Source organism: Henckelia pumila, chromosome 4 (assembly GCF_033568475.1).
Source record: "Henckelia pumila isolate YLH828 chromosome 4, ASM3356847v2, whole genome shotgun sequence".
In the NCBI taxonomy this organism is placed as follows: domain Eukaryota; kingdom Viridiplantae; phylum Streptophyta; class Magnoliopsida; order Lamiales; family Gesneriaceae; genus Henckelia; species Henckelia pumila.
The window spans coordinates 177,414,872-177,486,960 of record NC_133123.1 but is presented as its reverse complement, the minus strand read 5'-3'; the positions used below and the strand labels follow the sequence as shown (position 1 = coordinate 177,486,960).

Here is a 72,089-nt window from a genome sequence, read left to right as displayed (position 1 = left end):
TACAGTCTGCACTATAATGCAAAGTACTCATGCATTATAATCTTATTCTAAAAGCCTTAACTAATCTATAGCATACTCCTTATTTAATATAGGGAGCTAGATCTATACCTGCGTCCGTCGTCATCCCTCTGATGACGATTTCCCGAGAACTTGGGCACCTCTCCGCTGCAACCCCGAAGCACCTCGTCAACTTCCAGAACAAGCCTAGGAAGGTTGGAAATACCCCAAAACACCTATAATAAACTAAGGGACGAGAGAAAGACTCGGAAATGGTGTGCCAAAAATGAATCTCGGAGGGCCTATTCATAGGCGGAGATCGGACGCTCCGATCCTTGCATGCGCAACACGTCACTGCATGCACAGTTCGGATGCTCCGATCCCTACTTCAGAGGCTCCGAACTGCTGTGTGTACATTCAACCTTGACACATCAACACTTGCATGGCCTAACTGAGATCGGACGCTCCGATCTTGGGTTCGGATGCTCCGATCTGTCCGTAGCCTCCGATCCTCTGATTCATGCCTCTGAAGAGTTTGGACACTCCGAACTGCCCTTGGCCAAAATTTCATAATTTGTCTGGTTAAATCCAAATTAAGCCTCTAATCCATGTTTAACCATTTTTAATCTCTTAATATTGTAAAATGGAGTGGACTACTACAATATACGTCCCCTAGAGTCCCTAACTTTGTTTCCTTTCCGAAAGAGTCCAAAAAATAGAAAATTTCTTTCCCGCGATCGCGCTCGAGCGCCAAGTTTTCTGTCCAGCTTTTTCAAGTTTTGGAGATCGCGCTCAAGCGCCCAAACTTCTGTCTACACCATAAAAATTCTTCCACTTCTTGTGCTCGAGCGCCCAAAATTCTGCTCAAAATTTAATTCTCGCACAAGTAGCATGTTCAACGCGCAATATTATTGAAAACATCATATCTAAAGTTTTAGCCATCAGATCGAACTAAAATTTGGACAGATGCTTTAAAAAATCTTATTATTCATTTTGAACGGTAAAGATCGGATTTGGTTCTCTCTAACATCATAAATAAATTTTGGACAATTGCTGCTTCGTACTTCTTTGTTGTGACTCTTATTGGTGCTTAGGCTCTTATTTTGTTACAAAATCTTGATATATTCATTGTACCTACATTCAAATTAGGAAAAGTGAAATAAAGACAATATGATTTGTTCGTGTTGTTGTTCCTGTTTACTGTTAGCCTGCCCTCTACGTTTACCTTGTGAAGACAGTATTTTTTGCAATTTATTCGGAACAAAGTTAATCTGAGGTTTGTTTTTGTATTTATACAATAATCAATTTAGGTTTTTTTCCTGGTATAATCTCCAAGGCAAAGCAACTATCATGGACTCATTTCAACTTCCAGAAACACCATGTTGTGAACTTCCTTTATCAAAAACAATATGGTTTCAATCTTCAAGCACAGATATATGTATAACAAATAAGCCATTATACAAATTGCCCCATTCATGACATTAATTTTTCTGAGTAGCCATCCAATTCATGTCGGTTCCATCTTTTATTTTTGTTATCATGGTCAAAATTTTTCGAATAAAGCTTCCATTAATTGCTAGGTTCCCCATAAAAGTAAACTTAAATGACACTAACACGACAAGAATACATGCAAAATAGACTCAAAAACAAACTCGAAATAATGCATGAAACACACTTATCACATTTTGATATGGTTGTATCACTACTGGTTTGGAATTTAGTACCAGTTGTTTTACGCTAGATTATGCATAGTATGGGATATGAAACGACCCAAAAACTACTACTGATTTTTTTTAATATACTTTATACTTTAATTTATTTCTTTATTATAAAATAATATTAATACATATATACATGCCCATACATATATATATCATACTTAAAATACATTTACACAACTTAATATACACTATAATATATATATATATATAAGTATATTACATGAAAATAAATACATAAAATTAATTACTAAATCATGATAAAAATCTCATGCATTAAAAATCCCATTACTAAATACTTAAATAATATTTCTTTCATAAATTCCATGCAACTTGAACATAAATATGTAAAATAGAAAATCTATGCATACTCTCAAAATTCAAAATAATAAAACATATGCGAAATATTTGTTTTGACTCTCAACACATAAATATCATAAATGAGCTATGGTCACGAGTACTAGCTGCCTGGATGCTCATACGTCATCGCTGCTAGTCGGGACTACATTCTCTTCATTATTCTCATGCTCACCTGCACCATTTAAATCTAGTGAGCCTATAGGCTCAACACGTTCTATCCTTATGTAACAAAATGAAACCACACACAAGCACACATCATATAAAATACGTGAATATACTTATATGTGCATGATCTTAAAAATATATGAATATAAACATGTATAAATTAATCATAAACACCATCATCATACTATATCATAAACATTATACGTAAAATATGTTTCATAAAATTTTATTTCTTAATTTCTTAGTTCTCAACAGGTCGTATCCATGTTGGTGACCTCATACTTAACGATTAATAAATCATAAAAACCAACGTACGTGGCGGTGGGGTTTCCACCTCTGTGCTGCCACTTAACCAACATTAAATGCTGGATCCATAAGCTCATCATAACATAAACATTAACAGGAAGGTCACTGGGTCCAGGTATCCCGACCTCCAACCACATCACTTTCCACCTTCACTTCAACTTCCATAAAAATATTTTTTTTCATTCTCAAACATTTACATATAACTCATCATAAAATTATATTCATGTATGAATGCACTTAAAATTTGTTCGTAATATATATTTAATTAATTTTCATAATATTTATACTTGTACATAAAATAAGGGTAATGTATAAAATAAATTAAATATATATTCCGGACTCAATAATTTTTCATGGGATTTTCCAGACTGCTGGTCTCCTAGATTTAAGCCCATAAATTCTAAGACTGGCCCATTAGCTCAATTTAAGCTCAAACATCATAATTTGACCCAAATAAAATACTTAAACATAATTGGACCCAAATAAAATATTTAAGTTCAATTACTTAATTAATCCCAATAATAATCACTGGCAGATCCAAAATTCACAGACTGACCTAATAATTTTCATGGGCTCCCAAGCCCATTAAAATTATTGGGCTTACTTAAATAAATATTTTAAAACATAAAATAAAATAATTAGAAGTTCAAATACATTTTTAATAATTAAAATGGTTCATTAAACACTTAATCTAATTAATAACTTAAAAACAATAAAAATACCCGAGCTCGACTAACTTAACCCAGACCCGGACCCATCTAACTTGACCCGTGACCCAACGGACCCGACCCGAGCCCCCCAGCCCTCCCCCAGCCGACAGCCCAACTCTCTTCCCTTCCCTTCTGTAACGCCCCGATTTTATCTTAATCAACTTTATTTGAGATAATCGGAGATTCCCGACTTCAAGAGCCGACTTGATTTTGATCAGGGTTCTTTTTGCAAATTTCAGATTTTTCAGGGACTAAAATGCAAATATGGACTTTTATATATTATCTTAGCCCTTTGACTAGTCTTCATTTCACCTCCTTCTTCCTTGCACGATTCCCCTCCATTGAAGACGCCTCCAAAGCTTTCCAAGCTTTGGGATTTCAGTTCGAGCTCGATCCGTCCGTTAGAAATTATTTCTGAAGGCAGATTAGCGATCACTGCAGCAAGAGCTCCATTTTATCGTAAGTTTTTCTACGATCAGGTTCTTTCTAGTTTTTGGATGTTGTTAGAATCGTTCGAGATTCGAGTATGTTGATCTTGGCAGAGTTCTGATCGTTTATTATTTGTCGGTTTTGAAATAGAGCGACGTTCGGAATTGTTATGAATTTTTGAAGGGATTTTCGAAAGTTGAGTTTTATGATTTGTTAGAATTGGTTTGTTTTGAGGGATTGTTGGTTGATTTGAGTCTATTGAATTGATATTAGGATGTCTGCATTTCCGGATTGATCAGATTATAGCCGTTATGCCGTCAGTTTGAAGTTTGGATATCGTTTCGTAGTTTTGATTGAGTTATGTTTGATTGAGAGATTGAATGCCAATATTGATCTTGATGGCTTCTTTTGATAGATTGATTGAAGCTAGTGGAGTTGCAAGATTTCAACTTTGTGTAGCTTTGAAGATTGTAGCCGGTATAGTATCAGTTTCTTATTATCGATTGAGAAAGTTTGATTGAATCTTGTTTGAGGAATCGTTGTTGTTTCCAGGTTTGGAGCATCGACGTTGTTGAAGAAAGGTATAAGATGACTTAGATTGAAATGGAATGTGTGACTCGAATTCGACTTGATTCGAGTGTTCCGAAGAATCACATACTTGCATGTTATTTGCTTTTACTTGAATCTAGTTGATTGAGTTATGTTTGCATTGCATTCATCTTGAGCCAAGAATCATTGATTTGAGCAGCGGGCAGGACGGCCCTTTTATGATAGACGTTTTGGGGATTATATTGTGAGTGGCCTGGGTGTAGCCGTTTCACCTAGTGTTAGCATACTCCTTATAGTCGCACCAAAGTCTAGAGGATGGAGATACGTAGCACCACCTCGATCGGGAGAGTCGGTGAGTTGTTTACGTGATCTCGTCCTCGGGATCCCAAAAGCAAAAGCAGCAACTCTTTTGATTATCCGACTTGATAATCCCAGATTTTAAAGACATGCATTGCATTTATGCATATGAATTGAGTTTTAAAATGCTTGTGGAATTGCATGGTTGTTATTTGAATATCTGTAAGATGATACATTTCGTTTGAGATGTTTTTATGATATTGCATTATAGTCTCTTTTACTGGGAATATTATTCTCACCGGATTATCCGGCTGTTGTCTTTTTTTTATGTGTACTTGGCGACAGGTGGGGCAGGACCGAGTCAGAGATTGCGTGACTAGGTGGAAGAGTTGATAGAGTGAGGCCTTGTTGTTTTAGAAGTCGAGTTTGTAACCAAACTTAGATCGTATTCGAACTTGTTTTGTATTGAATAAGCTAGATGGAAGCATGTTCTATTAGTTCGAGATTGTATAACTTTAGAACTACTTTGTATTGGAGTATGCATGTGTATTAACGTTTTGAGTTGCGTTGTAATGCATGATTTTGTTTTGGAAGTTTTGGAGTCGAGCCTCCTTGTTTTTCTGTTGTTCCCTATTTCTGCAGCAGGGGGCGCTTGGGCTGCAGTTTTTAGCCGCCCGGGCGCACCCCCCCCCCCCCCTCTCGAGCAAAACAGCAGGTTGTGTTGGAGAACGGTGATCAGATCAATCAGAATTGATACCCGGTGCAGCGGAAGTTTAAAAATTTTATATGGAACGATTCCATAATAGGTATCAAAACTTTACGATTAAATTGTGCGTGTAAAAATTAAATAACAATTAAATTTTTACCTCCAATCTCGAATCGAGATTATGGACACCAACAGATTACTCTGCTCTTGTTGTATATCCCAGGAACTGATGGACGAACAATTCTTCAATCAGGTCCACGAACAGAAGTTTAATCCCTCTGATAGATTGCACTAGAAAATCTATCAGAAGTTTCTACGAAGAGAATTAACGAATTTGATCCGTTAAACCAGACTGAAAATTCAAAATTCACAGGCTGGATTTTCCCGAGCAGAGAGGGAGGGGGGCGGCCACTTAGAGAAAACACAGCTAGGGTTTTCGAAAATATTTTGTGACCTCTGTTGTCTAATTTCTGTACTGCAATAACTTATTTATAATGTGGGCTGCTAACAGCTTAGGGCCCATTAGTCATAAGTTCAAGCCTGACAAGCAAAGCCCGCATGTTCAGAAACTAATATAAAATTCATCGTGACTTAGATTGATAAACCAATTTTACCAATGTACACAGAAACCATTTCTGCATCTTTTATAGTCAAGATAAATTTTCTGAATCCGAATTCCGTGATTTCCAAAAATGCCCATCCCTATGTCATTTTAGGAAATCTTACTCCTCTACTCTTAAATAAGAAGTCCCACTTCTTTGTTCATTAAATTTAACTCTTTAAATTTAACTATCTCAACGGGGATTAAAAATCCATTACTCTGTGTGACCCTCAATGGTTCAGGGATACAGCTAGCCGTGGGCTCACAACTCCTTGTGACTCGGAACAACAATTTCCGACTTGCCCATCGAATCATGGTAAGAGCGCCTAGCAACATCGCCCCATGATTCCCTAGGCATCACTGATAGTGCCTGCAAGAACCAATAGATTTTGGTTAGCGTACAGTACGGTCCCTTCATCCATATATCCCGATCGAATCAACAACCATTGGTAAATCGAGAGTCGTTCGAGATTCGATAACTATGCAATGCATCTTGAAGATCAAATAGTGACATCGCATGTGTTACTAAGAAACCATTTCTTAAAACACATCATGTACTCTGGCCAGAGATTCGTCACACTAATATCTCCTCAGATTGCATAGGATATCCACACTAGCAAGTATGTGGTGAATCCTTGACAACAAAGCATCGACTCCTATATGTGTCGTAACTGTACCCAATCCCGACACCTGATGACCCCAATGGAGTCGGTAAACGAGTCAAAGTACAGTACTAGCATATAGAGTCTCAATGATGTTTCAAGTAGTAAGGACTAATGGTGTACAACCAAAACCGCGGACTTTATCCATTCGATAAGTGATAACCACTTGGAAAGTCCGGATAGGGTAGTTCGATCATTCATCATATGAATATCCATTTGCATGCTTTGAACATCTCTATGTTCCATACCAATGAAACGTGGTACTCGGCATCGCAAATTCTAGTCTCAATCTCGAGTGATCCTTATCCCTATTAACGGACGGCTCAATCGACTAGGAACTGTTTAGAATATACAGTGATTATAAGATTTGTTTCATGATAGTCATCCCCATGTACTACCACATCTTACATACACTATAGTATATTCAAGGTCTTTATCAAAACAACAATAGTATATCACAATATAACAATATGAAGAAAGATAAAGTCATTGTCATTAATAAAAGTGTAAATTATATTAAACAAAAGATTGTTTATACAAAGAGTCATCAAAGCCCTTAGCCACAAGTTGGCTCACCGGGCACCCACTCTTTCAATCTCCCACTTGCCCTAAAGCCAACTAGTCATACTACGTAGACCCATTGCTTCGCAATGTTTGTCAAATAATGGTCCTGGCAAGGGCTTAGTAAGTGGATCAGCGATATTGTCTGCAGAGGCCACTCTCTCGACAGTGATGTCTCCTCTTTCCACGATCTCCCGGATGATGTGGTATTTCCTCAGTACGTGTTTGGATCTTTGATGAGACCTTGGTTCCTTTGCCTGAGCAACGGCACCCGTGTTGTCAGAGTACACCGGGACTGGACCAACAACTTCAGGAATGATGCCCAACTCTTGGATGAAATTCCTCATCCAAACGGCCTCTTTAGCAGCAGCTGATGCTGCAATGTATTCTGCCTCAGTAGTGGAATCCGCTGTGGTGTCCTGCTTGGAACTCTTCCAAGAGACAGCACCGCCATTGAGCATGAACACAAATCCAGAGGTTGACTTCGAGTCATCCACGTCACTTTGGAAGCTAGAGTCGGTATAGCCTTCCAATTTCAGTTCTCTTCCTCCATATACCATGAACATATTCTTAGTCCTTCGTAAGTACTTAAGAATGTCCTTCACGGCTTTCCAATGCATTTGACCGGGATTAGCTTGATATCTGCTCGTGACACTCAGAGAAAATGCTACATCCGGTCTGGTAGATATCATCCCATACATGATACTACCTATGGCTAACGCATATGGTACATGTGTCATTTTCTCTATCTCTTCATCAGTCTTGGGACACATGGACTTGGATAGAGAAACTCCATGACACATAGGTAGATATCCTCTCTTGGACCCATCCATTGAAAACCTTTTCAATATGGTTTCGATGTAAGTTGATTGAGTGAGTCTTATCATTCTCTTAGATCTATCTCTATAGATCTGTATCCCTAGAATATAGGATGCCTCACCCAAATCCTTCATCGAGAATCTACCTGATAACCATATCTTTGTTGACTGCAACATCCCTACATCATTCCCAATGAGTAGGATGTCATCAACATAAAGTACTAAGAATGTCACAGCATCCTTAACTACTTTCTTGTACACGCACGGTTCCTCCGGGTTCTTGATGAAACCAAAATCCTTTATTGTTTCATCAAATTTCTGGTTCCAACTTCTTGATGTTTTTTTGAGACCATAGATCGATCTCTGAAGCTTGCATACCTTATGCTCGCTTCCCATGGATGTGTATCCCTCAGGCTGCGTCATATAAATCTCTTCCTTAATGTTTCCATTAAGAAATGCAGTCTTCACATCCATTTGCCATATCTCATAGTCATACCAAGCAGCTATGGAAATAAGGATTCTTATGGACTTGAACATTGCAATTGGTGAAAAGGTTTCATCATAGTCAACTCCTTGTCTTTGAGTATAACCTTTCGCCACCAATCGCGCCTTATAGGTCAATACCTTACCATCAGGCCCAAGCTTTCTCTTGTAGATCCATTTACACCCTATTGGAACAATTCCATCGGGAGGATCTACTAAAGACCAAACTTGGTTTGTATGCATCGAATCTATTTCCGATTGCATAGCTTCAAGCCATAAATTTGAATCCGCATCAGAAATTGCTTCCTTGAAGTTTCTTGGATCACATCCAACGTCGGGTTCATCTTGATCCCCTTCGAGAAGAAGACCATATCGAATAGGAGGTCTAGAAGTCCTCTCGGATCTTCTAGGTATAGGCGTGTGCATCAATGGTTCCTGAGGTGTAGGATCATTATTTTGTATTTCGGGTTCTTCTCGAATTTCTTCGAGTTCCATCATCTCGCCTTTCTTATCCAATAAGAACTCCTTCTCCAAGAAGGTGGCATTCCTTGAAATAAACACCTTTGTTTCAGCAGGATCATAGAAATAATATCCGATTGAATTCTTCGGATACCCTACAAAATAACATAAGGTGGATCGACTATCCAACTTATCTCCCACTGTCTGCTTCACGTAAGCAGGACATCCCCAAATCCTCAAGTACGAATACTTAGGAGCTTTGCCATTCCATAACTCGTATGGTGTTTTGTCCACTGCTTTGGTCTGGACGTTGTTCAACAAGAACACCGCCGTTTCAAGCGCGTAGCCCCAAAACGAAGGTGGAAGCTCAGTGAAGTTCATCATGGATTGAACCATGTCCAACAAAGTTCGATTACGACGCTCCGATACACCATTTAGCTGAGGTGTCATAGGAGGAGTCCACTGAGAGAGAATCCCATTCTCTTTCAGATAGTCCAAAAACTCGGTACTTAAGTATTCTCCACCTCGATCCGATCGAAGTGCTTTAATACTTTTACCTAGCTTGTTTTCTACTTCAGCCTTGAATTCTTTGAACTTTTCAAATGCTTCAGACTTATATTTCATTAAATATAAATACCCATACCTAGAATAATCATCAGTAAAGGTAATGAAGTAGGTGTGGCCAAATTGAGTACCAATTCTAAATGGACCACAAACATCTGTATGGATCAAATCCAACAGATTTTGACTACGCTCAGGTTTCCCCTTAAAAGGAGATTTAGTCATTTTTCCTTTCAGGCAGGACTCACAAGTAGGTAGAGAGTTAATATCAGACATATCAAACATGCCCTCTCCCACTACCTTGTTCATCCTCCTTGAGGAAATATGACCTAGCCTAGCATGCCAAAGGTTTGCCGGGTTTTGACTATCGATTTTCCTTTTGTTTGTTGTTACCGGTTTATCAACATAATTTATTGGAACGTCTTTTAATTTTAAGTTATATAGATCGTTTTCAAGTTGTCCATTTCCAATCAAACATTCATTCTTGTAAATATTGCAAATCCCATTCACAAAATTGCAAGAATAACCATCTCTATCAAGCATAGAAACAGAAATAATGTTTTTAATCAAATCTGGAACAAATAAAACATCTCTCAAAAGTAACTTAAAATCGTTCTGCAAAATTAAATAAACGTCTCCCACAGCTTTGGCTTCAACTCTAGAACCATTTCCGAGTCTCAGCTGGGTCTCACCCATTCTAAGCTTGCGACTTCTTGTCATCACCTGCAAATCATTGCAAATGTGAGATCCACATCCGGTATCCAATACCCAAGAAGTAGTATTAAGTGAAACATTTATTTCAATGTAGAACATACCCTTCGCAGTTCGCAACTGCTCTAGATATTCCTTGCAGTTACGTTTCCAATGACCGGGTTTCTTGCAGTAATGGCAAACATCCTTGGACTTTTCCATGTTTGAAGCCTTTGTCATGTTCTTCTTCTCGGGTCTGGTTTTCTTGGGTGGGGCAGAACGTTTCTTACCCTTTGTACTTGGCCCCTTCTTAGCAGAGGAAGAGGAGCCCACCAAGAGAACCGGTTTATCCTTCTTTAAAGTGGCTTCATATGTTACAAGCATATTGACCATCTCTTCAAGGGAGGCCTCTATCTTGTTCATATTGAAATTCACCACAAATCCGTCAAACGAAGAAGGAAGAGAGAGAAGTAATAAGTCCACATTGAGTTCATGCTCCAACACCAACTCAAGCGTTACCAACTTCTGTATGAGCCAAATCACTCGTACCCCATGATCACGGACCGAAGTCCCTTCACGCATGCGACACGTCATTAGCTCTTTTATAGTAGCGAACCTTTCAGCTCTCGATTGAGCCCTAAAAAGTTCCTTGAGTTGTACGTGAATGTCAGCAGCATTCACGGTATCCTCAAATCGCCTCTGGAGTTCATCAGACATCGAGGCTTGCATATAGCATTTGGCCTTGATATCATGGTCCCACCATGTATCAAGTTTGGCCAACTCTTCCGGACTTATGTCAGCTGGTGCTTCCTTCGGAGGAGATTCTTCTAACACGTAGAGCATCTTCTCCGAGGTCAAGACAATCTTCAACTTACGGAACCATTCCGTATAGTTTGCGCCAGTCAGTTTATTTTGTTCTAGGATAGAGAATAGTGGATTGCGCGAATACATCTTTATGAAATACTGAAAAGAAACAGACAATTATCAGTGATTGTTTAATTAATTTACTAAGACATAAAATAGGTGAAATTTATTTTATGAATCTCACTCCCACTATTTTAACGATTTCACTACCCTCTAGTGAAAACGGGAAACTGTTTTCCTTAGTGGGAACATGGAGTCCAATTGACAAACTATGGTCCCGAATAATATCAGTCAACCATAATTTTCAAAAGGTAGAGCCCAATTGCTTCCAAAGCAACCTCCACGTTTTTTACCTCATGTCCAATAAGGGCCCAATAATATGACGCCGTTTATTGTGACATGTCAAGATGACCCATCAATATTAAGTTGTGATGGACGGTCGCCATGTGGATCCCCCAATAATATGAGCCGATCCCATGGGAGTTCCACCCAACTTACAACATGTGTCGATCCAATGTACAGCTTTCCGACGAACGGGCCCCCCCAATAATATGAGCCGGACCGTATCCGCGGGTAGCATCTCATACATTGATCGTTGATGGAAGGTAGGAACATTTAAACAATATTTAAATTTCCTTTATTTATCTTGATATCAATTTTAAATCATATTTAAAATGAGGGATTTTAATTTTGAAAATTTGTCTCATCATTTATAATTTGTATGCTTGCCGGATTCATACAATTTAGTCTGAAACATGCATACAACGATAATATCATATATTATATAGGATGATCGATTCCATTTCTAATCGACCCGTGGTTGCCAATCACGAGTCTAAGTCCAATCCTAGGTAATATGCAGGTATGCAATGCAATCCTATTACATTGAGCTTCCAATTTGCATTTCTTCTGTCTTTATTGTCTGCTGGGCCCACCTCCATCTTCAAATCTTCATCTCCCACTAAGTCTAATGTATTTACAATAAATAACTATGACAAGTAGGGGATACATTTTAAGGGGTGGGAACGGGCCATAAACCAGGCCCACTTTTATTACATATGACAATTCATATTGGACTATAAACCAGGCCCATTAATAAATCCAACAACAATAAAAACAAATGTAAATTCCTAACATACACCTACAAAATTGGTCATGGCAATCGATCATCCTTATCCAATAATATTTAATTCAAAATTAATTTATTGGATAACATGCAATGGCAATTTAAATTAAAAGGATAAAATCATATTCCATATATAAAAACTTATTTTACATACAAAATCATATTTTATCTTTTTATCAAATAAAATCATATTTTACATATAAAATCCAATTTTATACATAAAATCATATTTTACTCAATATTTCCATAAGATCATATCTTATCATCAATTGTACCAAAAATAATTAATTTCATAAAATCTGATTTAACGGATAAAATCTATAAATTTTCCAAAAATTCAAATTTATCCAAAAATCAATTTTAAAATTTTCGTACTCGAACAATTCGATCCGACGCCTCGTGGACCAATCAAAACAATTTTTGATCGGACCAAAAATAGAATTTTAACATATTAAAATTTTAATTTAAAATAAAAAATTAATTTTTTTTCCCGGGCCGCACGGGACGATCCCGGGCGGCCCGCGCCCCAAAAGGGGCTCGGGCCGGGCAGCCCGTCGCTGCCCCTTGGGCAGCGACCATCGCTGCCCGTGTTTTGCCCGAAAAAAAAAATTTTATTTTTTTAAAAAATTTATTTTGTTTCAAAAACCGATGCTTAAAAATTTTTGTACAATCGATTAATTTAATCGCTTGATCTGAGCAACCTGGCTCTAATACCACTGTTGGAGAACGGTGATCAGATCAATCAAAATTGATACCCGGTGCAGCGGAAGTTTAAAAATTTTATATGGAACGATTCCATAATAGGTATCAAAACTTTACGATTAAATTGTGCGTGTAAAAATTAAATAACAATTAAATTTTTACCTCCAATCTCGAATCGAGATTATGGACACCAACAGATTACTCTGCTCTTGTTGTATATCCCAAGAACTGATGGACGAACAATTATTCAATCAGGTCCACGAACAGAAGTTTAATCCCTCTGATAGATTGCACTAGAAAATCTATCAGAAGTTTCTACGAAGAGAATTAACGAATTTGATCCGTTAAACAAAACTGCAAATTCAAAATTCACAGGCTGTATTTTCCCGAGCAAAGAGGGAGGGGGGGGCCACTTAGAGAAAACACAGCTAGGGTTTTCGAAAATATTTTGTGAACTCTGTTGTCTAATTTCTGTACTGCAATAACTTATTTATAATGTGGGCTGCTAACAGCTTAGGGCCCATTAGTCATAAGTTCAAGCCTGACAAGCAAAGCCCGCATGTTCAGAAACTAATATAAAATTCATCGTGACTTAGATTGATAAACCAATTTTACCAATGTACACAGAAACCATTTCTGCATCTTTTCAAGTCAAGATAAATTTTCTGAATCCGAATTCCGTGATTTCCAAAAATGCCCATCCCTATGTCATTTTAGGAAATCTTACTCCTCTACTCTTAAATAAGAAGTCTCACTTCTTTGTTCATTAAATTTAACTCTTTAAATTTAACTATCTCAACGGGGATTAAAAATCCATTACTCTGTGTGACCCTCAATGGTTCAGGGATACAGCTAGCCGTGGGCTCACAACTCCTTGTGACTCGGAACAACAATTTCCGACTTGCCCATCGAATCATGGTAAGAGCGCCTAGCAACATCGCCCCATGATTCCCTAGGTATCACTGATAGTGCCTGCAAGAACCAATAGATTTTGGTTAGCGTACAGTACGGTCCCTTCATCCATATATCCCGATCGAATCAACAACCATTGGTATATCGAGAGTCGTTCGAGATTCGATAACTATGCAATACATCTTGAAGATCAAATAGTGACATCGCATGTGTTACTAAGAAACCATTTCTTAAAACACATCATGTACTCTGGCCAGAGATTCGTCACACTAATATCTCCTCAGATTGCATAGGATATCCACACTAGCAAGTATCTGGTGAATCCTTGACAACAAAGCATCGACTCCTATATGTGTCGTAACTGTACCCAATCCCAACACCTGATGACCCCAATGGAGTCGGTAAACGAGTCAAAGTACAGTACTAGCATATAGAGTCTCAATGATGTTTCAAGTAGTAAGGACTAATGGTGTACAACCAAAACCGCGGACTTTATCCACTCGATAAGTGATAACCACTTGGAAAGTTCGGATAGGGTAGTTCGATCATTCATCGTATGAATATCCATTTGCATGCTTTGAACATCTCTATGTTCCATACCAATGAAACGTGGTATTCGGCATCGCAAATGCGAGTCTCAATCTCGAGCGATCCTTATCCCTATTAATAGACGGCTCAATCAACTAGGAACTGTTTAGAATATACAGTGATTATAAGATGTGTTTCATGATAGTCATCCCCATGTACTACCACATCTTATATACACTATAGTATATTCAAGGTCTTTATCAAAACAACAATAGTATATCACAATATAACAATATGAAGAAAGATAAAGTCATTGCCATTAATAAAAGTGTAAATTGAAAGAGTGGGTGCCCGGTGAGCCAACTTGTGGCTAAGGGCTTTGATGACTCTTTGTATAAACAATCTTTTGTTTAATATAATTTACACTTTTATTAATGGCAATGACTTTGTCTTTTTTCATATTGTGATATTGTGATATACTATTGTTGCTTTGATAAAGACCTTGAATATACTATAGTGTATGTAAGATGTGGTAGAACATGGAGATGTCTATCATGAAACACATCTTATAGTCACTGTATATTCTAAACTGTTCCTAGTCGATTGAGCCGTCCGATAATAAGGATAAGGATCGCTCGAGCTTGAGACTAGCATTTGCGATGCAGAGTACCACGTTTCATTGGTAAGGAACATAGAGATGTTCGAAGCATGCAAATGGATATTCATATGATGAATGATCGAACTACCCTATCCGGACTTTCCAAGTGGTTATCACTTATCGAGTGGATATAGTCCGCGGTTTTGGTTGTACACCATTAGTCCTTACTACTTGAGACATCATTGAGACTCTATATGCTAGTACTGTGCTTTGACTCGTTTACCGACTCTATTGGGGTCATCAGGTGTCGGGATTGGGTACAGTTACAACACATATAGGAGTCGATGCTTTGTTGTCAAGGATTCACCACATACTTGCGAGTGTGGATATCCTATGCGATCTGAGGAGATATTAGTATGACGAATCTCTGGCCAGAGTACATGATGTGATTTAAGAAATGGTTTCTTAGTAGCACATGCGATGTCACTATTTGATCTTCAAGATGCATTGCATAGTTATCGAATCTCGAGCGACTCTCGATATACCAATGGTTGTTGATTCGATCGGGATATTTGGATGAAGGGACCGTACTGTACGCTAACCAAAATCTACTGGTTCTTGTAGGCACTATCAGTGATACCTAGGGAATCATGGGGCGATGTTGCTAGGCGCTCATATCATGATTCGATGGGCAAGTCGGAAATTGTTCCGAGTCACAAGGAGTTGTGAGCCCACGGCTAGCTGTATCCCTGAACCATTGAGGGTCACACAGTGTAATGGATTTTTAATACCCGTTGAGATAGTTAAATTTAAAGAGTTAAATTTAATGAACGAAGAAGTTGGACTTCTTATTTAAGAGTAGAGGAGTAAGATTTCCTAAAATGACATAGGGATGGCCATTTTTGGAAATCACTGAATTCGGATTCAGAAAAATTTATCTTGACTTTAAAAGGTGCAGAAATGGTTTCTGTGCACATTGGTGAAATCGGTTTATCAATCGGAGTCACGATGAATTTTATATTAATTTCTGAACATGCGGGCTTTGCTTGTCGGGCTTGAACTTATGACTAATGGGCCCTAAGCTGTTAGTGGCCTGCATTATAAATAAGTTATTGCAGTACAGAAATTACATACAACAGGTCACAAGGATTTTTCGAAAACCCTAGTCTATTTTTTTAAAGGTGGCCGTCCCCTTCTCTCCCTCTACTCGAGAAAAATCCAGCCTGTGATTTTGAATTACAGTCTGGTTTAACGGATCAAATTCGTTAATCTCTTCGTAGAAAACTTCTGATAGATTTTCTAGTGCAATCTATCAGAGGGATTAAATCTCTGTTCGTGGACCTGATTGAAGAACAGTTCGTCCATCAGTTGCAGGGATATACAACAAGAGCAGAGAAATCTGTTGGTGTCCTAAATCTCGATTCGAGATTAAAGGTAAAAATTTTATAATTGTTATTTGATTTTTACACACACAATTTAATCGTAAGGTTGATACCCATTATGGAATCGTTCCATACAAAAATTTTAAACTTCCGCTGCACCGGGTATCAATCATAATTGATCTGAACGCCGCGTTCTCCAACATAAATTATATTAAACAAAAGATTGTTTATACAAAGAGTCATCAAAGCCCTTAGCCACAAGTTGGCTCACCGGGTACCCACTCTTTCAGGTTGCTGTTTTGGGAGGCGCCCGGGCTGCAGTTTTTAGCCGCCCAGGCGCACCACCTCGGTAAAAAAAAAAAAAAAATTTCTTGCTTTTAGTCTTGGATCTTGTTTGCTTGATTGTTGTCTAATCCAAGATTAGTTTTTTAGAATTGAGGTCTCACATTAAGTGGTATCAGAGCGATAAGATTCTTGGACTGAATTTAGAATGAGCGGGGTAGATCGAGTCCGCATGAATTGAATTCTCGCTTATGATTGAGTTATTTAAATTGATTTGTTTAAATACCATGCGAACATGCTTTATTGTTGAGAATTATATGAGTTACATGATTATGTGATTTAATTTGTAAAGCATGAATTATTTGAAATATAAAATGTAATTCACCTGTATCCGGAATTTTGAGAGGTTGCAAGGGCACCGATTGCAGCGATTGAGATATCTTGTGTCCTAACCTTTGATTATCAGATGGGTCCTCGATGAGTTATTAACAGGAACCCACCGCCAGTTACTCCTCCGAATTGAAAGAGTGGGTGCCCGGTGAGCCAACTTGTGGCTAAGGGCTTTTATGACTCTATGTATAAACAATCTTTTGTTTAATATAATTTACACTTTTATAATGGCATTTACTTTATCTTTTTATCATATTATTATGTTGTGACATACTATAAGATGTTTAGATGAAGACCTTGAATATACTATAGTGTATGTAAGATATGGTAGCACATGGGGATGGCTATCATGAAACACATCTTATAGTCACTATATATTCTAAACAGTTCCTAGTCGATTAAGCCCTCCATTAATAAGGATAAGGATCGCTCGAGATTGAGACTAGCATTTGCGATGCCGAGTACCACGTTTCATTGGTATGGAACATAGAGATGTTGAAAGCATGCAAATGGATATTCATATGATGAATGATCGAACTACCCTATCCGGACTTTCCAAGTGGTTATCACTTATCGAGTGGATAAAGTCCGCAGTTTTGGTTGTACACCATTAGTCCTTACTACTTGAAACATCATTGCGACTCTATATGCTAGTACTGTACTTTGACTCGTTTACCGACTCTATTGGGGTCATCAGGTGTCGGGATTGGGTACAGTTACGACACATATAGGAGTCGATGCTTTGTTGTCAAGGATTCACCACATACTTGCTAGTGTGGATATCCTATGCAATCTGAGGAGATATTAGTGTGACGAATCTCTGGCCAGAGTACATGATGTGTTTTAAGAAATGGTTTCTTAGTAGCACATGCGATGTCACTATTTGATCTTCAAGATGCATTGCATAGTTATCGAATCTCGAACGACTCTCGATTTACCAATGGTTGTTGATTCGATCGGGATATATGGATGAAGAGACCGTACTGTACGCTAACCAAAATCTATTGGTTCTTGCAGGCACTATCAGTGATACCTAGGGAATCTTGGAGCGATGTTTCTAGGCGCTCTTACCATGATTCGATTGGCAAGTGGGAAATTGTTGTTCCGAGTTGTAAGAGTGGGTGCCCAGTGAGCCAACTGTGTGGCTATGGGCTTTGTTGACTCTTTGTATAAACAATCTTTTGTTTAATATTATTTACACTTTTATGGCAATGACTTTATATTACTTCATATTGTTATATTATGATATACTATTGTTGTTTTGATAAAGACCTTGAATATACTATAGTGTATGTAAGATGTGGTAGAACATGGAGATGTCTATCATGAAATACATCTTATAGTCACTGTATATTCTAAAACCGTTCCTAGTCGATTGAGCCGTCCGATAATAAGGATAAGGATCGCTCGAGTTTGAGACTAGCATTTGCGATGCGGAGTACCACGTTTCATTGGTAGGGAACATGGAGATGTTCGAAGCATGCAAATGGATATTCATAGGATGAATAGTCGAACTACCCTATCCGGACTTTCCAAGTGGTTATCACTTATCGAGTGGATAAAAGTCCGCGGTTTTGGTTGTACACCATTAGTCCTTACGACTTGAAACATCATGGAGACTCTATATGCTAGTACTGTGCTTTGACTCGTTTACCGACTCTGAGGGGGTCATCAGGTGTCGAGATTGGGTACAGTTACGACACATATAGGAGTCAATGCATTGTTGTCAAGGATTCACCACATACTTGCGAGTGTGGATATCCTATGCGATCTGAGGAGATATTAGTGTGACAAATCTCTGGCCAGAGTACTTGATGTGATTTAAGAAATGGTTTCTTAGTAGCACATGCGATGTCACTAATTTGATCTTCAAGATGCATTGCATAGTTATCGAATCTTGAGCGACTCTCGATATACCAATGGTTGTTGATTCGATCGGGATATATGTATGAAGGGACCGTACTGTACGTTAACCAAAATCTACTGGTTCTTGTAGGCACTATCAGTGATACCTAGGGAATCATGGGGCGATGTTGCTAGGCGCTTTACCATGATTCGTTGGGCAAGTCGGAAAGTGTTGTTCCGAGTCACAAGGAGTTGTGAGCCCACGGCTAGCTGTATCCCTGAACCATTGAGGGTCACACAGTGTAATGGAGTTTTAATCCCCGTTGAGATAGTTAAATTTAAAGAGTTAAATTTAATGAACTAAGGAGTTGGACTTCTTAAATAAGAGTAAGGGAGTAGGATTTCCTAAAATGACATAGGGATGGACATTTTTGGAAACCACTGAATTCGGATTCAGGAAAATTTATTTTGACTTTAAAACGTGCAGAAATGGTTTCTGTGCACATTGGTGAAATCGTTTCATCAATCGGAGTCACGATGAATTTTATATTAATTTCTGAACGAGCGGGCTTTGCTTGTCGGGCCCCAGCTTATGACTAATGGGCCCTAAGGTGTTAGTGGCCTGCATTATAAATAAGTTATTTCAGTACAGAAATTACACACGATAGCTCATTATTTTGAGAAGCAAAAATCGAAAACCCTAGCCTCTCAAAGTGATAATCGGCCGTCCCCTTCCTTGCTCTGCCCGAGAAAATTCCGGTCTGTGATTTTGAATCGCAGTAAGGAATAACGAATCAGATTCGTGTATTCTCTTCGCAGAAAACTTCTGATAGATTTTCTAGTGCAATCTATCAGAGGGATTAAACCTCTGTTCGTGGACCTGATTGAAGGCGTTCATCGGTTCCAGGGAGAGACAACAAGAGCAGAATTGTTCTGTTGGTGTCCATTAATCTCGTTGCGAGATTTGAGGTAAAATTTATTTAATTGTTATTTAAATTTTACACACACGTAATTCAATCGATGAACGGTTGATACCCATACCATGGAAACGTTCCATGAAAATTTTTTAAACTTCCGCTGCACCGGGTATCAATCGTAATTGGTCTGGGAACTCGCCAGTTTTCCAACAGTGGTATCAGAGCCAGGTTGCTCAGATCAATCGATTGAATTAATCAATTGTACAAAATTTTTGAGTCTCGGTTTATGAAACAAAATAAATATTTTTAAATAAAAAAATTTTTTTTTCGGGGCAAAACCCGGGCAGCGATTGGATCGCTGCCCGGTGGGGCAGCAATTGTTGCTGCCCCAGGCGGCGCACGGCGCCGCCCAGGGCGGCGACCGTCGCCGCCCAGGGCGGCGCACGGCGCTGCCCAGCGCAGCGCTGGGCGCTGCGCAGGGCAGCGCTCGGCGCTGCCCAGGGCGGCGCACAGCGCCGCCCAGGGGCGGCGCTCGGCGCCGCCCAGGGCGACGCACGGCGCCGCCCAGCGGCGGCGCCAGGCGCCGCCAGGGCAGCAAACGTTGCTGCCCTAAGGGGGCAGCCGGGCTGCCCCCGGCCCGCGCCCCGGGTGCGGGCCGGCCCGGGAGTGTCCCGGGCGGCCCGCGGGAAAAATTATATTTTTAATTTTAATATTTAAAATTTTATTTTTGGTCCGATCAAAAATTGTTTTTGATTGGTTCACGAGATTTCGGATCGAATTGTTCGAGTCCGTAAATTTTAAAATTGATTTTGGATAAATTTGAATTTTTGGAAAATTTTAATATTTTATCCGTAAATTGAATTTTGAAATCAATTATTTTGGTACAATTGATGATAAGATATGATCTTATGATATATTAGATAAAATATGATTTTATTTGTAAAATTGGATTTTATAGATAAAATATGATTTTATTTGATATGGAGATAAAATATGATTTTATATGTGAAATGTGATTTTATATATAAAATATGATTTTATCTTGTTTAAATTTGAATTGCCACAGCATGTTATCCAATAAATTAATTTTGAATTAAATGTTATTGGATAAGGATGATCGATTGCCATGACCAATTTTGTAGGTGTATGTTAGGAATTTACATTTTGTCTTTATTGTTGTTGGTTTTATTAATGGGCCTGGTTTATGGCCCGATATGAATGTCATATGTAATAAAAGTGGGCTTGGTTTATAGCCCGTTCCCACCCCCTAAAAATGTATCCCCTACTTGTCATTGTTATTTATTGTAAATACATTAGATATAGTGGGAGATCAAGATTTGAAGATGGTGGGCCCAGCAGACAATGAAGACTGAAGAAATGTAAATTGGAAGCATATGTAATAGGATTGCATTTGCATACTGCATATTACCTAGGATTGGACTAAGACCCGTGATTGGCAACCACGGGTCAATTAGAAATGGAATCGATCATCCTATATAATATGTGATATTATGATTGTATGCATGTTTAGACATAAATTGCGTGAATCCGGCAATGCATGCAATAAATTAAATATGATGAGACAAATATTTTTATAAATAAAAATCCCTCATTTTAAATATGATTTAAAATTTATATCAAGATAAATAAAGGAAATTTAAATATTGTTTAAATGTTCCTACCTTCCATCAACGGTCAATGTATGTGATGCTACCCGCGGATACGGTCCGGCTCATATTATTGGGGGGGCCCGTCCGTCGGAAAGCTGTACATTGGATCGACAAATGTTGTAAGTTGGGTGGAACTCCCATGGGATCGGCTCATATTATTGGGGGATCCACATGGCGACCGTCCATCACAACTTAATATTGATGGGTCATCTTGACATGTCACTTTAAACGGCGTCATATTATTGGGCCCTTATTGGACATGAGGTAAATACATGGGGGTTGCTTTGGAAGCAATTGGGCTCTACCTTTTGAGAATTATGGTTGGCTGATATTATTCGGGACCATAAGTTTGTCAATTGGACTCCATGTTCTCACTAAGGAAAAAGTTTCCCGTTTTCACTAGAGGGTGGTGAAATCGTTAAAATAGTGGGAGTGAGATTCATAAAATTAAATTCGCCTATTTTATGTCTTAGTAAATTGTTAAACAATCATTGATATATGTCTGTTTTTCCTTTTCAGTATTTCATACAATGAATTCGCGAAATCCTTTATTCTCGATCCTCGAACAAAACAAGCTGACTGGCGCCAACTATACGGAATGGTTCCGGAAGTTGAAGATTGTCTTAACTTCGGAGAAAATGCTCTACGTGTTAGAGAAAGCACCTCCGAAGGAAGCACCAGCTGACATAAGTCCGGAGGAATTGGCCAAACTTGATGCATGGTGCGACCATGACATCAAGACCAAATGCTATATGCAAGCCTCGATGTCTGATGAACTCCAGAGGCGATTTGAGGACACGGTGAATGCTGCTGACATTCACACGCAACTCAAGGAACTTTTTGGGGCTCAGTCGAGGGCTGAAAGGTTCTCTACTGTTAAGGAGTTGATGACGTGCCGCATGCGTGAAGGGACTTCGGTCCGTGATCATGGGGTACGAGTGATTTGGCTCATACAGAAGTTAGCGACCCTTGATTTGGTGTTGGAGCATGAACTCAATGTGGACTTGCTGCTTCTATCTCTTCCTTCTTCATTTGATGGATTCGTGATAAATTTTAATATGAACAAGATAGAGGCCACCCTTGAAGAGATGGTCAATATGCTCGTTACATATGAATCCACACTTAAGAAGGATAAGCCAGCTTTCTTGGTGGGCTCCTCATCTTCTGCTAAGAAGGGGCCAAGTATGAAGGGCAAGAAACGTTCTGCCCCACCCAAGAAAGTGGAACCCGAGAAGAAGCAAAAGACAAAGGCTTCAAACGATGGAAAATCCAAGGATGTTTGCCATTACTGCAAGAAGCCGGGTCATTGGAAGCGCAACTGCAAGGAGTATCTTGAGCAGTTGGGAACTGCAAAGGGTATGTTCTATATCGAAATAAACATGTCACTTAATACAACTTCTTGGGTATTGGATACCGGATGTGGTTCTCACATTTGCAATGATTTGCAGGTGATGACAAGAAGTCGCAGGCTTAGAATGGGTGAGACCCAGCTGAGGCTCGGGAATGGTTCCAGAGTTGAAGCTACGGCCATTGGAGATGTTTGTTTGATTTTGCAGAATGGTTTTAAATTATTGTTGAGAGATGTTTTATTTGTGCCAGATTTAATTAAAAACATTATTTCTATTTCTATGCTTGATAGAGATGGTTATTCTTGTAATTTTGTGAATGGGATTTGCAGTATTTACAAGAATGAATGTTTAATTGGAAATGGACAACTTGAAAACGATCTATATAATTTAAAACTAAAAGACGTTCCAGTAAATTGTATTGACAAACCGGCGACAACAAACAAAAGGAAAAACGATAGTCAAAACCCGGCAAACCTTTGGCACGCTAGACTAGGTCATATTTCCTCAAGGAGGATGAACAAGCTAGTGGGAGAGGGCATGTTTGATATGTCTGATATTAACTCTCTACCTACTTGTGAATCCTGCCTAAAAGGGAAAATGACTAAATCCCCTTTTAAGGGGAAACCTGAGCGTAGTCAAAATCTGTTGGATTTGATCCATACAGATGTTTGTGGTCCATTTAGAGTAGGGACTCAACTTGGCCACACCTACTTCATTACCTTTACTGATGATTATTCAAGGTATGGGTATTTATATTTAATGAAATATAAGTCTGAAGCATTTGAAAAGTTCAAAGAATTCAAGGCTGAAGTAGAAAACAAGCTAGGTAAAAGTATTAAAGCACTTCGATCGGATCGAGGTGGAGAATACTTGAGTACCGAGTTTTTGGACTATCTGAAAGAGAATGGGATTCTCTCTCAGTGGACTCCTCCTATGACACCACAGCTTAATGGTGTATCGGAGCGTCGTAATCGAACTTTGTTGGACATGGTTCGATCTATGATGAGCTTCACTGAGCTTCCACCTTCGTTTTGGGCTATGCGCTTGAAACGGCGGTATTGTTGTTGAACAACGTCCACACTAAAGCAGTGGACAAAACACCATACGAGTTATGGAATGGCAAAGCTCCTAAGTATTCGTACTTGAGGATTTGGGGATGTCCAGCTTACGTGAAGCGGACAGTGGGAGATAAGTTGGATAGTCGATCCAGCTTGTGTTATTTTGTGGGGTATCCGAAGAATTCAATCGGATATTATTTCTATTATCCTGCTGAAACAAAGGTGTTTGTTTCACGGAATGCCACCTTCTTGGAGAAGGAGTTCTTATTGGATAAGAAAGGCGAGATGATGGAACTCGAAGAAGTTCGAGAAGAACCCGAAATACAAAATAACGATCCCACACCTCAGGAACCATTGCTGGACACGCCTGCACCTAGAAGATCCGAGAGGACTTCTAGACCTCCAGTTCGATATGGTCTTCTTCTTGAAGAGGGTCAAGATGAACCCGACATTGGATGTGATCCAAGAAGCTTCAAGGAAGCAATTTCTGATGCGGATTCGAATTTATGGCTTGAAGCTATGCAGTCAGAATTGGATTCGATGCATACTAACCAAGTCTGGACTTTAGTGGATCCTCCCGATGGAATTGTTCCAATAGGGTGTAAATGGATCTACAAAAGAAAGCTTGGGCCTGATGGTAAGGTATTGACCTACAAGGCGCGATTGGTGGCTAAAGGTTATACTCAAAGGCAAGGAGTTGACTATGACGAAACCTTTTCACCAGTTGCAATGTTCAAGTCCATAAGAATCCTTATTGCCATAGCTGCATGGTATGACTATGAGATATGGCAAATGGATGTGAAGACTGCTTTTCTTAATGGAGACATTAAGGAAGAAATCTATATGAAGCAGCCTGAGGGGTACACATCCATGGGAAGCGAGCATAAGGTATGCAAGCTTCAGAGATCAATTTATGGTCTAAAACAAGCATCAAGAAGTTGGAACCAGAAATTTGATGAAACAATTAAAGACTTTGGTTTCATCAAGAACCCGGAGGAACCTTGCGTGTACAAGAAAGTAGTTAAGGATGCGGTGACATTCTTAGTACTTTATGTTGATGACATCCTACTCATTGGGAATGATGTAGGGATGTTGCAGTCAACAAAGATATGGTTATCAGGTAGATTTTCGATGAAGGATTTGGGTGAGGCATCCTACATTCTTGGGATACAGATCTATAGGGATAGATCTAAGAGAATGATAGGACTCACTCAATCAACCTACATCGATACCATATTGAAACGGTTTTCAATGGATGGGTCCAAGAGAGGACATCTACCCATGTGTCATGGAGTTTCTCTATCCAAGTCTATGTGTCCCAAGACTGATGCAGAGATAGAGAATATGACACATGTACCATATGCGTCAGCTATAGGTAGTATCATGTATGGGATGATATCTACCAGACCGGATGTAGCATTTGCTCTGAGTGTCACGAGCAGATATCAGTCTAATCCTGGTCAGATGCATTGGAAAGCCGTGAAGGACATTCTTAAGTACTTGCGAAGGACTAAGAATATGTTCATGGTTTATGGAGGACGAGAACTCAAACTGGAAGGCTATACCGACTCTAGCTTCCAAAGTGATGTGGATGACTCGAAGTCAACCTCTGGATTTGTGTTCATGCTCAATGGCGGTGCTGTCTCTTGGAAGAGTTCCAAGCAGGACACCACAGCGGATTCCACCACTGAGGCTGAATACATTGCAGCATCAGCTGCTGCTAAAGAGGCCGTTTGGATGAGGAATTTCGTCCAAGAGTTGGGCGTCATTCCTGAATTTGTTGGTCCAGTCCCGGTGTACTGCGACAACACGGGTGCCGTTGCTCAAGCAAAGGAACCAAGGTCTCATCAAAGATCCAAACACGTACTGAGGAAATACCACATAATCCGGGAGATTGTGGAAAGAGGAGACATCAGTGTCGAACGAGTGGCCTCTGCAGACAATATCGCTGATCCACTTACTAAGCCTTTGCCAGGACCATTGTTTGACAAACATCGCGAAGCAATGGGTCTACGTAGTATGACTAGTTGGCTATAGGGCAAGTGGGAGATTGTAAGAGTGGGTGCCCAGTGAGCCAACTGTGTGGCTATGGGCTTTGTTGACTCTTTGTATAAACAATCTTTTGTTTAATATTATTTACACTTTTATGGCAATGACTTTATATTACTTCATATTGTTATATTATGATATACTATTGTTGTTTTGATAAAGACCTTGAATATACTATAGTGTATGTAAGATGTGGTAGAACATGGAGATGTCTATCATGAAATACATCTTATAGTCACTGTATATTCTAAAACCGTTCCTAGTCGATTGAGCCGTCCGATAATAAGGATAAGGATCGCTCGAGTTTGAGACTAGCATTTGCGATGCGGAGTACCACGTTTCATTGGTAGGGAACATGGAGATGTTCGAAGCATGCAAATGGATATTCATAGGATGAATAGTCGAACTACCCTATCCGGACTTTCCAAGTGGTTATCACTTATCGAGTGGATAAAAGTCCGCGGTTTTGGTTGTACACCATTAGTCCTTACGACTTGAAACATCATGGAGACTCTATATGCTAGTACTGTGCTTTGACTCGTTTACCGACTCTGAGGGGGTCATCAGGTGTCGAGATTGGGTACAGTTACGACACATATAGGAGTCAATGCATTGTTGTCAAGGATTCACCACATACTTGCGAGTGTGGATATCCTATGCGATCTGAGGAGATATTAGTGTGACAAATCTCTGGCCAGAGTACTTGATGTGATTTAAGAAATGGTTTCTTAGTAGCACATGCGATGTCACTAATTTGATCTTCAAGATGCATTGCATAGTTATCGAATCTTGAGCGACTCTCGATATACCAATGGTTGTTGATTCGATCGGGATATATGTATGAAGGGACCGTACTGTACGTTAACCAAAATCTACTGGTTCTTGTAGGCACTATCAGTGATACCTAGGGAATCATGGGGCGATGTTGCTAGGCGCTTTACCATGATTCGTTGGGCAAGTCGGAAAGTGTTGTTCCGAGTCACAAGGAGTTGTGAGCCCACGGCTAGCTGTATCCCTGAACCATTGAGGGTCACACAGTGTAATGGAGTTTTAATCCCCGTTGAGATAGTTAAATTTAAAGAGTTAAATTTAATGAACTAAGGAGTTGGACTTCTTAAATAAGAGTAAGGGAGTAGGATTTCCTAAAATGACATAGGGATGGACATTTTTGGAAACCACTGAATTCGGATTCAGGAAAATTTATTTTGACTTTAAAACGTGCAGAAATGGTTTCTGTGCACATTGGTGAAATCGTTTCATCAATCGGAGTCACGATGAATTTTATATTAATTTCTGAACGAGCGGGCTTTGCTTGTCGGGCCCCAGCTTATGACTAATGGGCCCTAAGGTGTTAGTGGCCTGCATTATAAATAAGTTATTTCAGTACAGAAATTACACACGATAGCTCATTATTTTGAGAAGCAAAAATCGAAAACCCTAGCCTCTCAAAGTGATAATCGGCCGTCCCCTTCCTTGCTCTGCCCGAGAAAATTCCGGTCTGTGATTTTGAATCGCAGTAAGGAATAACGAATCAGATTCGTGTATTCTCTTCGCAGAAAACTTCTGATAGATTTTCTAGTGCAATCTATCAGAGGGATTAAACCTCTGTTCGTGGACCTGATTGAAGGCGTTCATCGGTTCCAGGGAGAGACAACAAGAGCAGAATTGTTCTGTTGGTGTCCATTAATCTCGTTGCGAGATTTGAGGTAAAATTTATTTAATTGTTATTTAAATTTTACACACACGTAATTCAATCGATGAACGGTTGATACCCATACCATGGAAACGTTCCATGAAAATTTTTTAAACTTCCGCTGCACCGGGTATCAATCGTAATTGGTCTGGGAACTCGCCAGTTTTCCAACACGAGTCACAAGGAGTTGTGAGCCCATGGCTAGCTATATCCCTGAACCATTGAGGGTCACACAAGTAATGGATTTTTAATCCCCGTTGAGATAATTAAATTTAAAGAGTTAAATTTAGTGAATAAATAAGTGGGACTTCTTATTTAAGAGTAGAGGGAGTAAGATTTCCTAAAATGACATAGTGATGGACATTTTTGGAATTCACTGAATTCGGATTCAGAAAATTTATCTTGACTTTAAAAGATGTAGAAATGGTTTTTGTGCACATTGGTGAAATTGGTTTATCAATCTGAGTCACGATGAATTTTATATTAGTTTCTGAACATGCGGGCTTTGCTTGTCAGGCTTGAACTTATGACTAATGGGCCCTAAGCTGTTAGCAGCCCACATTATAAATAAGTTATTGCAGTACAGAAATTACACAACACAGGTCATAATTTCGAAAACCTAGAGAGCTCTCTCATAGGGTTTTCGGCCGACCCCTCCCTCTCCCTCTCACTGTGTTCGAAAATTCAGTCTGTTAATTTTTGAATTTGCAGACTGATTTAACAGATCATATCTGTTCTATCTCATCGTAGAAACTTCTGATAGACTTTCTAGTGCAGTCTATCAGAGGGATTAAACTTCTGTTCGTGGACCTGATTGAAGAATTGTTCGTTCATCAGTTCCTGGGATATACAACAAGAGCAGTTTAATCTGTTGGTGTCCATAATCTCGCTTCGAGATTTTAAGGTAAAATTTATATTGTTTAAATTTTATATATATTATCAATTTTAATCGTAGGAATTTGATACCCATATGGAATCATTCCATATAAAAAAAAATTTAAAACTTCCGCTGCACCGGGTATCACTTTCTTTTTCGATCCGGAGAACGACCGTGTTCCAACAGTGGTATCAGAGCCAGGCTGTTCTCGGATTTTACGATTAAAATTTTATCGATTGTACAAAGCCTCGATTTTTCAGAAAAATAAAACGGAAAAGAAAAAAAAAATTTCGGGGGCTGCCCGCTGCCCGAAGGCAGCGAGCAGCGCCGCGTGCAGCCCTGCGCGCAGCTTGGCTGCGCGCAGATGGGCTGCACGCAGCAGCCCTGCGCGAGCTAGGGCAAGCGTTGCCCTAGCCCGCGCAGCTGGGCCGCATGAAGCGGCCCAACGACTGGGCTGGACGAGTCCAGCCTAGCGACGGAAGGGCAGCCCGGGATTGTCCCGGGCTGCCCAGAAATTTTTTTATTAAAAAAATTAAATTTTCGTGAATTATGAATTCTAGCCCAAAATGGTTTTGGGCATAGTTTTTTGCCCGATTGAAAATTGTTTCAGTTGGTCCACGAGGCAATGGGTCAAAATTGTTTGAGCCCAAAATTTTTAAGAAAATTAATTTTGGATAAATTTTAAATTTTGGAAATTTATAAATTTAATCCAATAAATTAAATCTTTAATTATTAATTTTGGTACAATTGATAATAAAATATGATTTTATGTATAAAATTGGATTTTATATGTAAAATATGATTTTATGGATAAACTAGATAAAATATGATTTTATATATAAAATAAGATTTTATGTATGAAATATGATTTTATCTATTTATATTTATTGCTATTGCATGATATCCAATAAATTAATATTTGAATTAAATATTATTGGATAAGGATGATCGATTGCCATGACCAATATTATAGTTGTATGTTAGGTTGTTTACATTTGGCTTTATTATTGATTGTTGGGTTTTATTAATGGGCCTGGTTTATGGCCCAAATTTGATTTTATCATTTGTAATAAAAGTGGGTCTGGTTTATGGCCCGTTCCCACCCCTATAATATATCCCTTTATTTGTCATAGTAATTTATTGTAAATTCACTAGAAATAGTGGGAGATTTTGAAGATGGAGGTGGGACCAGCAAGCAATGATAAAGACTGAAGAAATGTAAATTAGAAGCACAATGTAATAGGATTGTGTTGCATACTTGTATATCACCTAGGATTGGACTTAGACTCGTGATTGGCAACCACGGGTCGATTAGTAATGGAATCGATCATCCTAAAATATAATATATGATATTATCGTTGTATGCATGTTTAGACTAAATTGTATGAATCCCGCAAGCATACAAATTTTAAATGATGAGACAAATTTTCAAAATTAAAATCCCTCATTTTAAATATGATTTAAAATTGATATCAAGATAAATAAAGGAAATTTAAATATTGTTTAAATGTTCCTACCTTCCATCAACGATCAATGTATGAGATGCTACCCGCGGATACGGTCCGGCTCATATTATTGGGGGGGACCGTTCGTCGGAAAGCTGTACATTGGATCGACACATGTTGTAAGTTGGATGGAACTCCCATGGGATTGGCTCATATTACTGGGGATCCACATGGCGACCGTCCATCACAACTTAATATTGATGGGTCATCTTGACGTGTCACAATAAACGGCGTCATATTATTGGGCCCTTATTGGACATGAGGTAAAAACATGGAGGTTGCTTTGGAAGCAATTGGGCTCTACCTATTGAAAATTATGGTTGGCTGATATTATTCGGGACTATAGTTTGTCAATTGGACTCCATGTTCCCACTAAAGAAAATGTTTCTCGTTTTCACTAGAGGGTAGTGAAATCGTTAAAATAGTGGGAGTGAGATTCATAAAATAAATTTCGCCCTATTTTATGTCTTAGTAAATTAATTAAACAATCACTGATTATTGTCTGTTTCTTTTCAGTATTTCATTAAGATGAATTCGCGCAATCCACTATTCTCTATTCTCGAACAAAACAAACTGACTAGCGCAAACTATACGGAATGGTTCCGTAAGTTGAAGATTGTCTTGACCTCGGAGAAGATGTTCTACGTGTTAGAAAAATCTCCTCCGAAGGAAGCACCAGCTGATATAAGTCCTGAAGAGTTGGCCAAACTTGATAAATGGTGGGACCATGATATCAAGGCCAAATGTTATATGCAAGCTTCGATGTCTGATGAACTCCAGAGGCGATTTGAGGATACCGTGAATGCTGCTGACATTCACGTACAACTCAAGGAACTTTTTGGGGCTCAATCGAGAGCTGAAAGGTTCGCTACTGTAAAAGAGTTAATGACGTGTCGCATGCGTGAAGGGACTTCGGTCCGTGATCATGGGGTACGCAGTGATTTGGCTCATTCAGAAGTTGGTAATGCTTGAATTGGTATTGGAGCATGAACTCAATGTGGACTTATTACTTCTCTCTCTTCCTTCATCGTTTGACGGTTTTGTGGTGAATTTCAATATGAACAAGATAGAGGCCTCCCTTGAAGAGATGATCAATATGCTTGTAACTTATGAAGCCACTTTAAAGAAGGATAAACCGGTTCTCTTGGTGGGCTCCTCTTCTTCTGCTAAGAAGGGGCCAAGTACAAAGGGTAAGAAACGTTCTGCCCCATCCAAGAAAACCGGACCCGAGAAGAAGAACAAGACAAAGGCTTCAAACATGGAAAAGTCCAAGGATGTTTGCCATCACTGCAAGAAACCCGGTCATTGGAAACGTAACTACAAGGAATATCTAGAGCAGTTGCGAACTGCGAAGGGTATGTTTTATATTGAAATAAATGTTTCACTTAATACTACTTCTTGGGTATTGGATACCGGATGTGGATCTCACATTTGAAATGATTTGCAGGTGATGACAAGAAGTCGCAAGCTTAGAATGGGTGAGACCCAGCTGAGGCTCGGAAATGGTTCTAGAGTTGAAGCCAAAGCTGTGGGAGACGTTTATTTAATTTTGCAGAACGATTTTAAGTTACTTTTGAGAGATGTTTTATTTGTTCCAGACTTGATTAAAAACATTATTTCTGTTTCTATGCTTGATAGAGATGGTTTTTCTTGCAATTTTTGTGAATGAGATTTGCAATATTTACAAGAATGAATGTTTGATTGGAAATGGACAACTTGAAAACGATCTATATAACTTAAAATTAAAAGATGTTCCAATAAATTATGTTGATAAACCGGTAACAACGAATAAAAGGAAAATCGATAGTCAAAACCCGGCAAACCTTTGGCATGCTAGGCTAGGTCATATTTCCTCAAGGAGGATGAACAAGCTAGTGGGAGAGGGCATGTTTGATATGTCTGATATTAACTCTCTACCTACTTGTGAGTCCTGCCTGAAAGGAAAAATGACTAAATCTCCTTTCAAAGGAAAACCTGAGCGTAGTCAAAATCTATTGGATTTGATCCATACGGATGTTTGCGGACCATTTAGTATTGGTACAAAATTTGGTCACACCTACTTCATTACCTTTACTGATGATTATTCTAGGAATGGGTACTTATATGTGATGAAATATAAGTCTGAATCATTTGAAAAGTTCAAAGAATTCAAGGCTGAAGTAGAAAACAAACTAGGTAAGAGGATTAAAGCACTTCGATCGGATCGAGGTGGAGAATACTTGAGTACCGAGTTTTTGAGCTATCTAAAAGAGAATGGGATTCTCTCTCAGTGGACTCCTCCTATGACACCTCAGCTTAATGGTGTTTCAGAGCATCGCAATCGAACTTTGTTGGACATGGTTCGATCCATGATGAGCTTCACTGAGCTCCCACCTTCGTTTTGGGGCTATGCTCTTGAAACGGCGATATTGTTGTTGAACAACGTCCACACTAAAGCAGTGAACAAAACACCATACGAGTTATGGAATGGCAAAGCTCCTAAGTATTCATACTTGATGATTTGGGGATGTCCTGCTTACGTGAAGCAGACAGTGGGAGATAAGCTGGATAGTCGATCCACCTTATGTTATTTTGTAGGGTATCCAAAGAATTCAATCGGATATTATTTATATCATCCTACTGAATCAAAAGTGTTTGTTTCAAGGAATGCCACCTTCTTGGAGAAGGAGTTCTTATTGGATAAGAAAGGCAAGATGATGGAACTCGAAGAAATTCGAGAAGAACCCGAGATACAAAATAATGATCCTACACCTTAGGAACCATTGATTGACACGCCTATTACTAGAAGATCCGAGAGGACTTCTAGGCCTCCTATTAGATATGGTTTTCTTCTTGAAGGGGATCAAAGTGAACCCGACATTGGATGTGATCCAAGAAACTTCAAGGAAGCAATTTCTGATGCAAATTCGAATTTATGGCTTGAAGCTATGCAGTCGGAAATAGATTCAATGCATACAAACCAAGTTTGGACTTTAGTATATCCTCCCGATAGAATTGTTCCAATAGGGTGTAAATGGATCTATAAGAGAAAACTTGGGCCTGATGGAAAGGTACTGACCTACAAGGCACGATTGGTGGCAAAAGGTTATACTCAAAGACAAGGAGTTGACTATGATGAAACTTTTTCACCAGTCGCAATGTTCAAGTCCATAAGAATTCTTATTGCCATAGCAGCATGGTATGACTATGAGATATGGCAAATGGATGTGAAGACTGCATTTCTTAATGGAAACATTAAGGAAAAAATCTATATGATGCAGCCCGAGGGATTCACATCCATGGGAAGCGAGCATAAGGTATGCAAGCTTCAGAGATCGATCTATGGTCTCAAACAAGCATCAAGAAGTTGGAACCAGAAATTTGATGAAACAATAAAGGATTTTGGTTTCATCAAGAACCCGGAGGAACCGTGCGTGTACAAGAAAGTAGTTAAGGATGCTGTGACATTCTTAGTACTTTATGTTGATGACGTCGTACTCATTGGGAATGATGTAGGGATGTTGCAGTCAACAAAGATATGGTTATCAGGTAGATTCTCGATGAAGGATTTGGGTGAGGCGTCCTATATACTAGGGATACAGATCTATAGAGATAGATCTAAGAGAATGATAGGACTTACTCAAGCTACCTACATCGACACTATATTGAAAAGGTTTTCAATGGATGAGTCCAAGAGAGGACATCTACCTATGTGTCATGGAGTCTCTCTATCCTAGTCTATGTGTCCCAAGACTGACGAAGAGATAGAGAAAATGACACACATACCATATGCGTCAGCCATAGGGAGTATCATGTATGGGATGATATCCACCAGACCGGATGTGGCATTTGCTTTGAGTGTCACGAGCAGATATCAAGCCAATCCCCGTCAAATGCATTGGAAAACCGTGAAGGATATTCTTAAGTACTTGAGAAGAACTAAGAATGTGTTCATGGTTTATGAAGGAAGAGAACTGAAATTGGAAGGCTATACCGACTCTAGCTTCCAAAGTGATGTGGATGACTCGAAGTCAACCTCTGGATTTGTGTTCATGCTCAATGGCGGTGCTGTCTCTTGGAAGAGTTCCAAGCAGGACACCACAGCGGATTCCACCACTAAGGCAGAATACATTGCGGCATCAGCTGCTTCTAAAGAGGCCGTTTGGATGAGGAATTTCGTCCAAGAGTTGGGCGTTATTCCTGAAGCTGTTGGTCCAGTCCCGTTGTACTGTGACAACACGGGTGCCGTTGCTCAGGCAAAGAAACCAAGGTCTCATCAAAGATCCAAACACGTACTGAGGAAATACCACATCATCCGGGAGATCATGGAAAGAGGAGACATCACTATCGAGAGAGTGGCCTTTGCAGACAATATCGCTGATCCACTTACTAAGCCCTTGCCAGGACCATTATTTGACAAACATCGCGAAGCAATGGGACTACGTAGTATGATTAGTTGACTTTAGAGCAAGTGGGAGATTGAAAGAGTGGGTGCCCGGTGAGCCAACTTGTGGCTAAGGGCTTTTATGACTCTATGTATAAACAATCTTTTGTTTAATATAATTTACACTTTTATAATGGCATTTACTTTATCTTTTATCATATTATTATGTTGTGACATACTATAAGATGTTTAGATGAAGACCTTGAATATACTATAGTGTATGTTAGATATGGTAGCACATGGGGATGGCTATCATGAAACACATCTTATAGTCACTGTATATTCTAAACAGTTCCTAGTCGATTAAGCCGTCCATTAATAAGGATAAGGATCGCTCGATATTGAGACTAACATTTGCGATGCCGAGTACCACGTTTCATTGGTATGTAACATAGAGATGTTCAAAGCATGCAAATGGATATTCATATGATGAATGATCGAACTACCCTATCCGGACTTTCCAAGTGGTTATCACTTATCGAGTGGATAAAGTCCGCAGTTTTGGTTGTACACCACTAGTCCTTACTACTTGAAACATCATTGAGACTCTATATGCTAGTACTGTACTTTGACTCGTTTACCGACTCTATTGGGGTCATCAGGTGTCGGGATTGGGTACAGTTACGACACATATAGGAGTCGATGCTTTGTTGTCAAGGATTCACCACATACTTGCGAGTGTGGATATCCTATGCAATCTGAGGAGATATTAGTGTGACGAATCTCTGGCCAGAGTACATGATGTGTTTTAAGAAATGGTTTCTTAGTAGCACATGCGATGTCACTATTTGATCTTCAAGATGCATTGCATAGTTATCGAATCTCGAACGACTCTCGATTTACCAATGGTTGTTGATTCGATCGGGATATATGGATGAAGGGACCGTACTGTACGCTAACCAAAATCTATTTGTTCTTGCAGGCACTATCAGTGATACCTAGGGAATCATGGGGCGATGTTGCTAGGCGCTCTTACCATGATTCGATGGGCAAGTGGGAAATTGTTGTTCCGAGTCACAAGGAGTTGTGAGCCCATGGCTAGCTATATCCCTGAACCATTGAGGGTCACACAAGTAATGGATTTCTAATCCCCGTTGAGATAATTAAATTTAAAGAGTTAAATTTAGTGAATAAAGAAGTGGGACTTCTTATTTAAGAGTAGAGGGAGTAAGATTTCCTAAAATGACATAGTGATGGACATTTTTGGAAATCACTGAATTCGGATTCAAAAAATTTATCTTGACTTTAAAAGATGCAGAAATGGTTTCTGTGCACATTGTTGAAATTGGTTTATCAATCTGAGTCACGATGAATTTTATATTAATTTCTAAACATGCGGGCTTTGCTTGTCAGGCTTGAACTTATGACTAATGGGCCCTAAGCTGTTAGCAGCCCACACTATAAATAAGTTATTGCAGTACAGAAATTACACAACACAGGTCATAATTTCGAAAACCTAAAGAGCTCTCTCATAGGGTTTTCGGCCGACCCCTCCCTCTCCCTCTCACTGTGTTCGAAAATTCAGTCTGTGAATTTTTGAATTTGCAGACTGATTTAACAGATCATATCTGTTCTATTTCATCGTAGAAACTTCTGATAGACTTTCTAGTGCAGTCTATCAGAGGGATTAAACTTCTGTTCGTGGACCTGATTGAAGAATTGTTCGTTCATCAGTTCCTGGGATATACAACAAGAGCAGTTTAATCTGTTGGTGTCCATAATCTCGCTTCGAGATTTTAAGGTAAAATTTATATTGTTTAAATTTTATATATATTATCAATTTTAATCGTAGGAATTTGATACCCATATGGAATCGTTCCATATAAAAAAAATTTAAAACTTCCGCTGAACTGGGTATCACTTTCTTTTTCGATCCGGAGAACGACCGTGTTCCAACATGAATGAGCAAGCTAGTACTGAGACTGATCAGATGGATGCCACAGCGACACCTATGGAAACCCTGCTGAAGAGGTTTCAGTCGTTTAACCCTCCTTAGTTACTGGGTACAGAGAATCCCGTTGACTGTGAGAGCTGGCTGGACGGCATTGATCAGTTGTTTGATTCCCTGGACTATTCTGATGACCGCAGAACCAGGTTGGTCATTCATCAACTTTGTGGTGTTGCTAAGAACTGGTGGATCACGACGAAGAGGTCCATGGAGAACCGAGGTACAACTATTAACTGGAATCTGTTTAAGTCTGAGTTTTATAAACGGTTTTTCCCAGTTTCGTACCGAAAGGACAAGGGAGCCGAATTTGCAAATCTGAGACAAGGGAACTTGAACATTGAGGAATACGTAGCCAAGTTTGATAGCTTGTTGCGTTTTGCACCGCACATTGCCGACAATGAGGAAGCTAAAGCCGACCAGTTCATTAATGGTCTGAACCCTGATATCTTCATGCTGGTAAACACTGCTAGGCCTGATAATTTTGCGGATGCCATGAATCATGCAAAAGGTGCTGAAGCAGGTTTGTGGAGACAGAGAGGAGGTCAGTATGTGCCGCAACAATAGCAAGGATAGTTTCAGGCACAACCTTCTCAATACCAGAACCAACCATCGTATTACCAGAATCAGTCCTTTCAATTTCAGAATCAACCACCGAGTTTTGAAGGTGGTAGCAGTGGAAGTAATAGAAAGGATTACTATCATCCGAAGGGGAAGCATTTTAAGAAGCACGGAACCAGTTCTTCGAGCTCTAGTGGCTCGAGACAGTTTGGATCGGGACAGAGTTCGGGACAGTCAGGCATGTCTTGTGCCAATTGCGGAGGTCGTCACTCCAGTGATCAGTGTAGAGGTATTTTTGGAAGCTGTCATATTTGTAACCAGGCGGGGCACTTTGCAAGAACGTGTCCTCAGCGTGTCCCTGAGCAAGCACAGAGTGGAAGTTCTTCGAGACAGTCAGCTCAGCCTCAGCAGAAAGCACCTACCGTACACTCTTTCCAACCTCTGTAGCAGAATATTCAGGAAGGTAATCAGAATGGAAGCCAGCCTCCCAGACAACAGGCACGAGTTTTTGCTCTGTCTGAGGATCAGCAGACTCAGGCTACACCCGATAATGACAGATCAGTTAACGTTTGAATTTGGTTTCCTATTCTTATTGGACTGTTAGATACTGGCGAGTTTCTTGCCTTCTTATTGAAGAATCTATTTAATGTTTATCGTGCCTCTAATCAATTGTTGAAATCGTTCGAATTGATGAATACTCCAGTAGTGTTGTTAATTTCTATTAACCGGATTTTTTCAGAAGAATTAGTTGAGACTAGGAATTATTATCGTTGATTTCTTAGCTTTTTGGAATGAGAATTGTACCGATCTTTCAGAGTTTTTGAGAATCGTATAACGGATATTGGTACCAAGCAGTTGTATGTTATTCTTCACCGTCTGAATTCTTTTGGATCGATTGGTCTTCTTTGATTGTGTGATTGATGTTGGAATTTAGGCCGATCAACGATCTCTTCTTATCGAGATTTTGGGATGTAATCTTATTCATAGGAATCACGCTCTAGTCTAGTCATCGAGATAGCTGAAGACGCTCGAGACTCAATGTCTGAATCTGGACTTTGAGCTCGCAGCGATCTTATTGATCAGAAGATCTGTTATCTTTTGTCTTATGAGGAATTTTCGTGATCTGTTCTAATCTTAGGAATTGGAGTATTTGTTTTCGCAGACGGAACTGATTTGGAAATAGAGAAGAGGATTAGATAATATGAGATTTCTGACTGCGAATCTTTATCTGAGGAATTGTATGCAGCAACTGATGTTTTGAGCTGTTCTTATTTTATCTACTATCTAACTTCGATTGACCGATTATAGGAATCGGCTACCGTTTTCTGTACAGAATGACTTTCAGTCAAGACTAGAGGATTGATATCTTGTTAGAGGTCCTCAGATGTCATGTTTTGCCGAAGTCTGTCAGTTTAGACAGATATCCTTGATGCACTCGTTCTTCGGCATAGATTATGATGATATTTTGTTGTCTGATTTCAACTTTTTTTCAGTTCGATATCCTCAGAACGATGGACAACCAGAGCAGATGAGTTGAACTTTTGAAGTTATGCCATGAGTTGTAGTGCTCGACTTAGCACTAGTTGGCAGAACTCCGAATTCTTGTGAAGACTTCGTACAACGACAGTTTTTTTTTTGGTGAATTCTTGAATGCACTTTTCAAGAGTTGTACGAGAAGAGAAGAAGATTCCCGTTGATTGGAGGTGATTTTCTGTGTCACCTGTTTTGAAACCAAAGATGAATCGAATTGTGACTAAGCAGAGGAAGATTATTCTGACGAAAATGAGTCGCCTTTGGATTGACGGACTTGAAGGAGTAAATTGGAGAGACACAGTTCGTGTTAGAACCGTGTTTGATTTCGAGGACGAAATCTTTTCTTAGAGGGGGAGAATTGTAACGCCCCGATTTTATCTTAATCAAATTTATTTGAGATAATCGGAGATTCTCGACTTCAAGAGCCGACTTGATTTTGATCAGGGTCCTTTTTGCAAATTTTGGATTTTTCAGGGACTAAAATGCAAATATGGACTTTTATATATTATCTTAGCCCTTTGACTAGTCTTCATTTCACCTCCTTCTTCCTTGCACAATTCCCCTCCATTGAAGACGCCTCCAAAGCTTTCCAAGCTTTGGGATTTTAGTTCGAGCTCGATCCGTCCGTTAGAAATTATTTCTGAAGGCAGATTAGCGATCACTGCAGCAAGAGCTCCGTTTTATCGTAAGTTTTTCTACGATCAGGTTCTTTCTAGTTTTGGATGTTGTTAGAATCATTCGAAATTCGAGTATTTTGATCTTGGCAGAGTTCTGATCGTTTATTATCTGTCGGTTTTGAAATAGAGCGACGTTCGGAATTGTTATGAATTTTTGAAGGGATTTTCGAAAGTTGAGTTTTATGATTTGTTAGAATTGGTTTGTTTTGAGGGATTGTTGGTTGATTTGAGTCTATTGGATTGATATTAGGCTGTCTTCATTTCCGAATTGATCAGATTATAGCCATTATGCCGTCAGTTTGAAGTTTGGATATCGTTTCGTAGTTTTGATTGAGTTATGTTTGATTGAGAGATTGAATGCCAATATTGATCTTGATGGCTTCTTTTGATAGATTGATTGAAGCTAGTGGAGTTGCAAGATTTCAACTTTGTGTAGCTTTGAAGATTGTAGCCGATATAGTATCAGTTTCTTATTATCGATTGAGAAAGTTTGATTGAATCTTGTTTGAGGAATCGTTGTTGTTTCGAGGTTTGGAGCATCGAAGTTGTTGAAAAGAGGTATAAGATGACTTAGATTGGAATGGAACGTGTGACTCGAATCCGACTTGATTCGAGTGTTCCGAAGAATCACATACTTGCATGTTATTTTCTTTTACTTGAATCTAGTTGATTGAGTTATGTTTGCATTGCATTCATCTTGAGCCAAGAATCATTGATTTGAGCAGCGGGCAGGACGGCCCTTTTATGATAGACGTTTTGGGGATTATATTGTGAGTGGTCTGGGTGTAACCGTTTCACCTAGTGTTAGCATACTCCTTATAGTCGCACCAAAGTCTAGAGGATGGAGATACGTAGCACCACCTCGATTGGGAGAGTCGGTGAGTTGTTTACGTGATCTCGTCCTCGGGATCCCAAAAGCAAAAGCAGCAACTCTTTTGATTATCCGACTTGATAATCCCAGATTTTAAAGACATGCATTGAATTTATGCATATGAATTGAGTTTTAAACATGCTTGAGGAATTTCATGGTTGTTATTTGAATATCTGTAAGATGATACATTTCGTTTGAGATGTGTTTATGATATTGCATGATAGTCTCTTTTACTGGGAATATTATTCTCACCGGATTATCCGGCTGTTGTCTTTTTTTTATGTGTACTTGGCGACAGGTGGGGCAGGACCGAGTCAGAGATTGCGTGACTAGGTGGAAGAGTTGATAGAGTGAGGCCTTGTTGTTTTAGAAGTCGAGTTTGTAACCGAACTTAGATCGTATTCGAACTTGTTTTGTATTGAATAAGCTAGACGGAAGCATGTTCTATTAGTTCGAGATTGTATAACTTTAGAAATACTTTGTATTGGATTATGCATGTGTATTAACGTTTTGAGTTGCGTTATAATGCATGATTTTGTTTTGGAAGTTTTGGAGTCGAGCCTCCTTGTTTTTCTGCTGTTCCCTAGTTCTGCAGCAGGGGGCGCTTGGGCTGCAGTTTTTAGCCGCCCGGGCGCACCCCCTCGGTAAAAAAATAAAAAAATAAAAAATAAAAAATAAAAAAATTCTTGCTTTTAGTCTTGGATCTTGTTTGCTTGATTGTTGTCTAATCCAAGATTAGTTGTTTAGAATTGAGGTCTCACACCTTCCCTTGCCTTGGCCGTGAGCAGCCTTAAAGAAGGCCGGCGGCCGCCCAGCTCCGGCCACCACTGGCCGGAGCACCACCCTAGAAACCTAGGCCACATCCATACGTTTCCAACAAGCCAAAAACCAGCCCAAAACGTGACCTGGAGGAGGAGAACGATACCTTGCAACCAGGTTGTTCCCCAGCTCACGCGCAGCCCTGAGCGGCTGCCGTAATTCCATTTGTACGGCATTATACAACCACCAAAGACCGTGAAACCACTTCTCAATCTTAGCCAACATCTAGAAGGTTCAAACCCTTCAAACCTCACCAAAAATCGTGGCCTGAGGAAGGAGAACGAAGTCTTCTTCCTCAGAACCCTAAGTTACACGGATCTGTGCATCAGAAACCAAAAGCTTCATGTCTGACCCTTCCAGCCCCAAACCGACTACACCACTCGACCCTAAGAACCCTAAGACACGTCCCTAACCACCTTCCAGTATCCTGATCCATCCCGTAGCATAAAAAACGTGGCCATGCATGTGACAAGCAAGCAAAAGAGTGAGTTGTTCATGTTCTAATCATGGATCTTCAAAGAACTTCATTCAATGTCATGCATTAACAGAATATTCATGCTTAAAAGCATTTTATATGATTTAAATGGTGTTCAAGAAGGGAATCAAACGTGCTTTTGCGATTTATTAGCTGGAATATACGTTACCGACGCGTAGATTGTTCTTTGGGACGAATGGATCTTCAAACCGAGTTAAAAACCTTCAAGATATGGGTATGGTGGCTGCTACTCATGGAGGGTGTCTGATGAAGGTGGCGGCTAAGTGTTTTATCGTGAGATTGGAGTGGTTTAGGTTAGACTTTTTAATGTAAAATTATACTAGATAATTAGTTAGTTAAAATACTATAATAAAATAAATTTTTAAAACTCATAAATACACTAACTAATATGATAATAAACATACATCCCAAAATAATAAATAAATGGATTTTTAAAAGTCCTTAGAAGTCATTAAAATGGCTTAATTTGTGGAAAAATGGAATACTATATATATACTAAATAAAATACTAAAAGTTTCATGAAATAATACCTTAAAATAATATTTTAAAGTCTATAAAATCCCATAAAATATTTTGGATGAAAATCCAACATTTCGTTCGTCCACGTTCCCGCCTACGCGATCGCAAAATAATCTTTCTCAAATAAATTCATAAATTGCAACATAACAAGTTAAATGACGTAATAACATTTAAAACATGAAGATAAATCACATAATTCACATAATAGCACATAAAAGTCATTTAACACCTTTTTACTTTATTTTAAAATTATTAAATCCCCTAGTTATGCATGCGGGTTTACGTGACGAATTTCCGGGCGTTATAGGATATGTTTCCGCAAGTTTTACTTTGTTAATTACTGGTTTTAAATTAAATTGATTGCATGCTTAAGACTGCTAGTTTGTAGGTGATTCAAAGCAGAGTCACTATATGAGCCTCGCGCAAACACAAAGAGTGCGGAAGTGGATCTCCACCACTTGTGGGCACTCCCTTCCAGCAGGAAGTTAACAGTCGGCATCTTCTGCTCATAGGTGAAGTGATAGACCTCGAAGTAGTTATCCATCCTCACTAACCAGTTCTCCATGTCTTTCGGAGTCTCACCTCCTGCCAACGGCTTAGGATCCATCCGCACAAACCTACACAAATCTAAGTGGTGTCTGTACTCTTAGTGGTGACGAAGTCTCTGAGGACGATATCTCACTTTTCATCTCCCAAACGACCACTGACACTCCCATGGATCTCGTCTACCTGTCCTGCCATCTATAAAAGTAAAAGAATTTCAACCTCAAGACTGTTTACCTAGATCTCAAATCTCAATGCATGCTCTGATACCAAAAATGTAGTGACCCATCCCGGAATCACTAAGTAAACAAAGCTTAGGCGTGCAAAATATCTTAATAAGCAATAATCAAATAAACCAGCGGAAATTTAATCAATTCAACTAAAATCTACCGGAAGGAATACAACCGGTCCAAAATCAAAATATCGATAATTGTTTAAACAACCCAATCGAAGTAGTATTAAAACTCCACAATGGAAACCTTGTACAATAAAATCCACCCTACTGCTGCTCAACGACGGCTACCACCCAGTCCGTTCAATCTAAGTCCTGCCCCATGGAATGGGTGTCCAGAACCAAAATCGAGGACGTGAGTTAACAACGCTCAGTACGAAAGTATGAGTATATACATGCAATGAATGCTAAATGCAAATGATCGGGTACTGGAAACCTATCACGGTAAAGTAACACGGCTTAGTCTATAGGTGTCATGGTATGTAGCACGCTGAGTCGTTGCACCAGGAGGTGGCTCCCATACCATAAACCGTGGATATAACCAGATCCAAAACCATCGCATCCATCTACAAAATATCATGGGGTTGAGCGACCCCTCTACAGGTAATATCAAGGTATGGGCCTAACGAGATAATGCATGCATCATAATACTCGTGACATAATAAATACAAATAAGTCATACCATATAAACCATGCAAACATAGAACATGCATACTCAATCAGGGTATCTCAGATAGTACTTTCGTACCTTAGAATAAAAAACCTAATGATACTGGCTCCCTAGTCAAACCCTGTGTCCGTAGTTAGCCTTTTGATGGCGATGGCCTTAAAACTTAGGCACAACTCCGCTACGATCCCGGTAGCACCTCGTTATCGATTGGCCCTCGAATACGTCGCCCGAAACCCTTAAATATAACTAGAAAACGAGAGGAAAACGGAGGGAATGAGTGAAGAGAATGAAGCTCTCGACCTCTATTTATAGACCACCATCGGAACTTCTGTTCCCTAGTTTGGAGCTTTCGAACGCACTTCGAAACTATCGATCGTCCTTTCGAACTTTCTCTACCGAATGCGTGTCTCTGATTGGACAACACACTGTCGCCGACACAGCTCGGATTTATCGATATTTAGTTCGGAACTTTCGAACTCTCACAAGTCCAATGACCCAATAAAAACCCATATCCTGTCTGATTGTCACAAGATCGGAGCCTCCGATCTCCAATTCGGAGTTTCCAAACTGCTTGGTACATCTGATCACTGATTCTAGCTTCCGAACCAGTTCGGTGCTTTCAAAATACTCTTCGGAGCTTCCGAACTGTTAATAAGTGCATTTTGTGTGCATTATTTCATGTTATTTTTATGTCTATTTTATGTGCATTCATATTGCTTTTATGTGTTTTTATGTGTTTTAGTTCATGTGTGTGTATTACTCTTTTTGGGTTAATTTTGTAGGAAAATGGATTTTTGAATAGCGAATTACGGAGCAGCCTTGATCGAAAAATCATATTTAATTTTAAAAGATCAAAATACAATCTTCACCGTTCAGAATGAATTTTATGATGTTTTAAAGGTGTTGTCCAAATTTTAGGTTGATCCGACGGCTAGAACTTAAGATATGAATTTTTCAAAATCGTCGCGCGGAGCAGAAAAATCCACTCGCTCGAGCGAGAGTCGATGCTTGCTCGAGCGAGCCAGACTTACCAAAAATCTTCCGAGACAGAGAGTTGCTCGCTCGAGAGAGACCTGTTCTCGCTCGAGCGAGCGTGGCGTGCAGATTCCATATATTTGGAAACTCTTGGTCGAAAAGGAGGCTATCTTTTAGAGATCCTTAGACACTTAAATACCGATTTTTGCATCAGAAAGAGGGGTTCCGAACACAGACAACACAAGGGAGGCGGCTTCAAAGCTTGGGAGAAGATTTCTACACTTTTTCTTCTTCTGTTCTTCTTTATTTTTATTTATTGAATTATAGTTTCAATTATTGAGTAGTTTGTTTTCAACCAAGACGGCGTGATTGGGCCGAACAAATTCATGGAGAAAACTTGGATGTTTGTTTGGGATTTTTCAGAGTTGATTTTATTTTATTGATTGTCAGATTTATATTTGTCTTGTGAATAGTCTTATCAATTGTTTGCTTCCATGTTAATCGATTCCAAGTCGACAGAGGAGGTATTGATTTTGATCACTCTGATAATTAACACATGGTAAAATCGACTAGAAATAGAATTCGGTTTCAGTGTGCGATTTGGGTGTAAACTAAATTTTCATATATATTTAATGCATTCAAATTTGATTAGAATTACGAAAGATTAGTTCATCAATATTTGAATAGGTTTGATTGTTCTAGAAATAGTCATTTGAACAAATTAGGATAATTTCCGTGAATTAAGATTAAATCTGATTCCTGAATCGACTACATGTTACATGATTTGTTCGGTACCTACGTGTGTCTTGGTTGTCTTTGTTTTAATTATTTTTATCTTCAGTTATTTTTATTCTTATTTCTTAAGCACTTTTTATTTTATTTTCTTATTTTATTTAAATCAAATTGCTTTTTATTATTTTGTCTAGATTAAGTAAAATAATTAATTCTTGAGAATTGACAACAGTCCCTGTGGGATCGATACTTGGACTCTCAGTCCACTTTACTATTACTTGACCTGGTACGCTTACCAGTAGATTTATATCACACCGATTTAGCCGGTCAAGTTTTTGGCGCCGTTGCCGGAGACTGTTCAGTTAATATTATGATAGATTATTTGCTTGAGACTAGACATTTTTTTTCTTGCATTATTTTTTTTTATTTTTAATTGTTTATTTTCTTACTTGTGAGGTACTTGGAGATGGATCATCGACAGGTGTTCACAAGGTTTGGCCAACAATACTCGGAGCCCTTCTATGCTGCTTGGGGGAGATTCAATGATTTGGCTAACAGGTTTAGATGTCATGATTTTTCGAACTACACTCTAGTTCAAATTTTTTATGGTGGTTTGGATGAGCTAACAAGACGTTGGATAGAATATGGAGCTTGGGCAACTGGTAGTCACTTGTTCAACAGATATTATAACAGTGCTATGCACTTGTTAAATGATATGGCAAATTTTGACTACCATTGGCATTGTGATCCTTCATTGCAAGGTTGGAGTCACAAATATCCTCTAGAATTCAACTCCACAAATTTTGTGAACCAACCACCGGAGCATCAAGAAGAGTGTGTAGGGTATTTTGAGGATCATGTGGCTCAGTTGGAGAATTTTGTGAAAAGGCAGGAAGAGACAAACCAGTTCTTTGAAAACCGCATCAAATTTTTGAGTCTTTTAGATGAACAGATTGCGCTTCATAAAGAACCAGTTTCTGAGATCTGCCAAGAGCGTGAAGTAATTGAGCCAGAGCATGAGGAAATTATTTTTGAGGAATTTTCTTGTGAAGAAGAGCCAATAGTGGACTTGGAGGAGGAAGAAACATACAAGGCTACATATTTTACCTCGTCAATGGTCGTTCCATGTACACCGTTAGAAGATTCTTTCTTGCCATTGACGCCATCTCCATCATATTCCATCCTCTATGAGCTTCATCCTAGATTCGGAGTCTCCTTCAAAAATAAAAAATTCATACCGAGTATTGCTGGACCAACGAGCTTACAAAGTCAATATCACGCCAAGCTTGAGGGCGTAGAAAATCAAGACCCATACGTAGAGTTGTATGATTCATACTATGGGCGGCAGCCACTCTTTGATGGTTTCTTCTGCATAGTCGGGCTGTAGACTATAAATTTAGCGCTGACTGGGAGGCAACCCAGAGTTCTTTCCCTTGTTTTTTATTTTATTTTTGGTTTTTGTTTTTTTTATTTAATTTTTTACTTCTTTCCCATTCCAGTTTTCCGAGCCCTCCGATATACACAGTCTGCTGCTGCTATCCCAGCTGATACTGTCAAGAAGGAAGAGGACGAATACGCAACCAGGTGAGTGTTATTTTTGTTTTCATTGTGTGTTTATTTTGCATTTTGTTCATTGTTCTAGAGCATTGGGGGCAATGATTTGGATAAGTATGGGGGGTGTTATTTAGTTTTGTTTCATTCATCATTGTCTTTTGCATTTATTTGGTTTCGTTTATTGCATATAGTTCGTATTCATGCATATCATTATGTTTTGTGTTTGTGTTGTGTGAATAAATAGAATGATGAATGTTGGCCGATGATGATAGAGTTGTAAAAAAAAAATTTGTTTTTGGAAAATGTTGCTTTTGATTGAACATGAGAAACTGTTGGTTGAATCGTGAATCATCTTAAGCACACATGTTAGACTGGTGTAGTGTAGCGATGTAATTGATGAAGTTCGTGTTTGCTTGACCATTGCACGATAATAGGTGTTTGTTGATCATGATAGTGTCTTTGGATTCCCGATGATTGTTAGATATTTCATGTATGATCTTGGGCGTACCTATAAAAAATTTTTGAAAATTTTTTTTGAAAAAAACAGTTAATTACATCCGGGCTTGGACAATGATTGAAATCCTAATCATTCTTCCATAGCTAAGTTTGCGGGATAAATGAGATTGATGCTCCATCCGGGCTATAGACGAGTGGATTGAAATCCGAATCCTATCTTAGTTATAGCTAAGTTTGCGGGTAATTATTGGGGCTTATAAAAAAATACCGGGTGCAAAATCCGAAGGTACGTAATTAATCTCAAGAAAGTGCATGTTTTTGTTTCGGATTGTTGGGATGAAGGAGTGCTGGATTGTGATACTTGCATTGAATTGTCATAGGTCACTAAGCATTATTAGGAAAGATTCTTTTGAAATTGCACGAAATTGGAATGACATGGAACACACACACGTTTACGTTAAACTGATAGTGTATTGTGAACAATTCAGAAGTTTGAGGTTTTTTTAGTTGTTGAAGTTGAAACTTGTCGGAGACTATGTTGTTCATGATTTATTCTTACTTATGTCGTTGTTTGCATATTGTGTTTTTGCATGTCTTGCTCGAGGGCGAGCAAGGTTTAAGTATGGGGGTGTTGATAAGTGCATTTTGTGTGCATTATTTCATGTTATTTTTATGTCTATTTTATGTGCATTCATATTTCTTTTATGTGTTTTTATGTGTTTTAGTTCATGTGTGTGTATTACACTCTCCGGGTTAATTTTGTAGGAAAATGGATTTTTGAATAGTGAATTACGGAGCAGCCTTGATCGAAAAATCATATTTAATTTTAAAAAGATTCTAATCCGATCTCCACCGTTCAGAATAAAATTTAGATGTTTTAAAGGTCATGTCCAAATTTCAACTTGATCCGACGGCTAGAACTTAATATATGAATTTTTTAACATCGTCGCCCGGAGTAGAAAAATCCACTCGCTCGAGCGAGAGTCGATTCTCGCTCGAGCGAGCCAGACTTGCCAAAAATCTTCCGAGACAGAGAGTTGCTCGCTTGAGCGAGACCTGTTCTCGCTCGATCGAGCGTGGCGTGCAGATTCCATATATTTGGAAACTCTTGGTCAAAAAGGAGGCTATCTTTTAGAGATCCTTGGACACTTAAATACCGATTTTTGCATCAGAAAGAGGGGTTCCGAACACAGACAACACAAGGGAGGCGACTTCAAAGCTTGGGAAAAGATTTCTACACTTTTTCTTCTTCTGTTCTTCTTTATTTTGATTTATTGAATTATAGTTTCAATTATTGAGTAGTTTTTTTTCAACCAAGACGGCGTGATTGGGCCGAAAAAATTCATGGAGAAAACTTAGATGTTTGTTTGGGATTTTTCAGAGTTGATTTTATTTTATTGATTGTCAGATTTATATTTGTCTTGTGAATAGTCTGATCAACTGTTTGCTTGCATGTTAATCGATTCCAAGTCGACAGAGGAGGTATTTATTTTGATCACTCTGATAATTTAGCACATGGTAAAACCGACTAGAAATAGAATTCGGTTTAGTGTGCGGTTTGGGTGTAAACTGAATTTTCATAAATATTTAATGCATTCAAATTTAATTAGAATTACGAAAGATTAGTTCATCAATATTTTAATAGATTTGATTGTTCTAGAAATAGTTCTTTGAACAAATTAGGAGAATTCCCATGAATTAAGATTAAATCTGAGTCCTGAATCGACTACATGTTACATGATTTGTTCGGTACCTACGTGTGTCTTGGTTGTCTTTGTTTTAATTATTTTTATCTTCAGTTATTTTTATTCTTATTTTTTAAGCAGTTTTTATTTTATTTTTTATTTTATTTAAATCAAATTGCTTTTTATTATTTTGTCTAGATGAAGTAAAATAATTAATTTTTGAGAATTGACAACAGTACCTGTGAGATCGATACTTGGACTCTCAGTCCACTTTACTATTACTTGACCTGGTACGCTTGCTAGTAGATTTATATCACACCGATTTAGCCGGTCAACTGTCCCAACACTTGAAACCCTCATAATCATTTTTGATCGTTTTGAATTCAATTTTCAACTCCTTAAACCCAAATGAGAATCTCTTAATCATGTTTCAACAGTAGATTAGCTTATTTAGGAGTCGGGCTACTACGTACTCGCTGGTAATCTCGGTCAGTACTTACATACCTCAACAAGTTTTCTTGATGTACAGACATCTACAGTCCATCACTACAAGTCAAGATAATTACTGTGACGCCCGTGACTGAAGAGGGCGGGGAGTGATTGCCAGTGCCAAGAGGTTGCACGGACAATGAGCGGCTCCTGGCAGGCTTCTAGGAGAAGGGAGACATGAATGAATCGAGTCCGTGCCGGAATGAGAGGGATTCTGAGACTGTGTAGGTATGAGACTGCATAGTTTAGGAGGACTTAAAAAGATTTCATAGGTACTAATTATATCAAGAAGGTGCTTCTTCATTTCGGAAGCTCATCACATAAGAACTCCAAAGTTAAGCGTGCTTGACTTGGGGTAATTATAGGATGGGTGACCTCTGGGAAGTTTCTCATGGTGCGTGTGAGTGAAGAAATAAGCACGTTGGAAAGATTAGTCTTGATACAATGAGGATAGTCGTCGAATCTGGGACGTTATAATTACGCATCACCAATACTAATCTAAAAGCTCCTTGACCAAAACACTTAAATATAGACTAATGGTTCGCGTAGCACCTCGCTATCGCCCGACCTCGATGGTATGGCCAAAACACTTAAATATAGACTAATGGTTCGAAAACCCTCTGAATTTGCACTTGGAAATGAAATTTCCGCGATGAGCAGGGTTCGGAAGCTCCGATTGGAAGATGAATTCCACATGTAGACAACATTTTGACACTGGAGTTTGGAAGGTTTGAAACCTCAGTTTCCATGCGTAAAACACATTTTGACACCTGTTTCCTGCTGAGTTCAGAAGCTTCGAACTGCTTCTGCTCCTTACGAACTGGTTCGGCTGCTTCCGAACTGTTCGAGCCCTAGGAACTCCCCCTATCATTTTTAGACGTTGCGAAGCTGATTTTCTACTTATTTTTGCAAATAATGACTACTTAATCATGTTTTTACACTTTTAAAATTTAGTGTCATTTTCTAACATGTAAATGAAACCCGGGTTACTACAAAAGATTTAGATCATTATAAAAAAATCTCACATATTGTCTCGATTTGGGTGATTCATATGACCTAAAATTTATCCACTTGATCTAAGAATTTGTAAGCTTATATATTTTTTACTCGTACTTTAATTTAAATATAAATAAATATTTATTTTATTATATTTTTATCGATATTAAATATGTTTTTGTCGTGTATATGATTTATTTATTGACAGTGGTTTTATTAATATATAAGTTTTATATCATTTTTTAAAAAAAATGTATAATTATTTAATATAGATAGAAAAATACCATTTTCTTATATATATTTATTATTTAAAAATATATTTTATGTGAATAAATAATTTATTATTAAGTAAAATATAAATATATTATAAAAAGAGTAACATATTATTTCTAATAATTTTTAAATAACTATACATTTATTTTTACAATTTAATTAATAAAAATTATTTTGAAAAATAAAATGTGCTTTTAGTTAAATTTACTAAAAGTAATTGGAATTAAAAGCAATTTGATAAAACAGACCTTTTAGTTTGATCATATATCAATTAAGCTATTTTCAATAGTTCATGTACCTATTTGATATTTTATTAATAATTCGTGTAGTAAAATGAATTTTACTTTAAAATAAAACCTATTTAAATTATTTTTTTAACCATAACTTCTGTATCCGAACTCACAATAACCGTTCCTTAAAAATGATCATGTTCAAAGAAAAATAATGCATGTATACATTGAATAAATATTAAGTTACATATTTGTTTTGAAATTATAAAATTATATTTATGATTTATTTGAAAAAAAATCTTTTAAAAAATATAATTAAAATAATTCGATAATTTTTAAAGAATAACATGCAAGTAATCCAATATATAACTAAAACTGGCATAACTAATGTTAAAAATTATAAATAAAAATTCTAATGTTGCGAATAAAAATTAAAATTCTAATGTTGATCACACTAACCCACCCGATTCATTCTCTCTCCTATCTTTCGTACGCTCACCCAGTTCATCACCACGCGCCTGCTCCGCTTCACGTACTCACGCACCTTCCCGCCGCCACCAGTTCTGCCGCCGTCTCCACCACCGCCTGTAGTCACAGAAATTGTGTTGATGTTTTTCTTCTTACATGCGCTTCCTACTTTATCCATCATCTCACTCCTCGATAGCTCACAACAATCACGCCAGCGGCCTCCTCCTATCTTAATCTTATCGTTCTTCTAGGTATCAAATTTTGGTGGTGTTCAATCATTCTCTCTTGATTATCCGTTGGACGATTTCACCTCTCTTCGTATCAAAGTAACTGATTTCTTCCATTAATTTGATTGAGCTCAAGCGTGAAAATTGAATTTTTTGATGTGAGCTGACACACGTTCGGAAACATCTACATGCCTTGTATTTTGATCGATTAGTGCCGTCTTCGTTTAATTTTGGTTTTTTCTTCGGTGTTTAGCTTTTTAGGGTTGTGATTTAAGCTATGGGATCTTTTTTGGCCGAAATTAGATTTGTTTTTCTGTTTACATATGTTTTCACGAATCGTGATTATCGAATTGTTGGATTAACTAAAATTATTTAGGGATTTAGTTATATAGATTCTTTATTTTTAGCTGTACTTGTTTGCATGTTCAAGGATGAGAATGTTGTACCTTTTATCCAGGCAAAGAGCAGTAAATGTGGATTAAATTGGAAAGTTGTGGTACCTGATGATTCTTTTTTCATGAGGTCTTGTATTTAAACTTCGTTTGTATTTTTTCAAAGTAGATCCAAGTTATTAGAACTTGCTTTAATTTGATGTGTGTTCATCGGCTATCCATTGGATTCTTGGATTTGAAAAATTAATGAGAACCACAAGGGAAGCATCAATACTTTGTTCATTTAGGGCATGAAAAGTTATGTTTGGCTTCGAAAGCTAGGTCTTTGCCACCTAGGAATCTATGAATTTTTTTCAAGCCAGTGTTCTCATACTGCTTTAGAAATTTATGCGTGTTTCTTGATCGAACATATTTTTGTCTCAGCGTATTGCTTGTGGAAGTTATGGCCCATACATGATCTGCGGCTACGATGGTTGATCTTAAGGATTAATGCAAGTTGTAACTAAGATACCCTAAATCTCATGTTTTTCATTTTCTTTTTTAATTTAGAAATGAAAAGGGCCGCAAACTACAATGCTGTAGTTCAAGTGCAGGATAATTGGCCCATCAGGAAATTACTCACTCTCTCTGATGTTGACATCACTCATCCTTTCCTCACCTTGTCCCGGCAACAAGTAGAAACTCATATCGTGGCATACATAACACCTCAACAGCAGGAACTTTTAAGAGCAGAAAGCCAAGTGAGTTTTGATGCTCAGGATGATGATACTGGTGAAATGTTTGTGATGAAATTGAAATGGCGTGGAAGCTACTATAATCTCATTGGAAAATGGGGAAAAGTAGTCCGTGGAAAGGGACTTGATGTTGGGCAGGAAATTAAACTACGGTGGTTTAACGGTTGCTTACACTTCTCAGTTCCGCAACAGCAGGTAACAGCTGTAGTAGTGCCACCAACCCGAATGGTTGCAGCACCCTTGTCGCAGGACTACTGGCCTATCAAAAAGGTTTTGACGTCTTCAGATGTTGATCCTAATCATCCTTTTCTCCCATTGCCTCGTAGATCTGTGGAAGAGCATATTCTTGTGCATTGGCTGCCACAAGAAAGGGAAAGACTGCGAAAAGAAGAGCAAGTGTCAATAAATGCTCGAGATTATGATACAGGTGATATTCATGGGATGAAGTTGAAGTGGCGGGGGAATTACTACAACCTTATTGGGAAATGGGGGAATATTGTAAGGCATAAAGGACTTGGTATTGGACAAGAAATCAGAATAAGATGGACAAACAATTGCTTATATTTCTCAGTTCCAGAGGAGCGTTATACCCCGACATCATCTGGACATGATAATTGGCCAATTAAAAAGGCACTAACATTGTCTGATGTGGATACTAATCACCCATTCCTTACCTTACCAGGAAAAGCAGTGGAAGATCATATTCTCTTCTACTGGACACACCAAGCTCGGGAACAGTTGAGGAACGAGCATCAAGTTGGTATCAATGCTCGAGACGATGATACAGGCGAGTCTTATGTGATGAAGTTGAAATGGCGTGGAAGTTACTATAGCCTGATTGGTAAATGGGGTAAAATTATCAGAGAAAAGGGGCTCCAAGTCGGGCGAGAGATAAGAGTATGCTGGGACAATGGATGCTTGATATTTTCAGTTCCTCAATGACTGGTTCATTTTATGCAGACTTAGGTAGAAATTCTTCTGTTTATTACCCTTTTTTTTAATCTTCATCAAAGCACAAATTATATGATGGTCTCCTGATAGAACTCAGAATAATTTCCTCGCTGCTAATGATCAGTACAAGAGTTATAAGGAATTACATTGTGAGAAAGGTAACACTGAATCAAGTCATTCAAGTAAGACCAGTACAAGAGTTATTAATGAAATTACAGTTTGAGAAAGGCAACACTGAATCAAGTCATTCAAATAAGACCAGCACAAGAGTTTTTAAGGAAATTACAATTTGGGAAGGGTAAAACTGAATCAAGTCATTCATGAGCTTTTAAATTTCTATTTCACTATTCTCAACTTCATTTGTTATTTATCACTCTGAGTAATATTTTGCTTTTCCATGTGAATAGTTATTGTTAATCATGCACAACTTTATATTTTATGTAAATTTGAATTAATGTTTGGTTAAGCCTAAAATCTAGATAATGGGACAACTTTTTTTCCTGAAACACTAAGGTATCGCTTCCATAACACGACAAGCTATATTTGCTCATGCAGGTCTTTGTTTTCAGATAAAAGAGTATAACTCGAAATTCTAGTATCATTGTGCTGAAAATATGGTGGATTCTTCCATCACGTGGTTTCATCTTTTGAGAAAGTTGATCTTGAAGTCCTGAACCCATTATCTTTGTTGCATAGTTAGATACTCTGGTCGTTTAGAATTCCAGAATGACTAGCAGTAAGCGTTGCTGTTGCTATACAAGTTCCTATCAAAAGGATTGCTTTCGAACAGTGGAGCTTCTTGGTCTTTTTCCACATCTCATGATCCTTGATATGGTCATTACAGCATTTGTGAATATTGATAGCTCCCAGTGTTATAATGCTTCTTACAGCAATTAGAAAACCCAGGCGCTAATAAATTTTGACTTGATGTCCTTTACTGGAGTATATGTTGTCACGAAGGAAAGGATTGTTGGTCCTGCAAAATGCCATCGTAGGAGGTTGCAAGAATGGTTGCTCTAAAAATCTCAATCATCAACCTTGGACAATTATACCAAGATTGGCTCCAGATCAGATGTATATAGTTTTATGCCTCGTATCGATTCTGTGCCTGCAAGCATCTCCTGCTGATCACTTGGGGTTTTCAGATGAGACTCGAGCCTGTTTTACCTCTAAGCAGACAGTTTCCTTGATGGCATCGATGACGATCTGACTGAAAGCTTATGTATGTTAATCTGCTATATTTGCACAGAAGACCAAATCCCAATAACTTAAAACATGGTTTAGAGCTTTCAGTGGATAAGTCTCCGTGTGCATAAAATGTGATGATACTGTTCGCGATTGGCGAATTGGGTCGAAGAAGTAGTTAAGATCATTGAGGGTAATTTGATAGAGAATTTGGGTTTTAGGGGATAGACCTACTTTGTATCAGACTTGTGATTTCAAATAGTTTAATTTGTACAGATGGAAGCTAAAATTCGTTATGGAAGAAAGGTAATTTACAGTATAATATCATTTCCTTTCTTTTACTCTGCATATAATCTTAAATTTTTATCATTTATGTATGTGGAAGCCAATATTTGTTTGAGTTTATTTTAATTGAGTCAAAAACTTGTGGGAAAATTGCATTTTTAGTCCTGTAGGTTGGCTTGGTTTTGGTTTGAGTCCTATAACTTTTCAAAGTTTGGTTATAGTCCAGTAACTTGGATTTTTGTTTGGGTTTTGGTTCTTTTTCATCGAAAGTCACTAAATCAACCGAATATTACTTATTTGATTTCGATGTTCGTGTGATTAGAATTAAATTTATATTACATATATTAAAATATACATAATAAAAAATAAACAAAACATGTTTTTTCCTCCGATTTGTAAATACTGGGTGTCGTTTTTCTTTATTTTTCTCGTTATTTTTACGTAATAGATTTTAATTTGTGTAAAATATGGTTAATTTTTGTCAAATGAGTCATATAGGAGAGTATCGATGTCAAATAAGTAATATTCGATTGATTTAGTGATTTTCGATGAAAAAAAGACCAAAACCTAAACAAAAATCTAAGTTACTGGACAAAAACCAAAACCACACCAACTTATAGGACTATGCAATTTTCCCAAAACTTGTTTCCACCTCCATCTTTCTTTGTTTTCACGTTCAAAACTTGGAGAGAAAGTAAGGGTAGCAGCCATCTCACATCCCACACCCATTCACACGATTTGAAGAAAAATTCAAGAGGTTAGGCCATCCGTTCGTCTCGGGTCGTGATCTACGCTACCGATACGATTTTCAAGTGTTTTAAACACAAAGACATGTTTTAGTCCATTCTTTCACATTGTTTAAATCGTATAAACGTTATTTTATATTAAAAAGATGATGTGATAGATTTTGTGGTTTAGAACAAGAAACACATGAGTTTCATGCATGCTTCACGTTTTTGCACATGAGGGCTCGGTTTGGGGAGTTTTTGGTCTTGGTGAAACGACCCTAACTCTGATTTTAAATTAAACTAAATAAATACGGATTTTCAAAAGTTTTATAAAAATTTCGGCATGACCTCTCTGTTTATATTACAACCAACCTGTTTCAGACAACAATCAAAATAAAATAAAAGAAATAGACGACTGACGACACAAGAAACTAGACCGAGACAAGAACGAGGCCCAGAGAGAGGTTCGACATATCAAATATCCACAAGATTAGAAATCTAATGTTTATATGCCCAAAAACAATGCTATCAAAACATTACATATACATCTGACAAATAAGCCAAATAAATGCTCCATAACATATAAATTCTAGTAACTATGCGGAAGACGAGCATAGGTCGGAGGGATGGTCGGGCCCGCATCGCAGTCCACTCGATAGTATTACCCCTCGATCTAAATGATATACTCCTCACCTGAAAACAATAAGTGTAGTGAGTCTAAAAGACTCAGCAAGAATATGGGAGGGGGGATAACGAGTACTATGTAAATACAAGCACACGCAGATTAAAAATAGCTTGATAATAAAATACTTTGTGCCCTTAATTTGAATAAAATGTACTTCTAAAATGAGAGAACATGAATATAACATATGCATGGCTAAATCATTTAAAATCAATGAAACTGCATAAACTGTATCTAAATCTGTAACTGTAACTGTGAACTTAGATCCTTGATTGTGACTCTGTGATTTCGATCATGATCATGGCTGCAGTGCACTATGCCGCAAGGAGGTCAAGATAAAACCCAACCCAATCTTGCCCTGAATTGGTAAGGGAGGCCAAGATATCTCACAGCCTCATACGAACACATGCTAAGGTAAGGAAACCCATAATGATTTGGTAAGGGAGGCCAAAACGTCTCCCAGCCCCACACATACACGTGAATAAATGTAGTCACAACCATCTCATTTCGTTCAAAATATTTTCTTTCCTTCTTGAATATGAGACTTAGCATGCATATTTAAATATGACGTACATGTAAATGTTAATAAATAATCATGCACATGACTCACACATGGATGATCGGGATGGTGATTTAGGAGACAAACCAAAGGATGAGAAACTAAACCATAATTTAGCGCTTAAGACAAATTCGAGCGGTTTGCCCGTAAAATTTGTAACTTTCTCGAATCTTAATCAAAAAGGATTCCGCTTGAAATCACGGCTCCATGACACTTACAACTAAGCCAGAAAATCATGCTCGATGTAATATTCCAATCCCGTCATTCTATAAAAATCCCATTTCTGGACAGCCACCTCATATAACTTAAAAATTCTGTACACCTTCCTTTATATGTCTAAAACTCGACCGAATCTTAACCGAATTAATTTCCGCTTGAACCGACCTAACCCCGACATCTAAGAAAATTTCCAGTCCCGAGCCCTTTACCAAAACATGAGATTAACTCTGCCTTAGCCATACGTTTCCTGACAGCAATATAGAACTTTAAAATTCTGCACCTCTCTTATTCATATGCCTAGAACTCCATCTAAACTTAACCGAATTCATTTTCGCTTGAACCGAACTTTTTCCTATCATCCTAAACTATTTCTAAACCCGAGCCTTTGACCAAAACCTGAGATTAACCCTGCTTTAAAAATCAGTTTCGGGCAGCCCAAACACTAGACAAAATTCTGCTCAAGACCCATTTCCTATACCCCATCAAAACTTAGCTATAAGACTCCCATGTCCCGAGCCAACAAACTAGGATCGTGACCAACACTTAGACTCACTTACACCACTAAACCAGCCCCTCCTCGAGCCTAAAACAGTTCGACAACAGCCCCCAAACAACCATCAAAACCGAGCCCTCTTCTCTTCAAATTCGAGTGTCCCTCAACCCATTCCTACATGCCACCCCAAACCATTCTAGACACTACCATGTGAACTACGTTTCACCCATGGTAGTTCCCTAATTCACCATCCAAATCAACACAATAAAACATCACAATTTCGAACCATAAGCCATAATTAAATTTCTGAGATTTCAACACCAACAAGGCAAGCTCATTTCTGAAAATTTCGAATGCAACAAGGAATGCTCATTTCAAACCTCATCAAGCACATATAATAACTCAAGCATAAAATAATAAATAAATAAATAAATAAAACAGAACTTCTCGGCCAAACTATGAACCGAAAAGGGGCACCCTTATATATACATATACATTTTTCGAGAATTCCAAGGAATGCAGGGCACAAAATATACAAACTACATGGAGAAGAGAAAGAACCATATCCTTGCTTAGACTTGAGAAGAAACGAAATGGGAAGCTCGAATGGCTTGAAACTGAGCTGAAGAAAAAATGAAGGGCAACTCGAACAGCTAGCCTGGAGTGGTGCTGCGACGGCCTGGTGGCTGGCAGGAGGTGCTGGCGTCGGTTGGCGACGGGAATTGATAGGTAAGATGAAGATGCCGAGGGATTTGTGTGAGGGAATGAAGAAATCGATCGATTAGAGAGAAATGGAGAGAAAGGGAAATGTCGTGTAATGTGTGTTTAGGCATGAGTTGTGTGTGTAGATTGGGGCTAGGGTTGAATTTAAGTTTAAGTGTGTAGGGAAAAAGTGCTATATAATTTTTTAAAAAAATGCTACTCCCAACCTAGCAACTTAGGATAATGAATTTAATTGCAGTTATAAAATGAACAAGCTTTAAAATCTAATGATTTAAACACTTTAAATATTTTGATGTCACGGCAACGAGTAAAATATTTGAATAAGCAAAACGATTAAAATAATTTAAACAGGCTAGACTAACGTTTAAAAACAATTTAAATAAATACATAAGCGAAAATAAAAGTCTTTAAAATAAGTTGGACAATTAAAAAGAATTTAAATAAATAAGCTAGACATTTAAAATAATTAAAATTAACTAACCGCTAAACTAAGGCTATATAAAAATAAATAAGTTGGACACTCAAAAATATTAAACAAATAAGCTAAAAAGTTAAAATCATTTAAAAGAATAAACTAAACAATTAATTAAAATCATTTAATTATGCAAGCTTAAACCTTAAAAATATTAAAACAATTAAATTGCATATTAAAAATCATTTTGACAAATAAACTTAAACAATTAAAAACATTAATTAAATAGTTAGTAAAATAAAATCATTTGAACAAATAATAAAATATAATTTCGAATAAAGAATTTAAATCAATTAAACGTAAAAATAATAATCATAATATTTATTAAATTAATGCATGTAATTTAGTAAATTGGATTTTAGGCGTCACAATTCGTTCCTCCCTTAAATGGAATTTCGTCCTCGAAATTCAAGACTTACTAACTAGGTTCGAATACCTTAGACCAGATCAACACTAAATTTTCTAACTTTGCACATACATGAGTTGGCCCAAATCAGCTTTCGCTGCGCACTCTGATACTTACTGATATATATAATCAGTGGCCTAACTACGTCTTACTGCAAAATAAATTTTGCAAACTCCTATTTATCCCCGTATGATTGTAGCCTAAGAGAATTTTCTAATCACTGTTCCCAGGTAACTGTAAGAGTTTTCAATTCGCCACCTAAATTCCTAAAATATCTGATGTCTGCCTTAGTTTGATATCCTTAAACCCTGGATCGCTACTTCAATCAATAAATATCCGTAAAATCAATAAATAATTTATGTCGACCTTTCTCATAACTTAAAAGCTTTCTAACCACGAAACTATGCTTAATGTCTATTCATCAGTAAAACTTAACTCATATTAGCTCTTAAGAAATTCACAAGTCTACAAAATACTTAGCAACTAAATACTAAACTCTTCTTAATAGGATAACTAAGGGACTATACAATTCTACCTTTGTTAGACCTCGAAATAAGATACGAATCTGACCCATACTACCACAACAACCGCATAAGGACCGACAAAACGAGTTAATTCTCTTATATTCCCAAATCGTTAATATTACGGAACATTGATATCTTCAAGAACAACCTAACATCCAATTTGAAATTCTAAAAGTCTACGCCACTTATTAGTAGTGCTCTACTTAATGATCCTGGGCTTATGTTCAATCCCTTAGGCAACGACTAAGAAATCCCTAATTACACTTCAAGTCAAAATAGCACGAGCTATTATCCACTTATTGGATTAGATGGTCTCTAAGTACCAAACAATTCTTACCTATCGTATGAAGAAATACCTCAAATCCCTAGTTCAACTTAGCAGTAAATCTGAAAATCCAAGAATTCCCAAATTTAATATATGTACAACCTGAATTCATATTTCAATAACTTAGTATAAAATTGGACACCTCTAGCAGAGTTCGCAACCCGATCGTATAAGCTTTCTCAGTATTCCTCTAGTACCTTCGTATTTCGCTAATGGTTAAATATACAACTTATCCAGAAAACTACTTCATCATTCTGTACCCATATTTGGTGCATTAGTCTTACCGGTTGACATTCACAAAATCTTAGAATGCTAATATAAAGTACCCAAAAGTCTCTAGGGATAACTCTATTTCCTATCTCGCAACTGTTCACCCATTCAGCTTACCAAAATCATCCGTTTACTCTTAACGATCCTATTTAAAATTGAAACAACCTTTTCAATTAATTCACTAACTAGGAGTCTACTCGCTAGAACTAAATATAATTAGTAGTCATCATTCCTTGGATCACTACAATAACTTAGGATTTTATCTAGTATTAGTACTAAATCTCAATGGTCTAAGCACTCACTATGAGGTTACGAGGCAAATCTCTACACAAGAAATCGATCTGATAATTGAAATTATGATTCACCCAAATCCTCATCATGATGGATCATGAAAGGAAACAGGCATACGAGTAATGTTGCTTAATATGAAATGAAATAATGCAAGCATTACAAACAAATGAGTTGGGAATAAAAAATCTAGATAAACTAGGGATGAATGAATAATAATGGAGGCTCAACGAATAATGAATATGAGCCAACAAGATACAAATCTCGTGATCATTCGAATATCCATGGATAATGAAATCATGTTCAAACAATCAAAACACAATTAAGGCAGTCTGTGTGACTTCAGTCGAGAGAAGTTCACACAAGTCCATGATCAGGGAAAACAACGGTCTCAAAATAAAATCAGATGTCAGCCACCCAACATGAGTAGATTACCAAAAGGAAAAAGTGAATTTCATTCACATCAACATGTGGCTCTAGAACCGCAGGAAAAATTTCAAGAAGCGTGAAACATTAACAAGATTTTACTAAGAAGTTCAACCAATGCCAAAGTGGCTGAATTCAACGTTGATTAATGTCATACGAGTCCATAAATGCTCAAAGAAAGTGCAAAGAAATTTCAGATACTCCAAAGTATATGTTGCAATGGATGCAAGCACAATTGAAGGATAAGGAAATTAATGATAGGAATAATAGTCACAAAATTTAAAGGCTCATAGTAACCGACTCACTATTTCCCAAAAATCATACTTGCCCAAATAAACAAAGAAAATTCAATTATCCATAATAATATAAAACCAAGTTCGTATCCCAAGTCTTCACATGAGTTAAATTCATAAACTTAACTGACTAAACACACGCCTAGAAATTTCTAAGCAACCTATACACATAGTTACATCCGATTAAAACCCAGTATAAGAAAACAATTTACAATAATAGCACACAATTTATATCTCTTAATACGCAAGTTTAATGTTTCCCAACAAACTCCTACAATCTCATCAAAAATTCTTAGTACTACCTAATAACTCAAACAACATCCGCGTACTGCCCAAAACTGGAAGGAATACTAGTACTGCAACTTCGTTTAACTTGGAACCACGTGCTATAAAAATAAACAGTCAAATAGTACACTTTAAATTATAAAAGAAGTTTTAAATGAAAATAAACACTAAACTACACACTTAAATAAATTAAACGTCTAGTTTTGAAAATATTTTAAAAAGAATGTGACATCAAAATATTTAAAATAATAAATCAATAACGACTACCATATAAAATTTATTAAAACTTACAGACTTTGAGGCGAGATTTCTCGAGATTCTTGCAATCGGCAGTAGGCACAACCCAAACCAGGACCATGACCTCTCTGTTTATATTACAACCAACCTGTCTCAGACAACAATCAAAATAAAATAAAAGAAATAGACGACTGATGATACAAGAAACTAGACCGAGACAAGAACGAGACCCAAGAGAGAGGTTCGACATATCAAATATCCACAAGATTAGAAATCTAATGTTTACATGCCCAAAAATAATGCTATCAAAACATTACATATACATCTGACAAATAAGCAAAATAAATGCTCCATAACATATAAATTCTAGTAACTATGCGGAAGTCGAGCATAGGTCGGAGGGATGTGCCGGGCCCGCATCGCAATCCACTCGATTGTCTTGCCCCTCGATCTAAATGATATACTCCTCACCTGAAAACAATAAGTGTAGTGAGTCTAAAAGACTCAGCAAGAATATTTGAGGGGGGGGGGGGATAATGAGTACTACGTAAATACAAACACACGCAGATTAAAAATAGCTTAATAATAAAATACTTTGTGCCCTTAATTTGAATAAAATGTACTTCTAAAATGAGATATCATGAATATAACATATGCATGGCTAAGTCATTTATAATCAATGAAACTGCATAAACTGTGTCTGAATCTATAACAGTAACTGTGAACTTAGATCCTTGATTGTGATTCTGTGATTTCGATCATGATCATGGTTGCAGTGCACTATGCCGCAAGGAGGTCAATATGAAACCCAACCCAATCTTGCCCTGAATTGGTAAGGGAGGCCAAGACATCTCTCAGCCCCACACGAACACATGCTAAGATAAGGAAACCCATAATGATTTGGTAAGGGAGGCCAAAACGTCTTCCAGCCCCACACACACACGTGAATAAATGTAGTCACAACCATCTCACTTCGTTCAAAATATTTTCTTTCCTTCTTAAATATGGGACTTAGCATGCATATGTAAATATGGAGTACATGTAAATGTTAAAAAATAATCATGCATATGACTCACACATGGATGATCGGGGTGGTGATTTAGGAGACAAACCAAATGATGGGAAACTAAATCATTATTTAGCGCTTAAGACAAATTCGAGCGGTTTGCCCGTAAAATTTGTAACTTGCTCGAATCTTAATCAAAAAGGATTCCGCTTGAAACCACGACTCCATGAAACTTAGAACTAAGCCAGGAAATCATTCTCGATGTAATATTCCTATCTCGTCATTCTATAAAAATCCCATTTCTGGACATCCACCTCCTATAACTTAAAAATTCTGTACACCTTCCTTTATATGTCTAGAACTCGACCGAATTAATTCCCTCTTGAACCAACCTAACCCCGACATCTAAAACAATTTACAGTCCCAAGCCCTTTACCAAAACATGAGATTAACTCTGCCTTAGGCTTACGTTTCCAGACAGCAACATAGAACTTTAAAATTCTGCACCTCTCTTATTCATATGCCTAGAACTCCATCTAAACTTAACCGAATTCATTTCCGCTTGAACCGACCTTTTTCTATCATCCTAAACTATTTATAAACCCGATCCTTTGACCAAAACCTGAGTTTAACCCTGCTTTAAAAATCAGTTTCCGGGCAGCCCAAACACTAGACAAAATTTTGCTCAAGACCCATTTCCTATACCCCATCAAAACTAAGCAATAAGACTCCCATGTCCCGAGCCAACAAACTAGGATCATGACCAACACTTAGACTCACTCACACCACTAAACCAGCCCCTCATCGAGCCTAAAACAGTTCGACAACAGCCCCCAAACATCCATCAAAACCGAGCCCTCTTCTCTTCAAATTCGAGTGTCCCTCAACCCATTCCTACATGCCACCCCAAACCATTCTAGACACTACCATGTGAACTACGTTTCACCCATGGTAGTTTCCTAATTCACCATCCAAATCAACACAATAAAAAAAAAATCACAATTTCGAACCATAAGCCATAATTAAAATTTTGAGATTTCAACACCAACAAGGCATGCTCATTTCTGAAAATTTCGAATGCAACAAGGAATGCTCATATCAAACCTCATCAAGCACATATAATAACTCAAGCATAAAATAATAAATAAATAAATAAAAAAACAGAACTTCTCGGCCAAACTATGAACCGAAACAGGGCACCCTTATATATACATATACAATTTCGAGAATTCCAAGGAATGCAGGGCACAAAATATACAAACTTCATGGGGAATAGAAAGAACCATATCCTTGCCTAGACTTGAGAAGAAACGAAATGGGAAGCTCGAATGGCTTGAAACCGAGCTGAAGGAAAAATGCAGGGCAACTCGAACATCTAGCCTAGGTTGGTGCTGCGACGGCCTGGTGGCTGGCTGGAGGTGCTGGCGTCGGTCGGCGATCGAAATTGATAGGGAAGATGAAGATGCCGAGGGATTTGTGTGAGGGAATGAAGAAATCGATCGATTAGAGAGAAATGGAGAGAAAGGGAAATGTCGTGTAATGTGTGTGTTTAGGCGTGAGTTGTGTGTGTAGATTGGGGGCTTGGGTTGAATTTAAGTTTAAGTGTGTAGGGAAAAAGTGTTACACACTTTTTTAAAAAAATGCTACTCCCAACCTAGCAACTTAGGATAATGAATTTAATTACACTTATAAAATGCACAAGCTCGAAAATCCAATAATTTAAACACTTTAAATATTCTGATGTCATGACAACAAGTAAAATATTTGACTAAACAGAGCGATTAAAATAATTTAAACGGGCTAGACTAAAGTTTAAAAGCAATTTAAATAAATACATAAGAGAAAATAAAAGTCATTAAAATGAGTTGGATAATTAAAAAGGTTTTAAATAAATAAGCTAGATATTTAAAATAATTTAAAATAACTAACCGCTAAACTAAGGCTATATAAAAATAAATAAGTTGAACACTCGAAAATATTTAAACAAATAAGCTAAACAGTTAAAATCATTTAAAAGAATAAACTAAACAATTAATTAAAATCATTTAATTATGCAAGCTTAAACCTTTAAAATATTAAAACAATTAATTTTCATATTATAAATCATTTTGACAAATAAACTTAAACAATTAAAAACATTAATTAAATAGTTAGTAAAATAAAATCATTTGAACAAATAATAAAATATAATTTCGAATAAATAATTGAAATCAATTAAAAGTAAAAATAATAATCATAATATTTATTAAATTAATGCATGTAATTTAGTAAATTGGATTTTAGGCTCCACACTTGGGCTGGTTCGAAACTGCTGCACCTTGGTTCATAGGTCTAGGAGGGTCCCTTAGGGTCATATTGGCAAGGTGGTTCGGCCGTGGGAGTGGCTGGACGAAGCTAGAACTAGGCTGGCACATGAGCTGGTCGCAAGCAGGCTGTATGTTGGAAGATAGGTTCGATCTGGTCAGATAGGGCTTGGCTGGGTACAAGGCTTGGTTAGTTAGGATCGTCTGGAACTTGGGAAGGTCTGGACAACGGGGCTCCGGCTAGTGGCGGCCGGAGCAGGTCGGGATAAGAGGAAGATTGAGGGCTGCACAGTAGGGTTTAGAACTGGGCTTGCTTCAGCTGCTTTGGGCGAGCCATGCAGGGTCTGGTTTGGGCTAGGTCCTGGTCAAGGGTGACCGTCTGGACCCCCTGGAGGTCTGGACGGCGGGGATCCGGCCAGTGGTGGCCGGAGCAAGGTGGCTGAAGGTGAAGAGTAGGGGCTGCGCACATTGGGAAGAAAAGGGGTTAGGGTTTGTCCATATTTGGGCAGCTTGAGCAGGGTATTCCCAGATCGAGTCGGATGTTATTTGGGTCAAGTCATGTTGGTTTGGGTCCGGGTTAGTTTATTTTCGGGCTCGGGTAATTTAATTAGAGGCCTAAGTATTTTAATTATGAGGTTTATGGGTTTGAATGTTTAAGTTGAATTATTGGGTTTATGTTATTAATTTAAGTTGATCTAATAGTTGTATTGGGCCCAGTGATCCATGATAACGATCGGGATTAGTTACATTGGGCTAAGTTATAATTGGGTCATATTAAGTGTGAATGAGCTAGATTAAGTTATTAATGGTCTAGCTTAAGTTGATGGATCAAATTTAAGTTAATGGGTCAGTCTAAGTAGTTAATGGATTATTTATGATGGGTTAAGGTTACTGGGCCATTCTAGAAATTTATGGGCTTAAGTTAAGGGGTCAGCAGCTCGAACAAGTCACTGAAAAAATAAATGGTCCGTAAATATATATTTAACTCATGCATTTATTTTTAGATATATTTAAGTATGATTTTTATGAAATTAATTAAATATATATTTACAAAGCAAATTTTCATTAAATAAATAAATAAATGATGTTTTTTTATTAAGTTCATGCATCATTTAAGTATTTTAATGTAATATTTAAGGGCATGCAAGAAAATATTTTATGGAAGTTGAAGTGAGTGTGGCAAGCACGGGATTGGGGATGGGATTCTAGAGCCCGGAGTCCTTTCCACTTATGGTTATGATTATGAGCTTATGGATCCAGGGAAAGACCTGGTGAAGTGGCAGCATAGAGGTGGAGACCCCACCGCCACGTACGTTGGTTTTTATGATTGATCAATCATTCATTTTAAGGCCACCATCATGGATACAACCTATCATGATTCAAGAATTTAAGACATGTCATATTATGTTAAGTATTAAGTATAAAGTTTATGATGAGATATGTCGATGAGATGTATTAAGAATAATGTTTATGATGAAGTATAATGATAATGTTTATAATTAAGCAGTATATGCATATATGCATATGTTTTTAATATCATGCATGCATAAGACGTTTTCAAGAAACTATTTTTATATGATATGTTCTTGCATGTGGTTTTATTATATAGTATTTGTTATTAATGGATGGAACATGGTGAGCATCTAGGCTCACTAGATTTAAATTGTGTGCAGGTGAAAATGATTTTATAGTTGATGGTGTGGTTCCTACTCGCGGTGAGGACGTCTGAGTATCCAGTGCAGCTAGTATACTTGTGACCATCACATGTTTATGATACGATAGTCATTACGGGATTTTTGATGTGTTATTATTTTATTCAGCACATGAATATTATTTATTATTATGGTTTGCATGGTTTTGATATTTTTAAAGGATGCATGAGATTTACGTATGCATGGATTTTAATTATGTTTAAGTATTTAATTTAATTGTATGCAAATATATATTACATATTATATTTTATGAAAAACTATTTTAAATATAAGTATTATAAAGTTATTGTTATTATATTTTATGAACAATTATTCTAAGTATTTATACATATATGTATGGGCATATATGTGGCAGCAATATTTTAAAGTAAGGTAAAGTATTTAAAAAAAAATTCAGTAGTAGTATTTGGTCGTTTCAATTTTTATTGTTCTTTTGTTATTAAATTATTTTGATGCAAGATCGTGACCGTTAAGAGTCAGTGTTAAAAAAAAGTTTAGATTTAGTATTTTCAATGACAGTTTCGTGTAGATGAGTTTTAATGATTTTAAGTTTTGAACATTTTATGTTGTTTATGTCATTATGATAGTTTTATGTTTGATTTCATGAATTTTTAAGAAGTATTTTTTGCACTAAGTTTATTTTATCGAAATTCACGTTTCATATGCTTCTTAATATTTTAGTTATCGGTTCAGGTTTTCCTTGTAGTAGTAGTTTTGGCATGCCCGTATAAGAACCGATCGTTGATTGTAGGGTTGTATCCCTTGTTTCAAATATTTTATGCACGTTAGAGTCATTAGATTTTTAAGTGTTATTTAAATAGATTTTAATTTCAATCACGATTTATTGAACTTGCAAAAACGATGCATGACCTGCACTTTTGTATTTGAAAAAATTTTTCCACACTTTTTCGCATATTAATTCTTGAAAATGACTAAAAATACGGGACATCACAAGTTCTCAGGATACAGTGCAATAGAAGCCGCCAGTATAGTTGGCGGGAGGATCTAGTCATCGATCTCGTGCACCAAGTCATCGATCTCGTGCACCAAGTCAGGTTTTTGCACTCAAGCATGATCAAGATATGGAGGGTAATGAGAGAGAGTCATCGCAGGTAAATTTAATATATGTGGCATATCTGCTTTTGCCCTTATTGATATTGGTGCATGTTGACCGCAAATTTGATGGTTCTAGACAAGGAATATTTTGATTGCATTTTGGGTATTGATGTACTAACCCTGTATCGAGCTACTGTCGACTGCTATGAGAAACTCTCTCATTTTCATCCGGAGGGAGATGATAGTTGGCTTTTTGACCTATTGACACACCAAACATCTCGAAACAAACTGATAAACACTGTGTTTCATTCCCTTCCACCAGAAACGAGTACGTAGATCCTTGTACATCTTGTTGCTCCCAGGATGAATACTCAACTTAGTGCGATGCGCCTGAGACAAAATCTCCTCTCGCAACTCTTCATCCTGCGGAATAACAAGCCTACCAGACAAACACAGAAAGCCATCTGACTGATAATGAAATCCAGACGAGCTACCCTCGTTAGCTAGACGAGCTAAACGCTGGGTCTTCGAATCAGACATATGAGCATCTCGGATCCGCGAATACAAGGCTGGCTCAGATAATATCGCAAACATCTGGATACTCTGCATACCTTTCTTATGCTTGAAGGTATAACCTGAAGTACAACAGTCACTGATTGCACTAGACATCGATTCAGCTGCCGATAGTCAATGCACAGCCGCATCGACCCATCCTTCTTCTTTACGAAGAGAACAGGAGCTCCCCAAGGAGATACACTAGCACGTATGTACCCCTTGTCCAAAAGATCCTGTAGTTGATTCTTCAACTCACGCATCTCTTATGGAGCCAGACGATACGGTGCTCTAGAAATAGGCAAAGTACCCGGCATCAACTCTATGCCAAACTCGACTTCCCTAGCAGGAGGAAAACCCGGAATCTCATCAGGAAATACATCTAGGAATTCATCCACAACAGGAATGCTCTCTATCCCAATGCTCTCAGCGGACAAATCAACTGCATAGATAAGGTAGTCTTCCCCACCAGACTCTAGAGCTCGACAGGCTCTCAAAGCTGATACCCAAGGCATCGGGGGTCGCGCTCCCTCACCATAGAAAAACCAGCTCTCACTCCCCTCCGGATGAAAGCGTACTAATCTCTGATAACAGTCCACTGAAGCTCGATAGGTAGTCAAAATATCTATTCCCAGAATGCAATCAAAGTCTTCCATCGCCAGGACCATGAGATTCGCTAACAGAATGTTCCCTTCGAACTCTAAAGGGCAACCCATCACTAGACGCTTAGCCAAAGCAGATTGGCCCGTCGGAGTAGAAACAAACATCACTACGTCTAGTGCAATGCATGGTAACTTATGCCTCTTAACAAAACGTGCAGAAATGAAGGAATGAGATGCACCAGTGTCAATAAGTACAAGAGCAGGTATACCATAAAGCAGAAATGTACCTGCGATGACTTTCTCATTCTCCTCCACTGCCTGATCATGTCTCAGGGCAAACACCTGGCCAGAAGCTCGTGGCCTCAAATGAGAACTCCCAGCAGACTGTCCCTGCGATCTCTGCTGTACGGTGGCCTGAGAACCAGATCCAGAACCGCCTCCCCCAGATAGTGGACAATCTCTCCGGATATGACCAGTCTCTCCACAATGGAAACAAGCTCCAGAAGCTCTACGGCACTTGTCGGATGGATGGTTCTTCCCACAGTGATCACACTTGTCCTTTTACCGAAATGGACAACACCTCCAGAACCAGAGGAAGAAGAAGATCCAGACTTCTTGAAAGATTGGGCACGGGGACCCAAAGAACTAGCAGGCCTCGATTGAGGGAAAGACCTGTTCCGCCGAATGCTGTCCTCCGTCTGGTGACAACGGCTCACCAAACCCTCGTAGGACATGTCGTCGCCAACCGCCACACGGTCATGGATCTCAGGGTTAAGGCCCTGAAGGAACAGATTATACTTCATCTCTGAGCTATCAGCAATCTCGGGGCAATAGGATAGCAGATCAAAGAACCTCTGCTGATACTCATCGATAGACATGGCTCCCTTTCGCAGACTCAGTAGCTCGCCTGCCTTCGACTGTCGGAGTGCAGGAGGAAAATACCGCTTTTGGAAAGCTGTGCGGAACTCGGCCCAGGTGGCCACTCCTCTCGCCGCAACAAAAGGTGCAGAAGTAAACCTCCACCATCTGCGCGCACGTCCATCCAGAAGATAGCCTAGGGTCTCCATCTTCTGCTCCTCGGTGCAATGGAAAGTCTGAAAAGTCGTCTCCATGCGGTCTAACCAGTTCTCCGCATCCTCCGGAGACTCACCTCCAACTAAGGGCTTAGGACCCATAGCTAAGAATCGACGCACAGTGAAACGCTCGTCGTCATGATGACGATGACGCTGTTCTCGACGAGGCTCTTGGTCGGCATCACCCCAACGCCCACCAATACTGCCATGAGAACTCTGGTCATCACGATTTGCCATCTACAAAAATACCTCATGATGAGACTAAATCCCAAGAATTCTTTTGCATGCTTTGATACCATAAATGTAGTGACCCTTACCCGGATCACCTACTAAACAGAACTTATGCAAGCAATTAACTTAATTAAACAGATATCAGAATAAAACTGCGAAAACCATAAACGTTATACAATCCCAAGTAAAGGAATCTGTAATTTATCCAAATAATATACAACCAAATCGAATAGCTGTATAAACCCAAACAACAGTAATAAAACCTAGACGAAGCTCCAGCTGGCCAACCACTGACTAGCCCCTCCTGGATCCACCCTCCTCGTCCAATCGCAAACCTACCCCATGGAATAGGGTGTCCAGAAACACAGAGTACGAGACGTGAGCATAAAACGCTCAGTACGAGAGTATGAGTATACATGCATGCAAAGTGAACTCCCTATAGACTCGAGGTCAAGGATCAGATAACAGAGATAGACCGGGCCCTGGTATGTAGCACGCTGTGCCGTCGCTTCAGGAGGTGGCTCCCATACCGAGATAACCGTGGATACGCCGGACCCAAATCGATGGAAGTCCATCCACTAACAGGATAGGGTACAACCCTACTAACAGACATCTCGAAAGAGATACAGCAAGATGCAAATGAATGCAGCATAAATCAATGACATATAAATCATGCAGTCACATAATACATGCATACTCAGTCAGGATATCTCGAATAGTACTTCCGTACCTCAAAACAGTGCAAGCTCTACCAACTCTAGGTCCACGCCTATAGTCTGCTCTACACTGCCAAATGATACTACTATCATTAAAGTGCTCTAAAAGCCTTAACTAAGCTATTGCATACTCCTAAATATTTATAGGAAGCAAAAGTTATACCTTCGTCCGTCGTTAGCCCTTTGATGTCGATGCCTCCAGAACTTGGGCACAACTCCGCTACGACTACCGAATGCCTCGACGACCGCCGGGTCAAGCCTAAGAAGGCTAGAACAACTCGAATAGACTAGAAAGGAGAGGGAAACACTCGAAATTGGCAATTGGAAATGAAGTCTTGGCCCTCTATTTATAGACAACGATCGGAACATCCAAACCACGATCGGAACGTCCGATCCTGCCATCGGAGCTTCCAAAGATCCTGATCTGCCACGTGTCAAAATATCACTTGTTGACTCCAGATAGGGGTGATCGGAGCTTCCGATCCTTATCGGAGCTTCCGATCCAACCACACGTCATGCCTGACGTAATAATATCGGTGCTCCGATCGCTCATCGGAGCTTCCGATCCTGATCGGAGCTTTCGATCCGTCCGATACCCAAGTTATTTAATTATCATTAATCCTTTAATTACTCAATTTGGGTACGGGCTACTACAGGTTTTTCATGCTTATATGTTGCATTTGTGTGTCATATTATTATGCAGCATGTGCATATCATATTGTGCATGTCCATCTTTTAAGCTGAGCCATGTAGGGCCGCTCAGCCCTGTATGGACGGGTGATGTCTAGTGCCCGGTGACTGACGGGTCATGGGTAGTTAGCATCTGGGGGACACGGTCCACGTCCTATAGGAATGAGCAGTGTACACAGGGTTTGCTCCCCGGGTTGTACCACTCATGTCCTAGGCGCCATTACTGAGCAGTTATATACAGTTATCCCAGATATGGATACCCTATCATTTGCATGCATCATATTTGTATGTTTTACCCAGTGCTTTCGTATTGAGCTTAGAGCTCACGTCCAGTCTTTTCTGTATATCTGGACACCCCATTTGACGGGGCAGGTGTAGTTGCAGGATTAAGCACCAGGAGCTTGGAGTAGCCAGTGACCAGTGAAGACAGCAGAATTAGCTGTAGGTTTTGCCTTTAGGCTATTTATTCGATTTTGTT

The 72,089-nt window shown here is 38.4% G+C and overlaps 1 protein-coding gene and 1 long non-coding RNA gene across 6 annotated transcripts; one reads left to right on the top strand and one right to left on the bottom strand.

Moving 5' to 3' along the window:
* Nucleotides 1–50,958: 50,958 nt before the first annotated feature.
* On the top strand, nucleotides 50,959–54,777 carry LOC140862991 (uncharacterized). 5 transcript variants are annotated; one of them, XM_073266067.1, is made up of 4 exons: nucleotides 50,959–51,217; nucleotides 52,009–52,080; nucleotides 52,179–53,285; nucleotides 53,826–54,777. In XM_073266067.1, the coding sequence occupies exons 2-3, from the start codon at nucleotides 52,075–52,077 to the stop codon at nucleotides 53,259–53,261; spliced, it is 1,089 nt and encodes a 362-aa protein (XP_073122168.1). In that variant the 5' UTR covers nucleotides 50,959–51,217; nucleotides 52,009–52,074; the 3' UTR covers nucleotides 53,262–53,285; nucleotides 53,826–54,777. The 5 variants fall into 5 exon arrangements, with proteins under 5 accessions (XP_073122168.1, XP_073122166.1, XP_073122164.1 ...); XM_073266065.1 differs by lacking the exon at nucleotides 52,009–52,080 and having other exon boundaries at nucleotides 52,135–53,285; XM_073266063.1 differs by having other exon boundaries at nucleotides 52,009–53,285.
* A 1,009-nt stretch (nucleotides 54,778–55,786) lies between these two features.
* On the bottom strand, nucleotides 55,787–64,224 carry LOC140865363 (uncharacterized). Its single transcript, XR_012144582.1, has 3 exons — nucleotides 63,971–64,224; nucleotides 61,725–62,141; nucleotides 55,787–56,161 (listed from the first exon to the last, which is right to left on the bottom strand). It is a non-coding gene; the product is annotated as an uncharacterized lncRNA (long non-coding RNA).
* Nucleotides 64,225–72,089: the final 7,865 nt, after the last annotated feature.

Bases quoted from the DNA above. Each gene is read 5' to 3' on its own strand.
- LOC140862991 (XM_073266063.1), top strand. From the start codon at position 52,107: ATGTTTTTCATTTTCTTTTTTAATTTAGAAATGAAAAGGGCCGCAAAC.